At 40.1% G+C, this 56,668-nt stretch overlaps 1 protein-coding gene across 1 annotated transcript; it reads left to right on the plus strand.

Moving 5' to 3' along the window:
* Positions 1-223: 223 nt before the first annotated feature.
* On the plus strand, positions 224-39,276 carry PRKCZ (protein kinase C zeta; the record flags this gene model as incomplete). The annotated part of the gene is made up of 18 exons (XM_079545393.1): positions 224-294; positions 1,831-1,952; positions 4,395-4,484; positions 4,854-4,904; positions 18,153-18,238; positions 20,871-21,002; positions 22,112-22,193; positions 23,076-23,128; positions 24,785-24,973; positions 26,540-26,637; positions 27,142-27,228; positions 27,641-27,776; positions 28,124-28,211; positions 28,785-28,904; positions 29,480-29,559; positions 30,121-30,210; positions 37,721-37,836; positions 39,189-39,276. 18 exons carry the CDS (start codon positions 224-226, stop codon positions 39,274-39,276), a joined length of 1,779 nt encoding a protein of 592 aa, XP_079401519.1.
* Positions 39,277-56,668: the final 17,392 nt, after the last annotated feature.

A 56,668-nucleotide genomic window follows, 5' to 3' on the forward strand; every position in this document is an offset into this window, starting at 1 on the left:
TGTCAGAACGGAGCAGCGGGCTGGGGGAAAAAAAAATAGCCTCAAATCGGCGTGAGCGCCGCGCTCGGAGCGTTTCACATCGTCCTGTTTGCGTGCGGGGCTGCCGCTGTGCTGACCGTGCCTGCTGCGCACAGCTGCGCCATCACCTGCGGAGCTCCGGGACCGAGAGCTTCGTGTGCTGAAAGAGCGTCTGTGACCTCAGGCGGTGTGCTGAACGCGGACCATGCCCAGCAGGATGGGCTCGAAAGGCAATTTGAACAAAGACATCATCAGGGTAAAAGCGCACTACAGTGGGTGAGTCTGGGTGTTTTCTGTCTGTTGTATCCTCCCAGACTTTGACTCCTGTCTGCGGTCTGATCTGGTAACAGAATAACTCTGGTGTCCTGTAGTTTATGTCTGGTAATTAAGTAGAGTGATTAAAATACCATCCAGATTCCTGCAGTGTGTTGGTTGGAGGAAGGAGCTGATAGCTTGGCCTTGAATTGGGGAAAACGTGCATGAGTGGTGTAAAGTTACTGGAATTATTTAGATAAATATGAAAAGTTAATCTTAATTGCTTCTGATGCTAACAGTGGAGTCAGATGAACCTCTACAAGCTGCTTGAGGATCTGTTTGTACTGAATTAAACACCTGAAGATTAAGCAAATGTGTATTCCTGTGGTGGATAAACACCAGCTGTAAACTTTTCCATGTTATCTGTTAGTCTGCCTTTTATTTGTGATATCTGCTTCCCCTTATTTCCCCTCCCAGCAGTTTGGGTAATGCAATGGGATGTTAACACACAGCTGCTTCCGTTATCTCTGCAGCGCTTATTTTGGCAGCTCTGATTTGAGACAGTAAATCAAGTCATGGTCCTTATGGCTTCAGTCACTTGTTGACAGAGTCAGGAAGCCTTACTTATTGCTTCAGCATGAAATTTGGTTTTTCAGACAGATTTAACTTAATTGATTTACTGCCACTACGAGGACCATGTGAGTTAACGTTGCTTTGATCTGCCTTGTTTTTCTCTAAAGCGAAAGTTTTAAGTCATTTGAGGAGTTAAATGTTTGGTTGAAGTAAATCTTCGGACTTGAAGTGTTTAGCTTGAAATTACTGGCACGTGATAGCAGTAGCCTCAGTAATCTTCTCTGATGTTTTCCTCCTCAAATAAGCAAATGTTGCCACTGTGGTTTTTAATACTGTAGTGTAAGAAAGGGCTTCTAATTAAATATAATTATGAAAGTAATTCCACCAAACCTAATTGAAAATGAGGTGCTTTCTTGTTGAATTTACTTACCAGGTCAATGCCAAGTAACTCAGCGTTCTGAGTGTAGAATTCTAGAGCAGTGTGGAGATGTGGCCTCTTCCACATCAAGCCCAAAGCTGAACGACTTCAGAATTAGGTCTGAGTTCATTTGGGTGGCTGCTAAAAGAATTTTATAGAAATTGATAGCATGTTAAGTTATATAACGACAGCAAGCAATAGTAAATGGTGGTATCACTTAGAAATCCAATAAATCTAAGCACGAGGAAGTTACAGAGCACAATGTTCAGTCTATCTCTGAGGTCGCAGGGCTGCAGGTATGTGTGTTTCTGGGTGTGGCCCTTCATACCATCGTGCAGTATAGATGTATACATAGATAGCAGAAGAAGGGAAACGTGTGTGCTTCTCATTGCATTCTGTCAGTTTACTTAATTTATCGTTGCTCATGTATGTTAGTGGCAGCATTTCAGATGAAGAACGCTGATTGTGTAGCGTGGTGTTGCAGATTGAAATCCGTAGATGGAATTGTTGGAGCACACAGTGTTATGCAGATAAGTCTGACAAGAGTTTGATTTCATGTCATGCAGAGACATCCTGATCACTAACTTGGATGCATCCATAAGCTATGATGAGCTTTGTGATGAAGTGCGTGAGATGTGTAATCTGCAACAGGAGCAGCCAATTACCCTCAAGTGGATTGATGATGAAGGTAGTGTACTGAAATACTACTTGGTAATTCTCCTTTTTTTGGTGTGTTATGGTACAAACAGGAGCATTGAACAAACTTAAATAAAAGCCATTCATGTTGTGGGGTTGCTTTTATTTAAACTGCTTTATAAAACAGGGTTACGTCCCCTGCTGATTGCATGTAAAATGTGACTCAATGTCAGGATTGTACTACAACTGGATTCAGTTCTACAAAGTGAAGGCTCTGTTGAACTTGAATATTTTACTGTTACATGCTTGGATACTGAATGCCAAGGTACACATGAACTTCAGACATTTGTGGTACTGATGCCATATCCCTCAGAATTCTCCATTCAGCAAGGTGACTTGTATCTTCTGAATTGTTGTGATTTGCCTCTGGAGCGGGCCTTTGAGAAGTCATGCAGTTTTAAAAACAGTCTTCTGATATTATCTTCTGGATTTCTTTGTTTTGTGCAAGATGGGTGTTGAAAATTCCCATTATAAGTGATTTTGTTCTGTGGCTGTCCTGGACCGTTAGTATCCCGTTGGTGTAAAGCACAGTCAGAGAATCATTAAGGTTGGAAAAGACCTCTAAGATCATCTACTGACCAAGCATGAAATAAAATGACTTGAATTTGTCAGAAATGAACTGGTTCACCAGTCTGGTGTGAGGAAAAGTCTTAGTGTATGTAAGATGACATGTCCAGAAAAAGAAAACACGGGGGAAAAACTTTCTGTGTGGGCAGAAATAGTGTAAGCTTTTGTAAGTATAAGCTTTTAATAGTGTAAGCATGGAGATCATAAAGTTGTGTAGGAATGATTTGTTGTGCAAGTCTCTGTTGCTTTCTTTCTTCCCGCAGGGGAGGTTGGTGTTGGCAGATCCTGCTCTGGGTTATTCTTGTGTGTAAAGGATTTTATCAGTGTGTTTCGTTTGTGTTTTTTTTTTTTTTTTTTTTTTTTTTTTTTTAAAAAAAAAGTTGTGAGAAATTTACCTTTTCTTTACCCTTCCTGTAGGCTCTGAAATCTCCTGGTGATGTGAGATGGTTTTCAGTATTTCTCCTTGCTGCACAATGTGGCATCTCTCTATGGCCTTAAGTTAGATAGAGCCTTCTGGTTGCTGTGAGTAGGAGCGGGATGGAAGTGCTTGGCATTGTGTGCCTTTGCTACCTGCTTGCTTTTTTAGTAACTCAGATACCTGCTTATGACTCTCAGGTGTGACGCAGCTGTAACTTTTATGGTTGGATCTCTTAGCCAGTAGGTTGTAAACAGCTGCCTGGTGGTTATACAATTGCACTGGCACTCAGATTCATCTTAGGACTGACAAAAAAGATACAGACAGCCATACTGATTTCAGTTTGTTTCATTGCTGTGTGCAGCAGTCTAATAAAAACTAACTTGATAAGTGCCCACAGGATATTGCGTGTGTGTAGCTTGTTGAACTGCATGATAGCTAATGTCAGGGAGATTCAGGTAGCACAGAAGATGGGGTTTTGTTGAGGGTGGGTTTTTGCTGGTGCTACTGTTGCAGTATTTGTATTACTTGATCTGTGGGTTGGGTTTTTTCTTGGAGGGTGCAGCTGGGGGCTGTGAGCACAAAGAATTTTTTTACAGGAGAAAAATCTTCCTGCTCATTCTTGTCACTAAATTGTCACAAACTTGCTTTTGATTAATTACTGTCATCCACAGTTGCTTTTCTTCTTGTAAAGCTTGGTTTGATGCCTTAGTGTCCATTAAGTGTACTCCTGTATGATGGTGTGAATACTTGTGCTCCCACGTATTTTCCTTATGTAAGATGTGGACAAGATACAGTGCTTGAGCTGAGGCTTCAGTGTTCTGTAATGCTTATGTCTCAATTTAGTTTACTTTCTTGTTTTGTTAATTATTAGGCTATTTGGGTATGCAGTTGAGGCTAATGTGTTGCTGTTGCCTTTCTAAGTGGATTTAAAAGCTTGTTCTGCACTAATGAAGTGTGTGGGTGCGGAAAACATTCATAGGAAAGGCCAGAAGTATGTATTCATAACTTCCACCTGTATTTATTTGTTACAATTCAGTCATAGATTGCTTCTCTAAGTCTAACAAAAGAGTCTCAAATCTGCGTGCACCTTTATAGCCTGAGCTGTGTTGTTCTACCTCAGCTTTGTACACTGCAGTAACGTGACAGGCCGGATAACAAAAGGTAAATTTAACATTTTCAGGGCACTCCAAAGTGATATTTTTTTTCTCTGCCACATGTTAAGATGTTCAAGCATCGACTCACTTGTATTGGACCAGCACAGTGTGCTTCTGTCTGCTTAGTTGGGGTGAAAATAGGAGGAGAAGAAATTGTTCTTATGTTCTGTATGTGATCAAAGTGCCTGATTAATTTCAAATTACTGACAGAAAAGCAGTCCATGGGCTGGCACTGACTGAAGTAGCCTACTCTGTATTTCAGTCATAAATTTGCACGTCTCGCTTTTCTCCCCAGGTGACCCATGTACCATCTCATCTCAGATGGAATTGGAAGAAGCCTTCCGTTTGTATTGCCAGAACAGAGAGGAAGGGCTGATCATTCATGGTAAGTATTATAGAGTTTGAGACCTTGTATTTATTTGTTGGTAAACATAACAGCTTCAGAAATGTGAGATTAGAACGACTTCTGCCTGTCAAATAGCATTCTTCTGTATGTTCCTGGGGTACCCTGTGCTTTGGTGCTGTAAGGCTGAAGTGTTCTGTTGGCTGTGGAGTTCAAAGCTGGCACAGTGGAGCGGGCTTGGAGTTCTGAAGCCCAGATCTGTAGATGTGGGCAGTGCTTTGTGATTGTGTTTTATGAAGGAATGCTACTTAATGGCTGTCAAAGTTTTGGTTTTGAGTAAATGTTTTCAAAAGTCAGGTGAATAGCACTGCTGAGAATCTTTCCACTTAAAGACTTAATGTTTTTTTCTAGTTTTCCCAAGTATTCCAGAGAAACCCGGCATGCCTTGCCCAGGAGAAGACAGTGAGTACCAGAATGTTGTCAAATTCGAGCTTGTATTTTGTCAACTGTACAAAAAAAAAAAATTTTGAAAGCTTTTCATAAGGTGTATTTATGTTCTTGTATTTGTTCAATATCTTAACATTACTAGAGCAATTTTACAGTAGTATCGTAATGTTTCTAAGGACTAACACTGGTTTCTAGTAGCTGGGAGGAAAAGAAGCCAGGATTTAATGTGGTCCTTGCTTTTGCATTTCTTTTGTTTCTTAACTTTCAGGAAAACAAATTGATGTACTTAAGAGTGAAATGCAGTATTTTTTATTATTTTTATTTTTTGCAAAAGGTTTATTTAGTTATTGAAGTCCTTTAGAAGGTGGATAAACCTCCAGAGGAAGGAGGTGTATTTCATGTGGTCTACTTGTATTTCAGTGACTTAATCTGCACAGGGATGAAATGATTAAGTAGCTATGTAATCACTTTTTGTTGTGGAGGAAATTAATCAGTTTGTTAGTCAACATCTTTGTAAATGCTGAGAGAAGAATGTGCAAAATGGATGACAGAGTTAACAGGTGATGGTCGCTTGGGGTGAAAGCCTTCTGAAGGGCTGGAGGACCTTTGCTGTTCCATATTTGGAAGATACAAGGGGAGGTAAATAATCCATCCTGGGACGAGCAGTGCACAGAGCTGACCAGGGTCTGCACTGACAGACCAAGTAAAAATGTGCAGTGCTGTGCTCAGTGGCCATGAATGATATTTTCAGTTAGAGAAGTAATACCAGCGTACCAATGATAGTTCTGTTGACAGCTCTTACTGAAATTTAGAGGGAGTAAGGTGGAATAAATGCAGAGATATTACATGGTGTGAACTTGTACATTTAAACTGCAGTGATCTAAAGGTTGAGTGCGAAAAACAGACAAGTTGAGTAGATGATTAGTATAGATGTCTAATCTAGTAGAAAAAGGTAAACGTGCACTGCAGTATCTGCTGTACTTGTTACGCCAATTAGAGAAAATAACTGTTTTCTGTGCTGAAGAGAAATGTTCAAAAAATATTTTTTTGTGAGATGTTTCAATCTTACAGAAGGAAAAGATATCAGTGGCCTTTAGGTTGACCAGGCAAGCATTTGTTGATGTTTAATACACTATTTTCTTCTACCTGGAGTTTCTGTGCATTGTTTAATGCTCTTCTGTGCCTTAACTGTTAGCTGAGTGGTTTTCTATTAGTTGTGCTCAAGTTTTGACCAAAAGAATGGGTGGCCAGTTTTTGTTATATCACACTCTGCTGAATGCACAGGTGAACGTGACTTAATTTCTGTACTTGCTGCCCATGAGTTAAATTTTAAGTGAGGACTGTGCAGTTCTATTTTACTGCATGTTAAGAATGTGTAGGCTTAACCATGCTGGCACTTTCCAATTTAGATTAACAGGTTGGAAACATGGGAAAATATTTTCAGGTTTAGCTTCATCGTTGTTCTGGAAGGAGTGATTTTAATTCTGTAGGTTTAAATGTTCTCTCAGCACGCTTCCAAGAAAGGAACACTGCTTTATTCTGGGACCTGGAAGTGTTATAGCTTGAACTCTGAGCTGGGAAAGTGTCAATGTGCACAGGAGGACAAACCTTCAATCCCTTGTTTGATCTCCATGGCTAAGAATGGAAGGGAAAAACACTCTGCTATCAAAAAAGAGTAAGCTAACAGGAGAGATGTCTGTACAAATCATGCAGCATAATGAAGTTTGTTGTGATTTAATGTTCTTGTTAGAGATGTGGATATTTAGAAGAAAAGTGTTTTTGATACTGATTTGTAGATATTTTTAATTATTGCAAGCCACGAGATGAGCTAGAGAAGCATCAATTAGCATGGCACAGGTGACCTGCATGCTCCATCTGTAGGGTTTTCAGGTCACGTTGAACTGTTGGCTGTTCTCTAGGATGTACTTGATAAGTGATTTGTGGTCTGGTTTCTCAATTAAGGGATGAATTCAGAGCCTGTTGCTTCTTTGCATCCGTGGGACCTACGTGGAAATCTGTTATTGTGGCCTGGTTGTAAATATTTTCAAACTGTTTTTACAGCAGAGCTGTTAAGCTGTGCTGGTGCTAATTTAGAGTATGCTAATGCACTCAGCATTACTGCTTATTACTTACACATGTACAGCAAAGATCTGCTTTGCTCTTGGGCTGTATGGAAATGCTCCTGGTTCAGGTGATACTGTCTGTTTAAAGGCCATGCAAGGGAAGTAGATGATCTCAGTAGTACTTTAACTTTTCATGCTCCAGAAGTACACCTAAGCAAAATACCCGATTAAAAAATATGACTTTGTGCTCAGCTGTTTGCTCTGTGCTTAATGGGAACTGGGAACTTAACATGGCTCAGTGTCCTTTGCTTAGAAATGTACAGCATGTTTCAAACTGTTCTTTTATTGGTTTTATGATATAGTTACACTTGTAAGAAATCCCTTTCCAGAGCATCCTGCTTACACTATAGAAGGAGCTTCTAAGTTTGTCTCAAGGCACTTCCAGGGGTAACTGAACAGTTAATTAGTCACTGTCCAGAATGGCTTCTACTTAAACTAGCAGTCAGTGAGTACATGTTCTGTGTGTTACAGAGCTGCAGATAGTTTGGAATAAAACTTCTTCTAAGGAGCATTATTGAACTGCTAAGTCATTTTGTTTGTAATATATTGTTCAAACCTGTTTGCATTAGGTTATGGGGTAACTGCACCTGGTCGTGTTGTGACCTTCTGAATTGCAGATATTGAGTGGAATTGCAGTTGTCTTTCCAGTTGCTTCAGAACAATCCTTTGGAGTAAGAGTGTAGAAATGTCTACTGAGTATTTTGTGTTTATGTTGAAATCTAGTAATAAAATTGCTGGCCGTCCACAAACTTTGTGAAACTGATGTGGCTTTGAGATTGTGCCAGCCTGTAATGCCTGAAATAAACACATGTAATCCATTAATAAAATAAGGAATGCAAATACCACTGAAATTTCAGTCACGTGGTGTAGGAGAAGTTCTTTCTGTGCTGGAAGCCCCTTTTTTATTGTTGTGATGCTGTCTGCATGTGGAATGACTCTGAAGAATCTGCAGTTAGATTTGTACAGTCTCTGTTTCTTTTGCTCCTGAATTGTTCCCCCCTCCTTGGCTTAGCTCCTCCTATGGATGTACAGCTGCTGCTGTAGAAACAGCACCTACCTTCAGTGAGGCAGGGCATCCCTGGCTGGGAATGGCAGTGCTGCTGGCGGGTGGTGGCAGAGCTTCTGCAGTGCCTGCAGCCCTTAGCAGGCGCTGGATGCGGCTCAGAGGCGTTCCTGGCAGCTGCTGAGCCTCAGTCCTTGGTCGGTCCTGGAGTTCCCTGATAAAAATGGGGGACTTCTCCACCAGTCTGCTACATTTAAAAATACTTGTGGAGTATAAGCGAGCTATCATTTTGGCATCAGTGTTAAACAGGGCTGTTTCTGAAATGTTTATTTCTTGTCTGTGCTCGTAAGCGAGGGCCGTCCTGATGCACGCATGTTTCTGATTGGCAGCTTTGCTAATTATTGTAGTCTCAGCTTATTTATACCGACACATCTTGATCTGATTTATTCCTCTTGGTGCTGCAGCACGTTGTAGAACAAAGCACGTTTAGCTGAACGGTTCCTATTGATTTGTCAGACTTCCCTAACAGCATTGCTGGTTTTATCAGAGAAATACTTGTTTTTGTGACATCAGCTCCTTGACATCCATGCCATGTTTTAGTCTGTGCCTCAGCTGCTAGCTACAGCCTCCCAAGGGAGCCAGTACCACCCGTGCCTGGATACATGAGGCAGAGATGTGAAAGGGAGAGACGAGGGGAACCAGTCTTCCATTAAATATTTGCTCTTAATGTCCGAGCTGATCCTGCCTATTGTCCTTGGTGTCTAATGGTATTCAAACAGCGGCATCAGTGGAATAAAGGGAAAATGTTTCATTTCATACCTACTGCATTGTAGAGCATAAAGAATTACATGCTGAAGAAGCTAAAGAATAAAACCCAGTGAGTAATGCATGCCTTTTATATAGATTTTACGTGTCATTGTGATTGCTGTTATGAATTCTGGCCATTGATGCAGTGTGTGTGGTGCAGCAGATAATAGAAGTCAGCGTTTCGGTTACGATGTAGTTGCTTTGCCTACCAGCCTCCTTTGCAGCCATAGATTGTGAGAAATGCAGAGATTTCTGCTGCCTCCTGCGCGTAGGGATGTGGTGGAGAGACCTCAGAAACGCTGGTAAAATCGCGGTGAAGAGACTCTATCTCAGGGGACGTGTTTTAGGAGGAAAAGGACAGAAGAGTGAGTGATGCTGCTGCTGCTGCTGAGGGAGATTAATGAAGGAAATGTATCCAAAAAACCCTGACGGTATGTGATCAGGGCCTGCTTGTTTTAAGATTGCTGATTTAAAGATGAATGTTTTTAGAAGCATCGTGTTTTGCAGTCGTTTTGTTGAATTGTATGTAGTGAATTGTCTTAGATGGGTTGCTTAATTGAGGAAATGTTTATTCTGAATTAGGGCTTAGTTGGTCTCTAATGCTATGAGAATAAACTGTGCTAGCACACCTCTGTATTCTTACATCTGAGCAAATTGATGTGTTTATTTAATGTTAAAATGCATCTAGTTTGAGTAACTGAAGTTAACGAATGCGAGGATTGTTTTGCTGTTGATTTCCTTAGAAGAATGCAGGGTAAAGAACCCTTATATCTTTTTATGAAATAGAATAAATGTTTTGGATGTACGAGTACTTCTGGCATTGGTACGACAGTAGATTAGCATTATTATTATCTAATACTTCCATCTGATTTTTGCTGGCCTTTCCTTTTTTGTAATGCTTACATAGCTGTGGATGCCTGTTATGCTCTTTGTTTATCTGCACGGTATTTTAGCATTAGGTATTTCGACTTCATTTTTTCCCATGCTACCTTTCTTAAAATTTCATCATAGGGTTGAGAAAAGGCATTGCACTAACCTGGTTATTGTCTCGAGTTATTGTAGGTAAGGATGTTTGTTGTTTTTGTTTTTTTTTTTTTGCTTTGTATTCTGTCTAATACTACCAAACAGCCCCCAAAAGCTTCCTGCTAGAGTAACGTGGCCTGTAAATATTTTTCTAGTTCATGAGGCAGGTTTTTCCCCTTCATTTGTTACTGTATTGGGAGCAGGGATTAGATTATTCAGAGCACGTGAACCAATTTCATTCCCCAATGAAGAAAGGAACTATAGCGACCACAGAGAGTATTCTGAAGACGTAGCTTGGATTGTGCTGGGTAATTAATCAATTTGGGAACTGCTTGTAAACCCCTCCTGATTTTCAGTAATTGAACTGACAGAGGAGGTTCTGTACTATTTTTAATGTAGGGTATGTAGTTGCTTAGGAATCAAAAATAGCTGTGTCATAGTTTCTCAAGAATACCTGAAATCTCTCCCTCTGTTCTCTTTCTGTGTACTGCTTGATCTTTCATTGTGGTGTCTGAAATATATACGTTCAGGTCATGAGACAGGAGAAGTCACTGAACACAGAGTTCTAGCTAAATGTCTGTTTTGCTTGGAATCTCATCATGTTTCTGGTTCTAAAATAATTCCAGCGTTTTTCTTAGTAACGAAACACCCAGTAGTGGAAAAAGTGCTAGGCCTCCTTTTGGGGTATGGAAGTAAGAAATTACACAGCATGCGTCAGCTCGTGGATTTTGGTGTCTTCTGACTTCAAAATATTGGATGTCTTAGGAGATGCTTCTATACCAAATAACAAACTGTAAACTAAAATACATTAGAGCGAGGCATATGTGAGCAGCTTTTTAAGGTGTTGTGACCAATACCTTACGTTTTTATTTTTTCTCCAACCCCTCTCTGCTTATTGCTCAGATTGCAGTTTGGTCATGTAGGAAAGACGTTGCTTAGTTTTGGAAAACTTATCTGTAACGTGCTGCCTAGCTCCATGCCCCGTGCTACTGCTTGTACTCTGATCCGTATGCTTGTTCCCATGAGGTGAGCAGTCTGCTTTGGATGCACAGGCATTCGGGTAACTGAATTGGCTGAAGGTAAGGCTGTTGGAACTGGTAGGCATGGGTGAAACTGTTAAAGCTTTGTTAGGCTGTTCTTTTTCAGTAGCTTAAAAGAACCATTTTATGTGTAACATGTGAAATAATACGTTCAGTGTTAATAATATGTTGCTGTATTGGGGACTGTTTGTCATAGTTCTCAAAATGAGGTGCTCTGGGCCACAAGTCCCTGCAGAGGCTGGCAGGGCAGCTAGATGGGCTCCTCAGCCTTTGTCTCTGGGAATTCTGAGTTGCTGGATGGATAACCAGGTTTTGTGAGGGGAGATTGCCAGTCCTGCTTACTGGCAATGGGGAGCATTCCAGAAGTGAAGCTGTGTGTGAGTAACAGTACTTGTTGGTTCGTCACTGAAGGCTTGCTGTCAGCTCAGGTCTGCGTGGCACGTAGGTCTTCTGAAGCACATAAGGAAAACAGCTAGCTTTGGGCATGCTGCAAGGGCGGCTTCACAGAGAGGGCGTGTGAAAATCTAATAATGCTGTCAGTGCAAGAGTTAAGTACTGAGCAGACTGTGCAGTTCAGTCCTTAAACCACAGGGGGAAGATAATGAAAAATGGATAGTGAAAAATGAAAAATTGGGATGCTGTATATTGACTAGAAAGCAGCTGGTCTGTAATTCTGATGTTGTGTTACTAGTTCTGTAAGTGTTTGTCCTTTGTTAATTAGCAGGGGATTTACTTAAAGGGAAACCAGAAAATATTTGAAAGCAAAACCTTGGGTTTAATGTTTAATGTCCACTTTTGTAATAACATACTCATTATAATAACTATAACAACACTATGATGTGACTCCTCCATAATTTAGGTTATCTTTTGCTTTCTTAAGTAAAGCAGGTACAGATCCCCTGTGACTGGTGCAGGATTCCTTATTCTTTAGATTCTCAGCTCTGATAAAAGAACCATTCTTACCCATAGGGACTGTAAAGAAAGGAAGAACTCGGGCAGTGATAAAATTCTCGTAGAGTGCAAAACAGTAGGTTAGGGATTGGACCTGTTCCATTAATTTCAAGGTGCTATTGATGTTATTAAAAGTAGGGCTATGAGTTATCTCAGTGTTGCTCAAGAATTGTTAAAATAACTGGATTAATGGGGCTTTATAAAGCAGTTCTCTCAGTACACAGAGGTAATGGGGAACACCATAGAGATCAGAAGGGGTTTTGGTGGGAAGCAGAACGTAAGCATTGCAGACCTGTTGTAATTATATTCCTAGCCTTTGTGGGATGAATGGAGAGCTTCCTTCCAAAAGCAGGAAGACAAATACCATCGTTAATTTGAGAGATTTTAACATGTTTTCTTTGTGTTTAACACTAGCTTTCCATGAACAGAGCAGAGGAGCAGGCAGGTGCATAAGGCTATCTTGTGCACTTCTTTCTCTGTAAGGATGAGAAGCTCTGGGATGGAAGGTTGCTTTCTAGAGTAAAGGTAATCCTCTGCGTTATAAAATAATTAAGCTGAAGACTGATTCAGTTAGCTGTTAGCATGTATTCATTTAATTCAGAATATGAAAGGTCCAGTGATTAACTTCTGAAACTATTCATTTTTTATTTAGCTACTGTTACTAAGTACTGATAATAAGATTAGTGACACTCTGTAATGCTGCTAGCTCTGAGTTCTTATACATGCATTTCACAAGAATAACATGTTTTATCTGTGTATTGTATGTGGGGGCTTGGAGGGAATGCAGGTACAAGTTGGAGAACCTCTGGGATGAGTCTTACCTGTGGAATGATGGAAGTTGAGCACAACTGGAAGATCTCAACTTGTGACATGATAATTTTGGCCGCTCTAATTTCAGCTTGCTTTTCTCCTAATACAAAGCAGAATTAGGTGCTCTGAAATGAAGATGTGTAGCATCTGTCAGACTAGCAAGAGATAGATGTGGAGTGTTGGTCCTGCTGCAAGGCAATAATATCCCCTTGTACTGAGATCTTCTGCACTTCTCTGGATATAATATTAGCAGATTAAATTGGAAGGAATTCAGAGAAGTGCACTTAACAGTCTGATATATTAGAGAAGATAAATACGCCTTTGTGGAGTAACATCAAAACTGAATTTCTGCTAATACTGGGGTAATGTAAATATTTGGAAGGGAAATAGAACTGTTTTTCAGAGCGGATCATAAGCTGAAGTAATGGAATCATGCTATGAAGGTAAGCAGCCTGACTCAGTGTGTCTTAATGCTGAGACTATGGGAGTCAAGTCATTGTTTCAAGGGCATTGTGGAGCCACCTTATGTGAGCCTTTTGAATTTGAAATAAATGTTAAACCACCAGGTGCTCAAATTGAATTTTCTTTAACAATTCTGCAATTTAAGTGATGACCAAATCAAATAAGTGTGCATGCTTATAACTTGAATGCCAGTCAAGTAATCTGATGGGCACCAGAAGAAAACTTCTTAGTGGTTGTTTGATTAATGCCAAGTCTCACAAGTAAAAAAGAGAATTGTATTCAAATAACGTGGTGATTTCACAGTTGTTCTAGAATTTAGTATGGAAGTAAATTGGCCACCAAACCTGCAGTAGCCTCTCTAACAGTGACTGGGGAAATCCTACTCTGGGCTCAGATTTATCCATTTTGGCAACGTTGTCAATGCATTAAACTATTCTTACAGCAGTCTTTAACAAATTCAGCTGAACTGTTGAGTGTAATGCAGGTACGCTGCCTGCCTAACTGAATATTACCTTCAGCAAGGCACAAGTTCTAATTACCTGTTCTTGTGCATTGCCCATATTGGATGTAAGCAGGCATGTGGCCATGGCAGCCATGGTTGTTCTAATTGCACTTGACATAGTAACCATATTACAGTCTTATACACAATGTTAATGAAGACTGGACCATTTAAAATCATCATCTTTGCTATATCTGATTATGGGATTTTTTTTAAGTCCTGTTTTGTTGTTGTTGCCTGCCAGAACCATGCTGAGTATCTCCTGCTCTTGCAGGCCATGGTAATTGCAGGGCTACAATTCCATCACTGTTTCCAAGAAATAATTCTATAAACTGTTTGCTTCCAAATGTTTACATAACTATTTGAGTATCAGTTGATAATTTTCTGTTGCTCAAGAGTTGCTAAGTCAGTTCCTTAGACACCTTCTGTTTGTTGATAGCTAAAGCAGCTATCCTGCTGGTTCTGCTAGCGTGCATCATAAGCTTCCACACAAGGTGCTTCTCAGGCCTCATGCGTGATATTTTCGATTGATTGTCCATCTGTTGATCACAGGGAAAGAGAACTGCTGAGGGAAGCTTAAGTATTATTTGAGCATTTTATTTCTTGATGTTGTGTTTCTTTTTGAGAATGTCATTTTTAATGCCTGCAGTGATTTTAATGACGAGGCGGTCCTGATTTTTTTTTTTTCCCCAGTAACCATTCAGATGAGCTTTTAAACATTCAGACCAAGAACACACACAAGGCATTAATGGGTGTGGTTGAGCTAAAGAGGCACACAACAGCATTCAAAATGATATATTAGCTCTGTTTTTTATTGCATGCCAGTGTCCTGTTAAGTCTGACTTATCAGCCACTTCAAGAGGAGGATATGAAGATGGGCAACTGAGAGATCGTGCATGAGAAATCAGTATGCATGGAGGGCAGGTTTTGTGCCCAGCAGTGCTGAAATGGGTGTTGGCTGAGCCTTTTGAACTTGCTGTCTGTTGGAAAGGAGATAAAAAGAAGAGGTTTTATTGTTTCCTAAATACTAGCTAGTTGTAAATAAAATAGATGGCACCTTGTCCATTTCAGTAATGCATGCAGTTTCTTGAATTGAGAATGCTTCATACTTAGTCTTCACAACTTCTGAAAAAGAATGTCAGTTGAACATAGCAGCTTAGTGGTAGCAAAAGGAAAGGCCTGTTAACACCATACAATGCATGTCTGTTACGTGCTTTAGAAAGTGGTTTTATTGTTTCAGTGCAACTGTTGGAGAAATATTAAGTAGCAGAGATGTGAGCAACATACATCCAAGTCGTTTAGAGTTTGCTTTCACTAAATTTATTCTATCTTTATACAGAATTATCTCTCTGAGGGTCCATCTGAAATACCAGTATCCGTTTCATAGTTCTGATTTCTAAGTTGGTTTTAAAAGAATGCTCACTTGTCTGCTCAGCAAAACATTAAAAGAACAAAACAAAAAGTGGGCATTCTCACAGTGTCCAGCTGGCAGGCCATGTAATTGGCCTATAAACAACTTGCATTAATCTCTGAGAAGTGATTTGCAGTGGTAGCAAATTATCTCTGTGCTTATTATGGTAAAAGATTTCATTATAGTTTGCATAAAAGCAGATTTTGGACTCATAAAAAGCGTTTATAAAATCCAAATGCAGGGGAAATAAAATGTTTGTGGCTCTCCCATTGCTGTTGGTTGGTACAAGGCACACTTTTCAGACAGCTGATGAATTCTCTTATGCATTCTGGAAAGTACAAGCTTTGTCAAGCTGCTTTGGATGGGAAAAACTGTATTTTGGGCCTAGGGAAAGACTGGGCCTGTGCTTTCCGTTCCTTTTATCCTGTAGTGCTGGGAAAGTGTATTGTCATCTGAAAAACAATTGCACTTTCTTCTGTTTATCTCTGATTTTCCAAGTTGTATTGCTTAAAAGCAGTGTTCAACCCCCTCCCAGTTTCTGGTAAGTCCTGATGGGACCAATCTTGAATGGGGAAGCATCTGCTGTAGATGAATCAATTCAGAGTGAAGAGCGATCAGCAGACTTCTTAAATCACTCATCAGTTTATATCCACGATTTAAAACATTTCGTTTCTTTCTTCTTTTTTCTTTTGACTTGAAGAGGTGGTGAAAAATACATGTAGAGTGCAAACAAAACAGCTATTAAATATATTTACGGGCATTCCTGTTAGTGATGTAGACGTGGAGCTTGATGACAGAGGGAAGAGTTGCTCAGCAGTGACAGTTGTTTCATACTGTTTTCAATGTACAGGCAGTTGGGTGATGTAGGCATTCAGCTGAATTTTTATTTCTTTTAATCTGAACTTGAAAATAAGGTCTCTATTCCAAAAATGTGATCTTGGAGGTATATAAAGTTTGGGATGTTACAGACAGGGAGTGGGAATCGACCCCACACTCAATCAGTGGCTGTCGTCCCAAAGAAGTGGGGTGGGGGAGGGCATTGTACTTAAATGAAGCTGTGTTAAATTAGCTGCTGTTAGGCTGCTGCCTCCTAAGAATATGATATGAAATCCTGACTTTGAATTTAATATTTATCATTAATTAGGGAAGTGACTTGCTCCTTTATTTACAGACTTCATCAACACGAGCTGCTCGTTAACTTACCCGTCACTTACTATTCCTCGTGCTGGTGATAAGCTGCTGCTCAGAGCACAGATGTATGAGTTGTCTCCATATGGTGCTTTGTCTAATGAATCCATTAGCTATCCTGGAGAAAATCTTAGAAGTTTTTTCTTCTTGGTGAAAAGTCGTCCTACGAATGGTGGGACGGTTTCAGATTGATGTTTGTGTATGGTATATTTTGCAGTTGTATCAGAAAGATTTGTAGCTAATTACAGAGGATAGTAGCATTTCACAAAGCAACATTGAACTTGTTTTGAATTCTGAGTAAAGGGAATTAAAGGTTGTTTTTACCTTGATAGCAAAGACTACAATTGTGCTATTGGGTTTTCTGTGGTTTTAACTTTAACCTGGAGTCCAGAGGTTTGGTTATAGAAAGCATGATTGGACCCTAATACACTTAGAGTTACATATAGGGAAGCTTGCTTTCATTGGTCCTAGCAATGACCTAGATAAAAATTACAGCCCACGTTGCCATTTGTAAGGTCTCATAAAAGTGTGCATCTTATTATTATTACCTTCTCAATGGGAGCTGTTTGTGCTTCCAAAGCTGTGTATTTCTCTATTCCCTATGACACTGGTTTACTTGCTAATGCTTCATGTCTGAAGTGGATAAAAAATATCCTGTACAAGCTGCCAGCTGCTTTAAGTTGCATTATAGCTAGTATAAATAGTGTGTTTGAAAAGGCATTCTGCTAGAGCTTTGTATAGGAAAATGTTACTCGTGTTACTGAAGATGATTTTAAAGCAGTGCTATCTAAGAAGTATTTTAGCTGCTTATTTTTCTTTGGAAGCTGTATGGTGCTGTGTTACCAGTGAAAACACTGCAAGATGCATTTCCTGGAAATGTTTAAGGAGATGTCGCGTGTGCCTCACTGTCAAAAATAGGTTTTCAACTTTGAGGTTTGCTCATAATGTGTGAACTTACATATTTGAACCTCTTAATAATTCAGCAGTTAGGATCATGCTATGATAGACTTCCAGTTTGGCTGCTTGTTAGCAAGGCTGCAGTGCCAGCTTTCACATGACTGCTGAAATTCTTCACAGCTCCCCAGTCCATCTCTTCCCGGTGTGTTTCCCTGCCAGGACCCACTGGTGCTGCTGCTCTGGGCAGCCCAGTGCTCACATCGAGGACCTGTTCTGTGTCGCCGCGCAGCTGTGAGCAGCTCAGCAGGACTGGTGCTGCACAATGAATTTTTCAATACTTTGTACTTAATATCAAATTCTCTAAAGAGCCAGGCAAACATTGCACATATATATGTGGAAAGTGGCAACAAAATGGAATTGGAGTAGGTGCTCGGTGCTGTTTTGCATGGCTTCTTGAAAGACCTGTCTTAAGCAGCTTAAATTATTTATTGTTGTCATGTTTGGACTGTATTCGAAATAATTGCGGCCCTGCGCTCGAGCCGTTTCCATAATGGAATAAACAGTTTTGGATAGCAGTTACTAACCAAGATAAAACTGAGGTCAAATAATGTAATGCTGCAGGTCTGTGACATCTTCAACTCTTTAACTGCGCGGTGTTCTTAGCACCAGGCTCCTTCTCATGTGCATGTATGAGGTTGCCATGGTGGGATCCACACGGCAGTTTCCCTGCAGGAAGCTGTTCCTTTAACTGTCACCCATCCTTCCTCCTCACCTGAGCTTGAACAGCACGCAGGCAGGAAACAAGATTAGGATCATGTGAAGAAAAAGAGACAGAGATGTAAAAAAGGGAGAGGCAGCCTGAGAGCACCTCCTGCAGAAGCTGTCATTTAAGGCTGCCTTAAAAAAAAACTAAACCGGCAGGGATCTTAGCTGTGCGTTGCTATTTAGAAAAGCAAGATTGTTTTAAGTCACAACTTGCTTACCGTAGCGTGTCTGCTATTGCTGTGCAACCATGCTGCTGCTTTACACCTTCTTAATTTCTTTCTTAGAATCAATCTACCGACGTGGAGCCAGAAGATGGAGGAAGCTGTACCGAGTGAATGGGCATTTGTTTCAAGCCAAACGTTTTAACAGAGTGAGTACTGTTGTATAAAATGTAGGGTTTTGGTAATGCTCTGTGGTAATTGTTTTCTCAGTCCGTGCTCTCTGTGTTTGAGTGGTGGAAAAAAATAAAAGGAAAAGCAAGATGCTTATTGATGTGGCTTTTCAGTCTGCGCAGCGTTATTCGGGTCAGAAAAATCGGAAGGCTCAGTCTATGAGTCTGATTGGTGGCAATTATTTTTAAAGTCTCTAAAAGCTGTTTCTGTGAATATTTAAACTCGTGGGCTCAATCAACCCATAGAGATTAAGCTGCCTGATTGCTGCGTGAGCTTTTGCCGTCAGTATATATTGTTATTTTTAGGTATTACAGCTCTTGATGTTAGCTTGAACTGTTTTGAATTGGTGGCATTACGTAATCTAATTAAGAGAAAAAAATCTGTGTTGAGCTAAAATGCAAGTGCATTAAGAATCTGACTTAATCCACATGAGCTAGTGAATGTAGCTTTAAGGGTGAGGCTCCTCCTTGACTTTTATCCCATTATGTCAAAGTATTGCAGCACATACAAATGTCATGTACACTTTGGGGAACTGGATACAAAACAGAACAGTGAGGTGAGTTAACTGTCTTTTTCAGCACAACTCTATGAAATTTGTACTACTGCCTGGATGCTTTTTTCCTTGGTGTTCCTTATCCCAAATCTGCATTTTAAAAGCAGGAAAAGCCCCTTCAAAGTCATTATTTTATTGGTGTCTATGTGAAACACAGGTTATTTATCTGAATTGGAGCAAGTGTTTGTGCACTGTACTGTTCCTATCTTATTTTTGTAATTCGTGGTATGAAACATTCCATAAATTTTATTTGCTTTGTTCGTTTGGTACAGAGTTAAAACACTTAATTGTGGATGCATACATGCCATCTTAACAATCTACTGTTACTAATATAAATAATGAACTTTTGTAGAAATTGTGCTAATGATGAATAAACACATGATGAATTGAAAACTGTTAGCATACTTATTTGACTTTGCTATAACCATTCCTGTAGAAATTAAACCTTCTTAAGGCAGAGCACAGCATAAATCCAACTGAAGCTAGTAATAACTAGTTGATGTGAATTTCAACTCATGATTGCCTGTAAATTTTAGTGTCATATTTCATAGTAATGTGTGCATTTTTGAACTAGATACCAAATTTTAACTGAATTTTCAGGATTGCAGTATGAATTTATGAATTCATTCACTTCTTGCAGTAACTGTTTAAAACTCCCCCAGTTAATTCAAGTAAATGAACACATTTGAGCATTTAAGTGATTAGACTACAATATTGTTGATTATCATCTTGCTGAACGTGATGTGAAAGCCCACTGTTATTTCTATGGCTGTATGCATTTTGGGCAGGCATTTTGAGGGATCCTTGTATTACTCACAGAATCTGACAGTTGCCTTTTTGTCTTTTTTTTCCTGCTTGCCTGTATCTAACCAAACGAAATGAGATTTTCTCGTATGCTGTTTCCAAGCTGTAGGACATTTTATTTAGCCTTCAATATCACTGCTGCCAAACCCATACGAGGGTACTGAGGGTAGTCTGGTGCAGCAGGGTTTTTGAAAGAAGCGGCTGCAGATGTCCAAGGCTTACAGCCCTGGCACTTTCTCTTGTTTGTTTTCCCCTGGACAGCATAGCTTGGATTTCTCCCAGTCAGGGAGTAGCTACATAGCTAAATGGAATGTAATTAAACTTCGTTTTCTACAGCTATTAAGATATGAGAGGCGATATAGAGAGCAGTTTCTTTTCAAAAAGCATCCAGTCTCTGATCATTATACTACTGGAAAGGATTCGTAGTAGTTTAATGCTTTTGGGCAGGGCACCATGTATGATTCATTAGTCTGAGGATCTGAATAACCACACTAACTGCAGTTTGCTGGGAGGAACAGACTTGTACTGTTCTGTGGCTTTGGGACAGTTGCAGAGTTCTAAGCCTGAAATGGGGGACGAGTGCAGGGCTGCCTGAGCAGGATGGTGGGCAGCGTTGTTACCCCACTGCAGTAATGACAGGAGAGAGTCTGCAGACAGTGAATAGTAAGCAAGTCACCATTTGGCAACCTGTGTGCTGTGTATAGGGAGATAACTGAAGGTAGGTCACTTTTTGGCTTAAAAGGATCTGTTTGCAATTTGACAGTTTGGGCAAAGTGTGTAAAATGACCACAGCACGCATACAGTGGAAAAACTACTTAAAGAGGTGCCTTGTTGAAGTCAGCAGCAGAATGTCTGACTTACTACTTTGTTCCTCATTTTAATTTAATTTATTCAGATGCCATTTCCAGACATGGAGAAAAAAGGCCATATATTTCAGGTATTAAATAATGCAACGTGCAGAGGTTTTAAATCAGACTTGATAGATAAGATTTTTAATTATGTTTTCCAGAGTTTCTGCGTATGTTCTGCCTGAGAAGTATATAAATGCAGATGTAGGACAGTCTTCATATTTTGATTTGTGGAGTCCTGTATCATTTTTTGCCTGTTATGATACTTTTTTACACATGTGGCACAAATTCTGTTACACATCTGTTAGCAAGTGAATAGGGTGGGACCTGGTAGGGTGAGCTCTCTCTGCTAGCCTACAGGAGGGAATTGATAATGGAATTGATAATGTGCATTCTACTTTTTAGAGAGCATACTGTGGCCAGTGCAGTGAAAGGATATGGGGTCTCAGCAGGCAAGGCTACAAGTGTATCAACTGCAAATTGTTGGTCCATAAACGTTGTCACATACTTGTTCCACTGACCTGCAAAAGGCATATGGTGAGTTTGTGTTCTGTCTAGAACTGGTATGTCTTACTGTGCCCTGTTCTGCTAATCCTAGATGTGCATCCGAAGTGATTAAACACTGTGTATGGCTGTAGATTCATAACATTTGGTGTTAATTGATTTTTCACTTTCCAAAATGCCCACAGAGGATAAGCCTTTAGATTGTGAGCAGGAAAGTGAGAAAAGAAAACCTGAGATGTGACCAAGTGTGTGAGCAAGCTGGATTTTTGACTTTTCCTGTAGACAATATTTCATCTTACAAATAAAGAGCTGTCGCTGACAATCCTAGCGTTTGTTTCCCAAAGCCTATGGGAATGTTTTAAGAACTGAGACACTCGCTTAGATCTTGTTGGCACCTCTGTGCTGGGTTTTGCCATCTGTTTCTCCAAGACTTTTTGCTTTTCTAGTGGCATCCCTACCGTCTTTCCCAGGTTTTAGATGTTAATCTGTGTCCCTGAAGTTTAGCCCTTCCATATTCTCAGCAGAGATTTTAACCAGTGCTTTACTTATTTTTTGCATCGTTCTTTTTGCTAACTGGAAGCTTAAACCATTATTTTTTTCCTCACTGGTGTTAGATACAACTTACCTTGACATTATTAGGTTATTTGCAGTTTATTTGTACGTGTTCCTGTATGTGCTGGAGTCATCCTACATGGTTCATAATGAGTTGTGGATGAGACCAGTGTCCAAACATAATATAATATCACTTGGTATTGTGATACTTACCAAGTCATTTGATACTTTTGCATAATGAGTGAAAGAATATGCCTCTGCTCTAAAGTGAGTGCACAATATCATTTGGACACGTATTTAATTTGTTGCAGTTCCACATAAAAGACTCAGAGAAGACTTGAGAAGAATTAGTTTGAACTTTGCAGTACAGTATACTAATTTCACATTTGGGAGATGAGTGGGCATCTGTTGTAGTTAGAAAGGACAATTGCACTGTGTTGATATTCTGAAATACTTTCTGGAAATCCAGGTTTTTTTCTTGAAGCTACAAATGTAGGGTTCTTGTTGCAGTTATTTGGGAAGACGTTGTGGCCTAAGAGGGTCTGTATGAGCTGATGTTGTTTTCCTGTGTGATTTGTCTGTCTTCAAAGGATTCGGTCATGCCTTCCCAGGAACCTCAGTTAGGTGATAAAAATGATGAAGTTGACCTCCCTTCAGAAGAAAATGATGGAAGTGAGTATTCTTCTGTTAAGATGGAATTCCTGTTCTTCCTCATCTGTAGTATAGTTACAGTATTGTGACCTGAAAATCTGTGGATGTCTTTGTTGCTTTAAAACCTTTTGCTCATTGGTAACTTTGCCTCCTCTGATATCCCTCACAGGATGAAATCTTTAACCTTGTTATTAGAGGTTGCAATTGTCTTTTCTGTGTTCATGACTGAAGTGTTAAGTAAGCTCTTTAGGTAAAGTTCTCTTCATACTTGCAAGTGTGGTGTGGTAAAGTGGATCTATGGACCAGAATAGTTGCTACACACAGCCCACTTTCCAGTGTGCCTGCTTTCTCATAAGGTTACTTGGGGCTGATGAGGTCTAGTTTTGTCCCATGAACTTTGCTCATTAGCAAGTTGATTACAGTGAGTTTCCTTTAAGCCTGTCATCTTGATTCGGACTTATCCTCCACTCATATGTTTTGAAACCACTCCATAATATGAATTTAAGTGTGGATCTGCTGGCAACAGCAGATCTGACCTACAGTGTTAAGGTAAGTGCACCTCTGAGACTTTCTGAAAGCTTCCTAAATTGTGTGGAATTGGGATTATTCTTTCTAGATCAATGCTTCCGTGGTTTAACCTGTTCTTGGTCTGGGGCTCATTTATCCTGCCTAATGTTCACTAATGAGTTCCTGGCTGTCTCAGAGTTGGTTATTTGCAGTGCCCTTGGTTAGGAACTACTGTCAAGACTGGAAGAATAGAGTAGAAAAACATGATCAACTGTCCTACAGTATTTATAGCAAACTGCTAACCCTTAAATAGTGAATTATCTTACAATTTATCACTTTTTGAATTATTCCTAGTAAGGCCTTAATCACACTACTTCTGTTTGACATGTTTTCCAGTTCCTTACATTCCCTCAAACCGGAAGCATGACAGCATTAAAGATGACTCTGAGGTACGTTGTAAAATGACTTCTGTAATTCACTTCCACATGTTCTTAATCATACACCTTTTATCAAATAGCTAATTATATTTCGGCTGTTTTCTCTGTTACCACTTAAATAAGAGGTCTGAATTTTCTTTCTGAAAATGATTTTAAAGCATGTTGGATTCTTCTGATTTCTTCTGTATACAGCTCTTGTCATCTGAGTCATGATGTGAGAGAGAGGCTTTATCCCCTGCATTCACGCTGAAACAATACTGGTTCAGCAGATTGTTTGGCTGTAAAGGTTCTTACAGCATGCGGTGGCTTTGACATTGTTGTCTGCCCTCTCTAATGGATGCACACCCCTTCTCACCCTAGGGCTACCTCTGCAGGCTAACATTAAGAGAGTTGGTTCAATCTGGTAGTACATTACCTATCCAGCTCTCTGGATAAGTGATAATTTACAGAGAGCTCCTGTGGAAATACAAGTGAAGTACCATGTACTTAAGCCATTTTTTTTGGCTTTCGTAGAGGCTCTGACACAATCTCTTCATACTGTTATTCCCTTAAAGGAGTTGAATTCAAAAGGATCTTAAAAATGCTTCTGGCATATTTGAATTAAATGCATTTTACAGAACTGTAGCAGCTGATTTGTTATCCTGCTTCTAAACAAACCTGTACCTTCTTTCCTCTACCTCCACTACAATACTTGTCACTACTATTAATTTACACTTGAGTAGCTCTTGCTCTTGGGTAAGTGACTGCCTTATTTTCCATCATGTGCCTTTAGAATTTGTCTCAAATTCAGAGATGCCAAGACAGGAGTTGTTGTTGTTGTCTGTGGTTTCTGCTATGGCAGTGCTCAGGTATACACTGTTTTAATTTAAATTTTGATGGATGCTCTTCTGAATTACAATGATCTGACTTTCCCGTCTTGCTTTTGAGCTTAACTAAAATAATTTAAGGTGTCTGCAAAGAGGATGTGGTATTCTGGTAGCTTTGTTGAATAGACTCTTTAAGCTCACAGCAATCTCTTCTAATAGCAGTCAATCCTAGATCAAGATTCTTGATATAAATAGTTGGTTCAGCAGAACACTGATCTGTCTGCAAGTACTGTAGCATGAGGTCAGATAAAAATAGGCAATAGAAGTATGTCAAAGCATTGTGTATCCTGGTGAAATTTGGAAAGTCAAAATGTATTGTGGATGTGAATCTTTAACTGCTTAATCTGTAGTGTTATATCACATAATTCCAGCAGATAGTTAAGATCAAGTTTATCTTTTAGAATTTAAAAACAGCATTCTTTGTGGCAGAATATTTTCTGCCAGTTCTCACATTTCAGAACATAAAAGATGGTCTTTGCTCAGTGTGAAGTATAAGTCAACATAGCCTAAAGTTTAAGGATGATTAAAATGTCACTTCTAAAAGCAATGCCTTCTGTTTTCCAGTAGGGAGTACTTATATGATTCATTGAACAACTAGAGCAAGAACAAGAGAGCAAAACAGACACCAACAAAATATTTCTAAATAAGTTATTATCAGCCATTCAGATCTGTGTGACAGTGACAACAGCATGTAAACTCAGTGAGCTCTGTCCAGTGGTTAAAGACCTTTTGGCTATGATAGATGCTAGAAAGAGAAGATACGTTCATAACAGTTAATTACTTGTTTCTTTTTTTTATGCAGGATATCAAACCAGTCATTGATGGAATGGATGGAATTAAGATTTCTCAGGGGCTTGGGCTACAGGACTTTGATTTAATCAGAGTTATTGGACGTGGAAGCTATGCCAAAGTTCTTCTAGTTCGGTTAAAAAAGAATGATCAAATCTATGCGATGAAAGTAGTGAAAAAAGAATTGGTCCACGATGATGAGGTAAGCCTGTGACTGCATTCCACTGCGTGTTTTGGAAACGTAGTGCTGTTTGTCAAACATCATTCAAATGAGAAGGCAGCAGAAGGCTTAGGAAACAGTTCTGTTGTAGGAGTTTTACTAGCTTTTGAAGTCACCTGTCACTGTCTGCTTAAAATGTAGCATCAAGATTCAATTTGAAATGTCTCTCATTTTGATAAAACTCATAAATTTGGTGGAATGCATGTGAAGAATGTTCAAACAAGTGTGCTAATCCTTACATTTACGTTCACTTAAAAGAAAACGGAATAGATAAAGCGAATCCCAGTGAAGAAGGAAGGGAGGTTTGAACCACCTGCAGTGCCACAGAGCTGGGACGTGCCATGTTAAGTAAAGGAGTGGGGGATGGCTTCACAGCCCACAGCCCTGCTCAGACAGTGCTCTGTGAGACCTTGCAGAACGATGCCATACGTTGTCAGGCTGCCAGCTTCGGTGGCACTCTGCAGTGTGACATGCTTGTGCAGGAGTGGCAGTACGTATGAAGAGCTGTATGAGCTGTGATACCAGAAGATATTGGAAGAATATGAATTTTTCTAGGCTTGATTCTGTTAATTTTAGCTTACTAATGTAGCACTGCTGTGTTGTATGAATGTACAAATATGACAAGCTTAGTTTGGGATCTCCTAAAGGAGAAATAATTGGTTAAAACAAGAAATGAGCATGTTTCTTCAAAATGGAATGTGGCGTTCATATTTAGGCCCACATTTACCAGTCTGGAATGTAACTTCTTGAGGAGTGTTTAAACACAAACCTTTCAGATTTGGTTTTGTTGGTAATTGTTCTTGATTCCCTTTGAGACTCCAGTTACTCAGCCAGACGGGTTGTCCTGGAGTTGAAGTCTTTGTTTCCCTTCATACGGTTCTTCACCAGTTGTTCTTGACAGGAAGGCCTGAATTCTCAGCAGCTGTCTTGGTTATTTCCAGATTGGCTGGAAGTACCTGTCAGAAATAGAGAATTCTTACTACTTGCATTCCTTATTTTTGGCAGGGTGCTGCTGAATGTTCATAGAGCAGAGTGTGGTCTGTGTAATGTCCTGTATCTACTGTTAGAACCGGTTGTCCATACATTTTAATTTCTTATGATTATGAGAAAAACAATGAAATGCTTTCTTGTGGATCTGAATTTTGGTATTTTGGTACAAATACTTCACTGTTATCAGTCAAATTTTGTTACATTCTTGTATTGTATTGCAGTACAGTGCAGGTGTAGTCAGAACTTCTGTTGATGTATTAAAGGCAGTCTGTGATAATACTGAGGGTGATTTCGGTTGGACAAACTCATCACATTTTGGTAACTGCATTGAGTGAATTTCAAGTATCAGATGAGCAAATGAAGCTCAGTTATTTAAACCCACTGAATAATTGAGCTGAAGTGTTTTCTGTTTTCCTCCAGTTTTAGTTTTGTAGCCTTTCTTAAGGACGTGTGAGAACACTATATACTAGGGAGGTTAGATGTAAACAATTTATCTTCTGGGAGTGTTCACGGTGGTTATCTGGTAGAAGTTCTGATTGTTCAATTGTTCTATTTCAGGATATTGATTGGGTACAGACAGAGAAACATGTGTTTGAACAGGCATCCAGCAACCCATTCCTGGTTGGTTTACATTCCTGCTTTCAAACAACGAGTCGGTAAGAAAGATCTGAAATTACAGTAATCATTGGACTAACTGCTTCTCGTAAAGGAAGTACAACCACTGCCATGGCAGCCAGAAAGCTTTGGAGGGGTTCCATTGCTTCACCAAAGCCAGTTCAGAGGGTGTAACTTAGTGCAGTGTGGAGCAAAATGCAGGGATTTCCTGCCCATAATATTAACCTGCTGTCTCTCGTACTGTTTCTGGTAGTACCACAGTTTTCACAATAGTGGACAATTGAGTGAAATGTCCTCTTCCTGTTTAGTCTGGCTTTTCTTCATTTTTCTTTGCTTTCAAATAAAGGATGTGCTCCTGCTGATATGGGTCCAATAAGGATTCTTTTGGCTTCTTTCCTAATCTTAAGTAATTGTGGTGACCATAAGAAATATGCAAGTCAGATTCAAGAGTGGAAGTGAAAATGGCTCAAATTGGAAGAATAGCAGTAGTTTTCTTCCTACTGAGAACTTGCTTGGAAGCCATTAATTCTGTTGTATACTTTCAGATTATTTCTTGTCATAGAGTATGTAAATGGAGGAGACCTTATGTTTCATATGCAACGGCAAAGAAAACTTCCTGAAGAACATGCAAGGTATTTCACTAATCCAGCTGCCGTGGCTTTCCTTCTGTTATTTCATGTTGTATGAGATTCTTTAGGAAGTTTGTTCTGTAAGAGAATATGAATAGCCAAGGGGAAACAGAGGTTATTTTTAAAGATTGGAGTGTTGTGCTATGGTAAGAAATGTTAACTTTTTTAGATGTGATTTTTGATAATTAGCAAACCGTTTCCATGTATTTGTATTTACTGCTTCACGTTCAGTTAACATTTCTTTGATATGTTGATAGATGATTAATAGAATTTAAAATTACATTTGCCATTCGTAAAGGAATGGTTTTACAATATGAGTTCGATACCTTTGTGAACAAATGCAGCTTCCTTTCAGTATCCTGTTCTCAGAGACAAACTGGTTTTGTATAGTTTTTAAGATTTTTCTCTTTTTCAGGTTTTATGCTGCTGAAATTTGTATTGCTCTGAACTTCCTACATGAAAGAGGCATAATCTACAGAGATTTAAAACTAGACAATGTTCTTTTAGATGCAGAGGGTCATATCAAATTAACAGATTATGGCATGTGCAAGGTAAAATGTTCTTAGCTTTCTTTTCTCTTGTCACTCAGTAGTGTACTTCTCTGGTTAAGCTTTTAAGTCCAACACTGTACCTAGTGATATCAAGGGGAAACTGACAGAAGTTACCCTTTGCTTAACACCAGTGTTACTGAGCCCAGAATTGGTTGTGAAATAGCAACTTAATGCTGCAAAGTAGCTGAAGCATAGGACCAGATTTGTGACTTCTTCCTTCATGTTTTTTATGCCTATCACTTTGCAGGAGAGGAGTTGACCTTGACTAAGTTCATTTCTAATGTTCAGTTTTCTATCTCCAAAGTAGAGGTAAACTTCTAATTCTTTAAACTGCTTTATGTATGTAGGAAGGATTGGGCCCTGGTGACACTACGAGCACTTTCTGCGGAACACCAAATTACATTGCACCAGAAATCCTAAGGGGTGAAGAATATGGTAAGCTGAGACTGAGCAATTGGTGTTACAACTGAGCACAAATCCAAGTTAAGAGTCCTAGCTTTGTTCAAGTACTGTTGTTACAGGATTTCCTCATTTTTGTGCCATTATATGTTGAGGAAATTTAAATGCATGTTATACTGTATAAGTTTGCAAGAGAAAAACAACCTTTTAAATTCAGAAGTCATTCATTTTGGCTGGTTTTAAATCCTACTTTCCCTGAACAATGCAGTGTTACTGTATAAAAATCAAGCCTCAACCCTTGATGTACTTGACATCCCAACTGCTATTGTTCCTGAGGCAAGGTTATGGAATGCTGTGATGAAGTTCATTGTTTATGCAGAGTCAAAACTATAATCTTAACCAGTGTGTTGTTATAAACTGATCTGATCAGTAGGTTGGGTTGTGTACAGACACCTACACAATCTATATGGGTTGCTTTCGTGATCCAAATTCCTGTCAAGTCTCATGCATTGATACTGGTCATGTAGAACCAGACCATTAATCTTCACATTATGAGAGAACCCTGAAATTGGAAGAGCAGCTTAAAATCTACTGTGTAAATATTGGCAGGGTTCAGCGTGGACTGGTGGGCTCTTGGTGTATTGATGTTTGAAATGATGGCAGGAAGGTCTCCGTTTGATATCATTACTGACAATCCAGACATGAACACTGAAGATTACCTCTTCCAAGGTATGGTTTTTTCTTCTATGATTTCTCTTGGGGGAGAAATAATGAAAATCAACAGTTGCAGTAGGACACTTGGAATTGCCTTCTCTTTTCCTTTTCTCATCTCGCAGCTGCTAGCAGGTGTACAGTATATGAAGTATTTCTAAGGTTTCATCCTAGGTATTTATTTTATTGAACTGTGATGAAACAGCCTGGAATTAGGAACCTTTCTACAGATGATAAAAGCGTGTCAAAGAACAGAAGTGAAGCCAACTAAGATTGTATGGAATTACGAATTATTGCTTAAAAGCAAACTTTTACTTACGCTGAGGACGCAAAATGTTTTATTCCCTGTTCGTGCTACAAATAAAAAGATCATGTAGCTAACATTTTTTTCTGAAATCTTGAAGTTTTGCTGCAGTGGTCTGTATTACTGTAACTCCTTATGTTCAAAAATGTATGTTAGTTTCCAAAATTACCAAATGTTCCCATTTTTCAATTGGTAACATAGCTGAACAATGTCGTGTTTGTGTTGAAATAATGGTCAATGTAACAAAACAAACAGAACCAACAGTATTGTGTTTTTAAACCTGTAACAGTTATCCTTGAGAAGCCAATCCGGATTCCAAGGTTTCTTTCTGTCAAGGCCTCCCATGTGTTAAAAGGATTTTTAAACAAGGTAAATGACATTCTCTTATTTTTAGCAGCTAATATCTGGAAGTCAGCTTCCTGTTGAAAGGAATACGGTTAAGAAGTTAATCTGCTTACTATTAAGAAAATCTATAAAACCTTGGCATCCTGTATGATTTTAAAAAAGACCAAACCACCACCACACAACTTGTTAGTTCTGAAGAACTCCCACATCAGACTTGTTTCAAAAGCCTGCCCTTAGTTAGAAGTTGTTATAGACATTTATAAACTCTTATCTGTAGCACTTAATATTCATTGAATTAAGTTCATTGAAGTCCATAGAGCCATCATCATTCAAATGGGGGGGAAAGGATATGAATTATATATTACTAAGTCTAATTATTATTGTCAGAAGTTGTAAAATACTTTGTTAAATAGAGCTTTTATATGAACTCCAAAGAGAAGGAAGGTGCTTTGGTAGCCATAGTATGTGCATGTTAACAGCTGTTTGTGTAGCAGTGGAGAATGCTGGTGATGCAGATGGGGTTGGTGATACAGATGTGGGCTGTAACTGGCTCAGTGTGTAACAGCGTTTCTGTTCTTTTTGCAGGATCCCAAGGAAAGGCTTGGTTGTCAGCCACAAACAGGGTTTTCTGATATCAAGTCTCACACGTTTTTCCGCAGCATAGACTGGGATCTGGTAAAAATCATTACTTCTGTTTGTGCCTTCAAAAGGAATCTTGTTAGTTTCTTGTTAATTTAGCCAGTGGAGATGCAAGGTGCCTGTGGTTGTACTCTTCTGGGTTCATTTCACACAGTCCTAACAGAGAAAGGCAGCCTGTATTATTAAGCAGTGCTTAATTTCCCTGGTTAGAAACCTTTCTACCTCGAAGGGAGGGAAGGTTGCTATTTAACTGAATGAACAAGAGCAGGGAAAGTGCCACAGAACCAGTTAAAGCACAGCCATGGCAGGTGAGATGCTTCGCATGCACAAAGCATTTGTGGTCTACTTGTAATACATTATTGAAAAAACAAATTATGTACATTTTAAAATGAGGAGGATTATTCAAGTAGGTAAGAGTGAAGTCACATTTAAGGCAGAGAAGGATTGCATCTTTTTCTTTTAAAAAAAAAAAAAAAGGTGTGAAAGTTTTGTAGCTATTTGAAATAATTCTCTGATTATTTCTTCTTGTTTTTCTCTGTATCTGGTGTAATAATGGAAATGTTTAGCTTAGGATGGAGCAGGCAACGTGTGTGTCTGTAGGTTTGGATGCATAAATATTTATTGAAGCTAGTTTTGTAAAAGCTTCTGTTACTCAGTAACTGTCTCTGCTTCACAGAAAATCACCATAGGAACTGCGTTGTTGCATTTATTGACACAGCCAAAAAAGTCAGGAACTCTTCCTTACCAGCATTACGTTTTTAATACTTTAGTTGAACTTTGAGAATATTGAGAATATAGGCACGTATTGTTTTCATAGTCCTGGGAAGTCTCCACAAAATATAGAAACAGGCAAGCAGCAGTGCCTGTAATGATGTGAAAGAGCTTCAGATGAGAGCTGTACGAGTGTTGCTTCCAGGCCTGCTGTTCAGAAATTCAGAGAAGACATTCACTGCATTAGGAGCCAGTGTTCTAAAATGCCTGCCGTTCACAGAGCGGTTTGTACCATAATTACAAGGATGTCTACTTCTGTCACAGCCGTGGCTCATTCTGTGTTCTCCCTTCACCTACGTGCTGTGTTCCATTATGTTAGCTACCCAGTGGTAGCTATCATGCAACTTGACTGCAGTTTGTGTTAGAAAATAAATGCCATGCACTGCAGGGTTTCTGTTTTGCAGAGTTTTTCTGAGAGGTGCAGAAGACTCTTGGATCTGTTGTCTTTGTTTGTATAAATACCTCTTAATTGGAACTATTACTTCTTGATCATGCTGAGTTTACTTGAATTTTGGTTTTCTACCTACTTTTTGGTTGAAAGCCTTGGTATTAAATATCTAATTAAAAACACTAATAAAAAACTGGGGTGGATTTCTGTACAATTTTGCAAGATAATTAGGACAGCGCTGCTCAGGAGGATCTAAGATGTCAGGAAAAAAGCTAAGCTGTGCTTTTAGTATTGGGAAATGTATTTGGGATAACATGTAAAACCTCTGTAAGTGTTGTTTTCAGTCTTGGTCATCTGAGTTGTGTGTGGTTGGTTAGGAACATATTAGATTACTCACTGTATGCAGCATGGTATAACAGCATTCGGGGAAGCACCAACACAACCTTCCTAATTGTTTCAGCACAAAGTACCTATTTTTACAGTGTTTATCCATTACATATTGAAGAAGTGCTACAAAGCCATGGCTACTGCTGTGTGCAGAAGCAGTTATGGCTATGTTTTGCACAGCAGTATCAGCTCATCGTTCGCATTGTCTTGTTAGATTATGGTGATGGCAGCGTGGCTGGCTTTTTTGTTTTGGGTATTGTAACAGAATATAAATTTTAGGGTTACAGTGTGGGGGTTGGTGTTACTGAAAATTAGAACAAATTTAGTCTCTGCTCCTTTGACTTGAAGGTTAAGGGCTGCTTCAGGTCATTTACTCTGTTCAAGTGTTGCAGTTCATCTGGTGTGTTTCCCTTCCTACTAAATACAGCCAATAGCTTTTCCATACTTGTTTGCTTATACTTCTTAATTGCAAGTTTTACCTGTTAGCTGTAGATTTCTAGTTGAGTGTTCATCAGAGTCTCTAGAGATGTGAATCTTAACTGCATTTCAGATGTTTTCATTTGATCGGTGGTGTATCAGGAGCATTAAGTAAACTAGATGAGTCTCCTGTAATTGCACACAAATGCTGTTCCATAGGAAGAGAAGTAAATACACTGTCCTACTCTTTCTTCTATTGCAGCATTCTGCATCTGTGTAGGAGTTTTTCCAGTCTTGACTACACTGTACCAAGTTAGAACAGCAAGCTTAAATGGCTGAATTATTTTTGGATCTCTATTTTTAAATGTGGAGCACTAGCTATATTGGTGTTCACTGCTTAACTTGTAATAAGTTATACTTAAGTATTTTGACATTTCTCTCGAATGGCATTTAGAATCATTGAATTTGTAGGCTGCTTATGTTAGTAATTATGGAAAAGGTTGCAAAAATAGGAATGCATTTCTGGTCTCAGTATAATTCATGTCAGTGTGGCTTCTTGTTGTTTGTGTTGCTTCAAAATGTCCAAAAACCTTCAATTTTTCCTTGTGAAATTGACCTATAAAATATATTGGAATAAGATTCTGGGAGCCAACACACTCTGTGTAAACTTCTGTTTTACATGGGAGAAGGTCGTGTTTGCATTTTGAATTATTTTAAAGTGGCAGTAATTTGTATATGATCTGTGAGGCAAAGAGGAGCCTGAAGTCAGATGGGGAGAGGATTTTGTGGCAGATGTGAAACTTTACTTAATTTCAGAATACAGTGACAATACATTTCAGCTCTCAAGTCCATGTTACTGTTTTTGATATGCAGGCAGCACAGAGGCCTCCTTATGTGCAGTTTCAGTTGATAACCTGTGGACATCATGGGTGTAATAACTCGAGTGACAAACCTCTTCAAAGAATATTACTGAAACGAATCATAGAACGGATAGGATCAGAGAATGCTATTTAATATAGAATACAACTACTTAAGACTGAACAAGACCTTAAGAGAACCTACAGGCCTTGGTGTAGAAAATAAGAATGCTTCCCTTCCCTCGGTGTGATTCAGCCATCCATCCAGGTGTGTGAAGAGGCTGGAGCCAGGGAAAAAGCTGAGTGTATCATGGAATATTACTGCTATGAAAACAAAATCTAGTTTTTTCAATCTTCATACAGAAATATATATTAAGACAATCTTACTGCTTTGTCATTTAATGCTGTTGTCGCTGAGGATGTTGCATGAAAACAAACTGTGCTTTTTGCTTTTCCATTAGCGTCGTTAGTTCTGTTCCAAGGGGAGCTTTGAATGTTGATTTTGTATCTGATGTTTCTCTAGAGGAACGGTGACCTCCAGTGGCCAGCAAGGCTTAACCCAAAGTGTATGTACCACGTAGGCCTTAACAGATCAGAGTAATGATCAAGTCTGGTAGCCTGTCTCTATCAAAGCCATTACCAGAAGCTTCAGAGGAAGGTAAAAATGGTTCCAACTGCTCATAGCCTACAGTGTTTCTCCTAAGGATAAATAACTTCCTTCTAATTCATGTGTTCGTCACTTTTATGCCCTGCAGCATGAATAGAAACACAGAGCATATAGATGTGTAGCTCAGTTAGTGGTTAGGAAGTTGCCTGTAACATAATGCTTTTTACCACAGCTTTTAAGTACTAACTTCTGTGGTGATAAATTCCTTAACAGAACAGGGGGAAAGTAATTGGAGTATATTTTCTTTAATTTAAAGGAAAACTACCTCCACAGTACAGAGAAGGCGGGAGTAATTCATTTAGCCAGAACTTAACTCTGAAACGACTAGAAATCTGGTCTTTAATCAGCTGCATGCCTGTTAGCATTCTACCCAACAAAAAATTTTCAGTGATAATGTAATTATGGATCATAATATAAGCTAAATTCTTACCCTGCCACTGAGCATCTTGTCCCCAGTTCTGCTCCATCTCAATTACAGGGGGATCCATGCAGCAAGTTCTTTACCTCTCATTTGATACAGCTGAGGTTGTTCTTGTGTATTTTTCCAAAGCACATAACTGGAATGCTGGTCCTGTTTCAAGTTCTGTAATTTCTGCTTAGATGACCCATTAAAGAAACCCAGGGTGAGTGATAAACATAGTGTGTTTCCAGTACAGGAAGTCTGCACTCATTTACCCTTTGTTCTTCCAATTAAAATGTAATCCAGTAATGTTAAATGGGAAAGCCACTGTGAAGTGTATCATGTGGAAAATCTCTACTGTTAGGAGGCTATTTCAGACAACTATGAAAGCACAGACAATGTAGCTATGAAGCTGTACTCTGAAAGTAGTAATGCCAGCAAATGTTGTAAGTACCCACAGAGGATGTTAAAATAGACATGTGCCAATGCTGAAGAATGGCATTATCACAATTTCTTTTGCATTCTTACCCCAGAATCCTTGCTGACACTTCCTTCTGCAGGCAGGTAATGACTTCAGTCCATTTCTGAATGCAGTTCTGTGATGTGTACACAGAGCCTCTTTGAATTAAAGGAGCTTTGAACAAAAGCAGCATGCCAACTAAGCAAACATTTTGTAGAATTGCCATCTTAGGTGATCATAACTAGAAGAACACCGATAAGATATGGTTATCTGTTATGTTTAACAGTTCTGGTTATAGCTAACTTGTAAATTGGCAGTTCAGGAGCAAATAATTTCAGTTTCGTTAACGCTCAGAAATGTCTCTGAAATGTTGCTGCAAGAATTGTTTTTACAAAGTAGATGAAATTTTCTGACATCCATAAATCATTAGCGATGGATGGAGGAGCTCGATTCGTGATGTGCTTCACTCAGCACACTGCACTGCCGCTTCCATCACTTGCTGTGCCTGGCTTTGTAATTGGCACACTGCTTATCCTTTTGAAGTTGGCTTTCTAATGAAACAACATTTTCTCAGTGTGATGTGTGGTTAACAAATGCCACAGTGTGATCGTAAAATAAAACCAGAGCATGGGACCTGATGGCAGTAGTATTGGTTTGTAATAGGAAGTTGAGAGATTCAAATGAATATTTAAAAACAGTAAGTTCTGTCTCTCAAGAGTGGCTTCCCAGACGGAGTTCAGCAGTTTACTACCTCTATTTCCTGGCTATATGAGCTGGGGTGGACACAGAGCGTGGGAGAGAGGTGGAGGAAGGGCTGGGTGTGGAAGAACTCTGGCAAAGCTGTGGTCAGTGATGTGTGGGGTTTGGGAAGGCCAGAACTTGAGACTTGCTTTTTCCTGAGGCACTGATCTGGGTCGGTCTCTGAAATCACTGCAGTATTTTCCTTAAAGACAGACTAACAGCAGTGTAACCTTTAGAGTATGTAGGAAAACTTGTTTGCGTTAATGTGAGCTAATTTGTATGATATTCTTGTACTTGGTGCATTTGATAATTAAGCTCATCGGTTCTCATCATGGCGAATCTGCCTATGAAGATTTTTGCTATCTGTTGTTAATCGGTAGAATCACTTATTTAGAATGAAAGGTGCTCTTCATTTTTATTTTTATTTGCTTAGTTTTCTTATTTTCTTAACGTTTCTGATTAGTGAGGCGTTAGAGATGTGTAGATGTTTCACATTTTAGAAAATGTTACACTTTTTTATGCACTGTTTTTCTCTAGAATAAATACTTTGCTACCTTTGCATTGCATCCCTAAATTATGTATTTGTTTCAGTTTAAGTCATAGCGTCAGCATATCAGTAACTGTAGGCATTAGAGTTTGGTTGGTTACCTTCCCATGAAATGTGTGTTTGCAGGGCAGAGAAATAACATCACGTGACATTAATGATGTGACCTCCTTGAAATGCCATGGGTGCTTAGAACTGCGTGCTGGAAGCATTCACTGCTCTGGCTGTGCGTGACAACGCTCCTCAGTTCACACCGTGTTCTGATGATTTAAGTTCTTGCCTGTGGTGTTAGTTGGTATTGTTTACCTCACTGATTTTCCAGACTGTAATGCTTCAGAATGGCTTGTTTGCTCGTGTGGAGGAGTTGAGCAGTAGCACTGACTTGGCTGCTGCTTGGGCTGTGTCTTATGCAGGAATTAGAACAAGCGTTTGCCACGTGGTAGAGCTGGTAAGAAGGGCAGCTAATGCTGCCTTGGTTACAGCATTTTGTGTTGAAGTGTGAACGGAAACCTATTTAATTTGTTTTTTTCTTTTCTCTTACGAAGCAGTGAGAGCACTTTGTTTTTGTTGCTGTCGTTACTTTAGACTACACTGTCAGATATCAAGTCATGATGAATTCTATCCACAAATATTTGATGTATGATACCTTAAAGAACCATGCAAGAAGTATACAAATCCATTAGAACTGCTTATAGACAATCCTACAAAAACTTGATTTATTAAAACTTTGGATGCTTCTTACTCTACAGTGCTTCAATGGGGAGACGTTCTGCATTACTTCCATTGTATTACTGTGGTAGTGCTAGTTTGTATTTCAGGCAATATGTGATTAGTTGGCCAGGTCTTGCAGCATCTCACTGTGGTTGGCGACCTGCTCACAAAGCAGGGTAGATGTGTGTGGGCATCCTCTTGCTTTTGGAAGTCAAAACACCCGTCCATAACTTCCCCTTAGAACAAGCTAAGCAAGGGGGAATTCCTGTTTTTAACTGCTGTGGATAGATTTCAACACATCACAACCTGTCAGCAGCTCCTGTGTCACTCAGAGCTGTGATAAGAGCAGTCTTACGACTCTGGGTGATAGCAGGGATTTGCCTTAATAAATGAACTATAGCTTCTGTTGAGCACACTGCTACTGCAGCAAATGAGAGAAGGTTCTTAATGATTAGAGCAGCATTATTTGAATCAAAAGTGGTTTTTTTGCGAGTTTTGGCAGTCCTTGATATGGCAGATAAACAGTGGCTTTGTGTTCTCATAGCAGGAAGCATTGTATGTAAATACACTTAAAGTTGCATTTTAATTGCAAAATGAATTTCTGGGTTACTTTAGCTATTATGATGGCTCTTGCTTTTAACGAGTAGCCATTGAAGGGGATGTTAGTAAAAGCTGCTTACAGTTTTGTTCTGTGCTGGAGCTAACATTAACCAGTAAGTCTGGATGTCTTGATGTAAATGCCTCTGCAAGAGGCAGCTTTAGAGATGCTTATAGGAGGGGGGAAAATGTGAGAGATTCTGGGAGGCTTCTTGGCTTGAATGGAAAACTTCTGGAATGTGTTGTCAATTTTAAATCTTCAACCAGATTTACAGAGCAGCAGGTTTTTTTTTCTTAATTTATATGGTGAGAGACTTGAGAAACAGCTTTTCTATTATTCAAGTTTGAAGGTAATTTCTGATTATTTCTCCAGTTGTTATCCTTTTGCTGCCTTTTAGATGTAATCCAGAAGCATGTACTGTTCAGTGTCAGTCTATTAGAAAAAAACTTACTAGCATGTTTGTACCTTCCACCAATATTAAAATATAGAAATAAGTAACTATGGTTACACATGTACTTTCAAGCCAATTTATGTTACTTTTAGGGAGTTTACAAATTACTGAATATCTGTAACTCTTCTTCCTCTCCCATTGTATTTTTTCCTAGCTGGAAAAGAAGCAAACAACCCCTCCGTTTCAGCCTCAGATCACAGATGATTATGGTCTGGACAACTTTGATACACAGTTCACCAGTGAACCTGTGCAGCTAACCCCAGATGATGAGTAAGCTTTCTTTTTCCCTGAATACAGTCACACATTAAATTTATCTTAAGTTATAAAAGTTGTTTTCTCATAGTGATCTTTAAATATGTACTTAGCTTTAGTACATAGTCAATGTCTTCAAGTATTCTACAACTTACCTTACTTTCCGTATATTAGAAAATTGCTCATAATCCCTAAGTTGGTCAGAACACCTCATTAATTTACTGTTGGGCACGTGCTTGCTCAGCATCAACATTTAGTTCTAACCCAGGCAGTTTGAGTCTTAGATTGTCCAAACTTTACTAAAGAAACTGTACACAGTTTGGGGTATTTACAGAAGTGCTAACAGTTCAAGTTGGAAGCTTGACTGATGTCTGGAAGGACGAGGAGAAGCCCTGTGCAGTACGGGGCAAACATCAGAAGAAACGTTCTTGTAGCTGTCGCTTGTGTGCGAAGCATTATTGCGTGGTGCTGTTTTGTCACAAGTACAGTGAGGCTATTTGCTGCTTGTCTGGCACTTTGGTGCAGATCAAAAGTGAATCAGGAAATGCTGAGCTTTCCCAAAAACGTGAGACAGATAATATTGAAATTGCAGTGCAGCAAGAATTTTTTCAGGAGAGCTTTACTGTGAGAGAGCAGGAAAGCTTTGCTTCTACTTCATACGCTTGCTTTTTATTTTCAGTATTTTTAATTTCCTCTGCTTACTTTTTCCTTATTAGGCTAAAAGCCCTGTGCTGTAGACTATACTGCATTTGTTTTCCAAACATCTGCAGCCTGCTGCCTTCTTCACATTTGAAGAAAACCAATTTGTTGTGTTCTAGAGTTGTAACTGGATTCTGCAGAGCTGGTTAATGAAGGTGTGCCCGGATCAATCTGTGGCTCTTTTTGGGTGCCTAATAAAGCTGATTCTGAAGTACTGATTTTGGAACTGGGCATTTAGTAATGGATTTACTATTCCTAATTTACCAGATACTGCCTGAAGTGCTGCATGCAGTTGTGTGCCATCTGTGCAAGAGGCTGTTGCGTGTCGTAACTATTAGCAGGCACATTCCAGCCTTGTATGCTTCTGTGTGCTTCCCTTCTTCCTTGCTGCTACACAACAAAGCTGAACTTTTCTGAAAGACAACAGCATTTCAGAGCCTCTTTGTATTAAAGTGCCTGCTGCAATCCTAGGTTGGCCCTGTGAATGGGATGAAGCATGAGTATGAAATACATCTTCAGAGGTGTCCCAACCTTTTGTCCCATTTGTTGATGCTTCTGTATGTCTGTATGACACAGCTTCCTGTAGGTATTCTGCTGTTAGCTGAGGAAAACAGACACGGCAACACCACTACCTGCAACCAGTAAAATGACATTTGTTTTTTGTTTTTCAGAGATATAATAAAACGAATAGACCAGTCAGAATTTGAAGGATTCGAATATATTAATCCATTGTTGCTGTCAACGGAAGAAACAGTATGAGGGAAAGGCATCTTTGCTGTGGACGATGTGAATGACCTTAAATTTATACTTACCTACAGTATATGCATGCGAGGCTGGGAACTGTAAGATTCTGGATGGAGACCAATGATTTAAAAAAAAATTGCTGCTGAAAATCAAAGAAGAGAATAATGATTTTGGTGGGTGTCTTACCACCACTAAGTTATTCTTAAATTCTGGGCACTGACACAGCTGGCTTCATTAATGAAGGAATTTGCATTTTGTGCCTATTTCATGAAGGATTGAAACACTCATTGCATCTCTGGGAAAGGAGTTTCTGGACAAGTTTGAGAACTGCACGCTTTCTACAAACATTTGATGCAATGAGTTCCAGTTGAAGAATATTAGTGTAACATCCTGAAGAATAAAATATATTACGGTGGTGTTGAAGCTTATTTTTGATGCCTTTTTTCACAAGTGGTACCTGTCTAAACGTCTCAGATGTATTTAAAAGGAGTTGTGTTTTATTAGCAATCAAAACATAAGTTTGGGTACAAGATTTAAGTGCCTAAATGGATAAACTGCATTGAAGAGTTGTTACATATTTGGAGCGTTCTTAAACCTGGTAAGTTCTGCTTGTTAATATTCAAGTAATCATTTACATATAAACATGGTTCACAGCTGCAACCTAATGTTCACTTGTTTCTTTGTAGAATTTGACATGTGGAGTGACTCAGCAATATTAATTCCGAGTTAAATTGTACAGTATCAGTTTCCAAATCTGTTGTTTTAAATTCCAAATCTACCAAAATGTATCAATTGAAGAAAACTAAATTTGCACAGGAAGGATTTCTGGAAATATTGAAGCAGTGCCTACACCTACAGTGATATTGTGTACCAGATCTTTGGAAAGTATTCTCATCAACAGCACGAATACTCAGAAACAGAGAGGAAGCATTAATAATAAAGCATAGCCTTAAAGTTTAAATAGTGAATCTAGAATAACCATAGCAGTCAGCTTTCCTGAAAAGCACACCTCCTGCTTATGATAAACTGTCTGCTTACGATTGCTCAGTGCATATTAATAAACTAATCATTCTACATAAAAGAATGGGATGTTTTGGTAAAAATGGTTTGCATCAAAGTAGTAACTTTTCTTTAATTGAAGAACAAAGCATACCCAAGAACTTGGGTACACAACAGAAACTGTCAAACCCCTTCCTGTAGAAATGGGGTGGGCTGTGGGACAGGGAAGGTGGGGAAAGGTGTGTGTGTTCCATCCAGGTCAGTTACCAGCTTGGAAAAGCTCTGTCACTACGTATGGGAATTGGTGTGCATTGCTATCTGAAATGTCAGATGCTTGTGAGGACTCACCTGCCTCTAAAGTAACAACGTGAGGCACTATTTCTTTTTGCTGGGTTTTTGGTTCGCTATATGGTGTGGGTTGTAAATACAAAACAGGAAATATTGAGAAACCCTGTGCCATGTCATCTCGCCTAATTTGGTGTAAACTGCAGGACAAAATGCAACACTCTCACTTTCTTTGTATTAACATCTGGTTTTCTCAGGGTACAGCATTGCATTAGGTGCTGAACATGACATCTTTTGGATTCACATCCAAGTCATGAGGTGCTAGGATGAGACTGCCAAAACATTGTTTAAAACTTTCAATTAACCATTAACAGTCCACATTTTGTATCCCTTCATTAGCAACAATTATGCAGATGTGTGGTTTAGTTCTATTAATCCCATTCAGATCTAAGTTGTGGGTTTCTCTCAGTTGACTGTAGCTTTTTGTATTAAGCAAGATGTGTTTTAATCAGCACTAAATAATTTAACCAGTGAGAAGTACTTGCCTCAAATGCCTGGATTTTAGATACTTTATCTAGAAGACAAAATCTTTTAAATCTGTCATTTTCAAATTATTTTTTCCTTCTCCTTGTCAACTGCTTTGTTTACCCTGAAAACTTTTTGTTTCAGTTCCCCTGGTTAAACAGCTGATCAATAGCTACACTAGCGACTGCAGGCAGCTCATGAAAGGAAACGGGGCAGATGAAGCTGTCCTCTGATGTGCTGAGGCATAGAACTTGAAAGATTATAAATGTGATTTGTTGGTTTTTGTTTTTTAACCGTGTTCCCGGGTGGCCAGAACATTTTTGGGAGGGAGGGAAGGCAGAACAGAGACGTGTCTGCTGAACAAACATTGTAAAGAATACTTGATTTATTTAAAAACTTACAGGCATTTACAATGTTGCTGTGTTGCCAAATAGTTTGCTGGATACAAGTTTGGTTGCTCATGTGCAAGTGTATGAATAATGTTCTGTTCATAATGAAGGGGAAATTTTTTATATAAAGTACTTGTTTTATAAATAAAAGAAAATGAAGGATGTAATGTGTGGTTTAAAAAAAATCCTAATATATTGCAAATGGATCTGGTTATGATATATAGTTGTCTTATTTGAAATAGTAAATGAAAATTCTAGCTAATATAATGATTGTAAAACAGTAAATATGTTCTTGTAGTTTTGTATAATTAATTAGTTGGGATCTTTGACCAGTTTTATTTGTGCAGAAGATGGTATACTAATCCATAACAGCTAAGATCATTTATATTCTTGCACATCTATTAAAGACTTTAATGAAAAAGTTAATTGTTATTATTTATCAGTAAACTGAGCTATGTCCAACTTGCACTTTTTAAAGCGACCTTATTGTAAATTAAAAAACCTGCAGAATTATGCCTGTACTTCAATGCTGTAGTCTGTTTATTCAGTGGACTTGGCTCGCATCTGAACTGCTGGCTCTTGAGGTCCAGAAGAAAGGTTTGCTGAGACAGAAGTTCAGATACTGGTTTGTTGTGCTCTTTCACGTTGCACAAAGGCAGCTGCACGTGCTTGTCTCAGCTATTTTGGTTACGTATGGGAGGATTTAAAACGATCCCAAACAACAGGCAGGTGGCACTTGACCTTCTCAGTTCCTGATAAATGATATTTCAGGAAGTTTGAGACAAGGACAGGTTTCCTTGACACATCTTTCCTCTTCCTTAGAGAAAGGTTCATACTCGACTTTGTCCCTTTGCTCTTCATCATTCTGGATTTACCACACGATATCATCTGTGCTTTCAGATAAGCATCTAGCAAGATGGCCATCGATATCCAATTGTGACAGCCTGCAAACAAAAAGAACTCGGTGAGATAGAGCCAAATAACTCAATTTATGCCACTCCTCCCCTCCTCTCAACTCCTGTAAAATCTCGTTGATGAAGCCTTTCTTTTGTCTCATTCAGCCTTTCAGAGAAGGACAGTATTTGGCAGACATAGCCTGCAGTGTTCGAGGACCTGTTCAGAGCCGTATTAGTTTTCAGCAACTGCAAAAACCTAAATGCTAGTAAGTGGTGTAATTTCAAGAAAAAACATAACTCACATTGTACAGTAAATTGTAGAGTAGGTGCTAAATTGCTGGAAGGGAGATTTTTTAATAGAGGTAGTTAGAGAGTAATGGAGGGCTGAATTCTGCCATTAAAAAGCCAAGTAAAAATTTTGCCTACTTGGTTTTCATAACATCACATAGAATGTAGCCAGAAGTATTGCTTTTTGTATAGATGGAAGACAGTACAGAGAAATAAGAGACTCACGTTTCACTGAAATGAATCAGACACATTGGGCAGCTGTCAAGAGTTGAAGATCCTTCACTCTGATGTCCAGAATTCTCCTTGCAGCTCTCATTTCCAGCCATGCTCCCCAGAGGAGGTTTCCTTTCTGCAGGCATGCTTCTGGTCTCACCAAGTGAAATGCTGCTTTGATGCATTTGTGCTTGAAGCTCTCTTTTCTCTTGTCTTCTGTTCTCCTTGCTGTTCTGCACAGTCCCTCTGCAATGCTGCTGAATGCTTGGAGCTTTTACAGCTCTTTGTGACGATGCCAGGTAGCATGTAGAAGTTTTATGCTGAGTGTCTTTAGATGGCTTGAGATCTACATCTGCCTTGGAAAAACCTCTCGTGTCTTCCCAGGCCGTGTTTTTTGGATCTGTATTAGTTTTACAGCATCTTTGCTCAGATGCAGAAGGTAAACTTTTCAGTTCATCTTCTTGGTCCCATTCTTCATGTAAATGCTCCGTCTGTGTTTCTATTAGCTGAGGGGAGCTAAAATCTTCTGGTTTAAAATTTTGTTCCCTGTGAAAGGCTGGAAATGATGTCCAGTGGAAGTCTTTCATTCCAACTTTGAAAACTTCTTGGTTTTGTAGACTCTCTTCCTCAGAGCTCTGTGACATACCCACAATGTCTTCAGAACAAATCCATACGCTAAAAACAAAGCTGGACATACTAAAAAGACAGAAAGCTAGACTACATGGGAAGCAATGAGCATCTTATTACATCTATCTCCAGCACCTGCAAAACAATTAACAACTTCCCAGAAGAGTCTTAACATTTCTAAATAATTCCCACTGAACACAAATAGGATGTTCTTGTACGTCCCACAGAGAATGCTCACCTGCTGTTGTTTAGGGGGAGAAAAAAGATCTGCTTTACAAGTGCAGTGTCTTGTATTTTAAGATTGTATTCAGTAATGGAGCAGTGTAATACCTGATACTGTGTAATTAGTCTATTACCATTTACGTTTTCCCATTCCCTTCCTTTAGGGACGTGCTGGTACTTATGCCTGCACAGAGAACCTCTTTGCAGGAATTGTCCTTACGTTCCCTGCAATGTATGTAGAGTAAAGAGCTGCAAATCATCTATTTAAAAGTCATTTCAGAGCGTTGTCTCTGATACCCTCATTCAGATTGTCAGTACTGTAAGCATGGCACAAAGCAAAGACAAACAGGATACAATGCACTTCCTTTACCTTTCTGAAGAACTCTGGAAAATGGGGCACTGTTTGCCAACTTGTGCATTGCAAGTCTTGACTGATGTTCCTCAGTAGCAAGCTCCATGTTTTTTCACACTCATTTAAATCATTTTTTTCAAACCAGGAACTTCTGTCGGTCGATGCTCTGAAAAGCAGGGGAGTTCCAGTAGTGGGGGTGGGGAGAGAGGGAAAAAAAGTACATAGCTATTATTCTGCCTCTTAATTCATCTAGCGTAGTGCTGAGGTTTCCTAAAACATTCATGTTCCTAGCTGTTGCTTTAGCAACAGATGTTCTAAAATCAAATGTCCGGTAGCTGATGGTATATTAACCTATTTCAGCCCAACACAATAGCTAAGCATGCTGACCTCCTCCATTCCTGGCTAAGCACAAGGTAGGGGTTTTGTGATTGCAGACTGGCATGCCTCTTCCATTTGCACTGCACAGAATTCCCTTTTTACCTATTTTCTGTTGATCAAGTAGCACTGTGTGCTGAAGGTAGCATTATATTTGACAATTTTGGCATGTAAAACCACAGAGAGGCACTTAAAAGCTATTTGTCAGTAGGAATAAGTAAACCAATGCAGACTTCTCACAGTTTAAAAGAAGTGAGACTCCCTGTGGAGGAAAAAATGTTCAGCTGTTTATTGTGCCACTTGTTTATCAAGGGAACCTTTGTCTAGCCTACAGCAAGCTTCTTCTAGAACAAGGAGAAATTATTTTGTCTGTAAGCTCATTTTGCAGCCTACCCTTGTTTTCCAAATCATCCAGTAAAAGCATTACATTCTACTTATAACAAATGAGATATAGGCACTTATTTTTGTCTTCATTTCTGAGTGGTACAGTGAAGTGTAGCTGCTGTTTTCTTCTCAAAGACCAAACGTGGTACCTGCTGAGCACGGAATCATTGTGTGCACTGAGGAAGGCAACGCTTCCTGTGTGTGCTCGGCTGCTCCCACGTGGCAATCTGAAATTACTGATTAGCTTTCTAAACAACTCTATCTAATCCTTCCTAGGAAGGCATTAGAAAGGATTAACCATAAAGTAAGCATAATAAGGGTTTTATGCGCGCAGGGTTGTATCGAGCCAATTGGAAGAGGAAGGATTGTCAATGAGAATTGTGCTCTGCTCTTCTCACTTCTGGCTGAAGCGTTTTCTGGGCTGGCAGCCCTGAGGCGATGCTGAATGATGAGGACGATTCTCAGGAACACCTGAGGAGGTTTTGGAAGGGCCGCCTCTGACCGCAGGACCTCCTTTCCTCCATCCTCCCTTACCCGAGGGCTGGGAAAGAGAAACTCTTCCTGCTCTGAAGAAAGCCAGCTTCGTTTTCACACATCAGCTTTCCTCACCAGTCCCGCGGTGGCAAGGGCAGAAGGCGCAGGGCCCGGCGCGCCGTAAGTGCGGTGCATTTCAAGTTTTAATAAGACCTCGTGTGCTTTACGAAGGGACCTCAAACACAACCGCACAACGTGCTGGAGACGCAACGGCGCCCGAGGCGCTGCCCGCGGCCGCGTAAGGCGGTGCTGCCGCTTCCGCCCTCCGTGAAGGCGGGAAACGCCTCCCCACGCCAGGCCCCTTTCGCGGAGCCCTTCCCCGCCCAGCCCGCACTCACTGGCGCTCCCGGCCGCAGGCTGTCGGCGCCTTCCTGGCCTTGAGGCGCAGCTTGGCGGCTCCTTCCTCAGCCATGGCAGCGGCACGCGCGGGGACGGTTGAGGAGGCGGCGCTGCGCGCGCTCGGCCGTTGGGCGGAAAAGGCGCCGCCTCAGCGCGGCCGTTGGGCGGCTCCGCTCCTCCTGGCGGGGCGCTCCGCCCTCAGAGCTGCGCCGGCTGAACGGTGAGGGAGGCGGGCTGAGCGGGGAGGCGTCGCCCCGACGCGTGATGGGCTCTGCTCGGCCCGTAGCGAGTTAACATCTCCGGTTGGAGAGCTATCTCCTCAGTAATAAGTTGTGTTTTTGTAGCGTTCGGGTCAACGCGGGGGTTGGAGCGGCCGCCTCCCGCTCTGCGCAGCTGTGAGGGAACGGCTCACAGCAAAACCCTGCGTGGGTCTTTGTGCCCGCAGCAAAGCGCTGCGTGCTGCCGTGCGGGGCTGCAGCCAACAGCTGCAAGCTCAAGTATTAAAGTAGATTAAGAATACATCTCAGGTCTGATTCCTTCTCCAGAAGAAGCGATGCTGATCAGTTCTTCTGGCAGGACGGTTTTGAGTGTTTTTCTCATCTGCTGCAGCACCCCAGAAGTAACTGTGATGCTTTTTGCTTCTGCCGCCATTTAGAAGCTGCTTCCCTGAGAGAGGAGATGAGGTTCCACCCTGGTTTTCCCTTCCACCCTGGCAGGGCAGGCACTATCAGCATCCCAGGCAGAACCAGGTGAGAAGTGGTTTTAAGAAATGGTTTGAAGTTGATAGAAATGGTTTGAAGTTGAGGGAGGGAAGATTCAGGTTGGATATCAGGGGAAGTTCTTTGCTATGAGAGTGGTGAGGTGCTGGAACAGCTGCCCAGAGAGGCTGTGGATGCCCCGTCCATCCCTGGAGGTGTTCAAGGCCAGGTTGGATGGGGCCCTGGGCAGCCTGGGCTGGTGTGAAATGTGGAGGTTGGTGGCCCTGCGTGGGGCAGGAGGCTGGAGATTCATCATCCTTGAAGTCCCTTCCAACCCCGGCCATTCTGTGATTCTGTTTGGAGTGGTGAACGTGGAGCTTTAGGGCTGCAGGAAGGACCGCAGTGATGGCAGCAGACAGCAAAGAACAGCAGCAGGAAATAAAGAGTAGGTGGAAAGAGGGGCTCAGCCGTGTGAGTGGCTGGAAATGCCATGACAAGGGCAGCGAGGTCTGATTTTATTTGCTGGCCTTCATTAAGGCTGTGAATGATGTTACACTACTAATAACCACCGCTTGGCGGCAGCAAACAGCACAGAAATCCTGCTTGAAGAAAATCCGGGGGGCAGTGAGAGCTTTTTGGCTGAGCTCGCGTCTGCAGGCGCCTGTGCGTATTCCTGGGTGCATCTACAGGAGTGATTGCTCACACCGCAGTTCCTGCCTTTGTTCCTGTGCTGTCTGTCAGTGTTTTACCCATCTTGTGACCCCTTGCAAAGTAGCTGAGGAATCCTCTCCTCCTAAAGCATGCGTTGCACTCGCAGGTTGGTGCTGTTAGGTAATGGCCGTTGGAAGTGTTGGCTGTTTTTCATGCTGCAGGTGTTGCTGTGTGGTACTATGACTCGTGCATTAGAACGTTTGCAACAGCTTTGTTACGGGTGAGCTTAAAAATTATAGTGCAGCAAGGATGACAAGTGAAAGAATATAATGAAAGGAATAGTGAGAATTACTAGTGTAGTTGATGATTTTTAATTTGTATCTTTCCGGAATTAAAAATGGACTTGCCATAGCATAAAGGTGAAGAGTGAAATAGGACCTGCTCCTGGTTCTGCCATGCTGGGTGAGATCATTGCTATAGTTTCCTCAACTGGCATGGAAATCCCATTACTTCTCTCTTGACTCTGAGTCTTGCTTAATTCAATAACTGCAGTTGTTTTGTGATCTTACACAAAAGTTCTCATGGAAATGCAAAGACAAGTCTTTATCAGCAGCAGCCTTAACTGGAGTTGAGCCAATGGTTGAAGGATTTGAGCTTTTGGAAGCTAGAATGCTTCTACAGATTATCTTTAGGGATTTCCTTGTAAATGGAGTGCCAGCATGTGCAGTTATCTACTCCCTGTAGAGGCTCATCGAGCTGCACATGCTTAATCTTTACTTACATGTTTCCCGATTCTTGCTGTAAATTGGGCCTCAGTTTTAACTTTTGCTCTCAGGAAGAAGGGGCTATTATAACAAATTCTAATCCTTTTGCAATTCCACAATCATTTAAGCCTGCCAAACAAACCAAGCGATCTTTTCTTGGGCTGAGGGAAAGAGGAGAGTGTAAAACGCAGGTGGCAGCATTTGCTGGGGAAGAACTGGTACATTATCAACTAATCCGCCTTCTGCTATTTCTGATTTCCTACCCAACAGCTGCAACATTGAATGAGAGCTTCTGCATTTGGGAAGAATTAGAAAGCCTGGTAATGCAGGGTCTCTATTACAGATACAACAGCTCACAGACAGGGAGGAGATTTTTGCTGCCGGTGTAGAATTTGGAGTGTCAGGCGTTTGATAGCCTGGGCAAATTGTAATTTTCAGCTATTGTTATGGAGTATTCGACGAAGAAGTGGCACCGTGGTCTCTGCAAGGTTTCTCTCAGGGAATGATATAATTGTATGCATGAGCTGCTATCTTGTTAACGAACCACTTTGAGGCTAAAGCCCACACAGTTGTTAAAACTTTTATTTATTTTTTATGGCAACTGATGCTGTCAGATAGTTTTGGTCCTTTTAGATATCTTTGGTTCTGTAGCAATAGCTCCAGGATCAGAGGATAACGTTAAGAATAAACAGTGCTTTGCTAGAAAATTGAAATGTTATTGTGTTGTGATTACTTGTTCTAACTCACACTTGGTTAAGGAGTAGGTGTTGATCAATTTTGTTCTTGTCAAACATGCCGTGACTTCACTCTAGAATGAGCATGTCCGTTCTGCTAAATGCTGTAAGGAAAATGTCCCTGAAGATAGCACAGGGAGCTGAAGTACGTGTAGTAAAACATCAGTGAGAGCTCCTGCAGCGATGGGACTCCAGCATTCTGTCCTCTGCAGCCCAGCAGCAGCCAAATGCGGCGCTGGGAAGAGAAACTCAGTCTTATGGGCTCACACAGTACTGACAGCTGTCTGCAGAGAGATGGGAAATTCTGACTACTTTCATTGATGGGACATATTACAATTCAAGCCACAAAATTAAGAAAGCTGTGAAAGATTTCCTTTAGCACAGGCAGGAGAATAATGATGACGTGCAGTTTCATTCTGAGAAGTGTGAGCCCATTGCCATTTCTTGAGAAAATCAGCTGAATGGAGACAGTTATGTAAGCTCTCCCTAATTTTAGTGCTAGGTGACGTAGCCTTCAATGAAAAGTCACTGGCTTTGGAACCTGCTTCTTCCAGTACCCCACCGGAACTTGAATTTGTTAATGTGCACAGATGAGTGAGCAGCTCATCTTTTCCATTCAGCCTTCCCATTCAAAGAGTAGGAACAGGTTCAGGACCTGTGTGGCTGTACGTACAAAATCCAGCCATGTGACATTTATGTGCCGAGACAGGAAGACCTAAGAAAGAGGGCTGGGGAGAGTGGCATGGCATTTTTGGGTACCAGGTTGCCAAGGAGGCATATTGTATTGAAACAGTTGCCTGGGAAACATTTAAAAATACGTTGAGTGGAAAAACATATGTGATGTGCCCACAAGTGTTCTGTGTGAATGAAATGCCATAGCTGATGATGGCACCAAAAGGCTGTTACTATTACATGAAAAGGTGCTGTGAGTGATGTTTTCTTTTCCTGTTTGTTTGTTTGCTGTTCTCCCTGTGCCCTACTTGAGGGAGGTGTGCTGGAGGAGGATTGCTTTGCTCCTGGCCAATGGACTGAAGTAAACATAGAGAAAAAGGTGCATACAGTCATCATTGTCATCAGCAACTGGAGATGGTAAGAGTCATTTAGCTTCATTTAGACAGCCTAAACCAAATTGTCAAGAAGCCTGCACAATGACCTCAAGGTACAAGTAACAGCAGTATTGAAACTACCGCAGTTAAGTAAAAATAAGTGGCTCTCTGAACATACCACTTTAATTTGTGCTAAGATCGTAATTTGGGCTCGGTTTGCTCAAGGTTCTGAGTAGATTCAATGGAAAACTGTGGATCAGATAAAGTCTTCTGTGTCTCAGTCACGTCCTGGTATCACTCATCATTTTTCTGGCCCACTGTGCGTTTGGTTAAATCAAGTCCTGATGTTTCTAGGCCCTGGGGTTAGTGTGAGAGAGGCGGGGAGAATCTGCCTTTCATCTTCCTCTACAATTTTGCAATGTGACTGAAAACTGTTGGAGAGAATGTTTCAGATCTCAAAGAAAGATTAGGTTTGATGGCATGGAGCCCTGGGTTCTGTGGCCCAGCCTAGGATTCTGCTGAGGGAGTTGTATAATCTGCCCACATTTTAAAGGATTTTGGCTCTGAAATTAGGATCAAAAATGTCTTGAGGTTTTCACATTTCTCTGTTCTTTGTTTTGTTTTGTTTTGTTTTTTAACGTGTGTCTCATAATATTGTGGCCTATAGCCATTTGAATTTGTCCTGTTTTCTGTGCATCCTTTGAAATCAATGTACTTAAGGGCTCCACCAAAAAAAAAAAAAAAAAAAATCCATAAGTAATAGCTGCAGTAATTACAGCAGATCACATGTCTTTTTTTATGGGCATGAAACCACAAAGCAGTCGGGCAAAAATGCCAGTACCAGTTAATGTGGCATGTTGGTACTAGAACAGCGTATTAAATCAACTTTAAATAGAATATAATTGAACAGAAAAGCATTTCTTGGTAAAAATAAACGTGGAAAATAGGTTTATGTAATTTGGTGATTATTTTGTATTATTAAGGATAGCTGGTTTAGAAATCCTATTAAATCTGAAGGTATAGTCAAAGCCATTAAGGCAACTATGGAGCTTCTCACTGAGAGCATTGTGGTTGTGCTCCAGTGGTGCAGTGCTGTGCTGTGCTGCATTACAGAAAATCCTTGCAAATACTCAGGATGTTCCTTCCTAAATTCCTTCCTTTTTGATACTTATTCTTCTGTCCTTCATTAGTGCTTGACTTGATAGAAGTGCAAACTGGGACTCATTTGGAAGTCCTGATGGTAACATACAGTAGAGCTATGGTTTCTCTTTTCCAGATGTCATATTGGACTCAGGCTAACCTGAGCTTGGTTTATTTACATAGTTTCAGTTCATTGGGCATAAAGCAATCTTGTGACATTGTTAATATGAAAGGTCATTCTGCTCAGATTATATCTTGTTGTAACAGAACTGTGGCACCTTGTCAAAGATGTTAAAGTAGATGTTTGCTCCTCCCAGCATCTGTAAATCAAAACCATTTAGACTACTTTAAATAAAAAAACACCAAATGACAATGACAACCCCCCCCCCCCCACACACAAAACACCAACAAATAAAGCAGCAAAAAAAAATGACATAGACACGTCACCTCCAAGCAGTATTGCTGTGTAACTGGAGTTTCACACTGCTGCTCCCTTCATGAGTGAGTTAAAAATTAGTCTGGTTTTGGACTGTACCTGTACCTGTTCATGAAGCAGGCACAAGACTAACACTCCTTTATAGCAGTGTTTTACTTCCAGATGTTTTTGTCACCATGTCTTTCATCAGCAGCTTTAAATTCACTAGAAAAAAATTACTAATAATAAGGAAAAGTCTTCTCCTAACATCTTGTCTTCCAGAGTACTGATAAACATTAGTGCAAACATGCAGTATCCTTTGCCCCAAAGACATGCTCTGGCTTTAGTGCCACGCTTCTAATGACATTCACCTAGTTTACTATTTGCATTCTTTTATCTTAACTGTTCTCTCTGCATGTTAGGAGATTTATTTCTACCCATAATGTATTTCATGTGTGTTAGTTGTAAATATTGTGCTCGTAAATCATCCTGGGCCATCCAGCCCCAAGGATGGAGACAGCTTACAATAGATCTGTCTGCTTCACATTGGGAGACTCTACTAGTTTGCTGTTTTTTCCATCTCCTGGCTCTGGTACTGGCATGTTGCCAGTCTCCTGTCTCACATTAACAAGAATATTATATGTATGAATTTAAAGTGTTTTTCCTTCAGGACTAGAAGAATGTAATGGAGCACACATCTGGCAGCGTGACATCCTTCCTATGGGGTGCAATGTGCCCTCCGAGCACAGAATCATCACTGTGGATTCCTGCTTCAGTCCTGTGGGCACGAGCTGTACTGTGTGCACTCAGGTAGGTCTTAGAGCAGGTTGGGGAAGCGTTGTGTCAGGGGTTGCATGCACATGTCCACAGCGTGTAATGAAAAACTGGTCAGACTCCCCTCCCTTCAGCAAGAGTTCTAAATTAACTACTGCAGAACAGAAGAGTTGAGCATAATCCCAGGACTCCACCTTTTCATTTCACTTCTAGAACCACCTCCATCTGTGTTCACACCTTTTTTCGTATGTGGGATGGAAACTACTTGCCTCATTAAGTGTTTATGGAAGATTTATTTGTTCATAAAGCGTATGCCTGAGGACAGATCAATACTACAGAAGTATCAAATTGCCCCAGAACTCCATAGGATTGTTACTACTCATCATCAATTAGTTTCATCTGGACTCTTCTCCCTTTGTCCTCTTGTGGGAAAGCTTGTCCACTTGGCAGGAACTACAGATAGTTTCTGCTCCTGCAGAATTATTACCTTTTTGCCAGTTCTAAGAAGCTAGTACTCTTAAAATTCCTATGTTTGCATAAAACAAGTCTGCATTAAATTGAGTTGTCTGAAGCAACCAATATTCAATAAGCTTCTGCTGTTTTAATTGGCTTGTTTGTAGAAGTCTGAAATGGGCTGAGCTGCAGGTCTAAACTAAACAGAATCTGTTACACCAAAAAAAAACCCAACCTCTGAAGAAGTGTATTTCTTTATAGTAGTGCAGCTGAAAACAAACTTACTGTAATTAATGCATACTATACTTACGCCTATAGTTCCCATTTTATTTATGCATATTTAAATGTAAAGACCCTTAATGTGTATCTCACAATACATTCTGAGACAATAATTCTGCGTAAACAAGTTTCCCAGAGCAGTCTGTGACCCAGAGCACATGATGTGTTTCAGGAGAGCCAGAAAGGAGCATGGTGTCATCACCTGAGGGGAAACAAAAATCAGAAACGAGGAGGGGAAATTTTGGTGCTTATTTTTAGCCTCTGTGGGTGAGTATTATTTTCAGCTCCCTTTATATTAATTTCTGCAGAACATGGTAGTAACGTGTGAATACGTGTGAAAGGATCTTGGTAGAGTATCACAATTTCTGGCTCAGTCTGAAGTGATCACTCACTAACAGTCCCTGAAAAATCAGTACACTCATTCGTACCAGGATAAGGTAACAGTACAGATTATGTAGGTGTGTCTGAGAAACATTACACGTGTTTATTCTGAATGAGTTCAGAAAAATCTGTCAGCGAAATAGGGCCAGTCCTCCACGTAGCAGAACGCAGACTGTTACTGGAGGCAATGTCATCAGCTCAAAGCTGGCTTTCATTATTTGAGTGCGGAGCTGTTTTTACACTTGTGACGGCATAACCTTCAGCATCTTCTCTATTTAGGACAAGCCAACATGCTTGTAAGTTTTGTAGAAGAAAAAGCTGCCTGTTAATCAGCACTTTATTGTCTCAGTATGCTTAAAATAAGCGTTTTGTCACATTCAAGAAGCAGCATCTTCATTGGTTTGGATTCTGGCACCACGCTCAGTGTTGTCAAGTGCTGTCAGTCGTCTTCTTTCTGTAACTTATTTACTGGGGGAGAGAGATTGAGATTGAAATTGAAACCTTCTGGTAACAATTGTCATAAGATACATATTGGATGTGCTGTAGAAGTATCTCCAATGCTACAAAGAACAACAGAATTGAAGAGTAACAGCCTCACCTTGTGCCCTAGAGAGGTCCTGCTTAGAGCCTTTGACTACTGTATAGGACAGGGAACAAAAGCTAAAATTCCCCTATTTCACAGTGAATATAGTGAGCGGAAGGAAAGCAGATACCATCTTATCAAAGGATCTTCTGATTTCCTTTATAAACAGCTAAGAAGAAGCTTTACCACTTCCCTCACTCAGTATTAAGCAAAGGACTTTTGGAAGGGCAACAGATATGTCTACCAGAATCCTCTTTGAATGTGTCTTTAGTTTAGTGGCAATAAAAACAAATAGTGATTTAAAGCCAGATGCTTCTAATTAGTCTACAGTGTTGTATTTTAATCTGACGTGGGCAAAGAAGAGTTTGGTCTTTGATTCAGGAAACCTGCTTTTGCCACTGACCCTGAAGCTGTCCTTGTGGCTGACTTCATGTGAGTCGTTGCACCTCTATGCGACTCTCACACTTCTCAAACTCATCAGCATCACCTTACACAATAAAGGTAAATTACTTGACAAGCTATCACTGCAATTAAATTCAATAATTGACATAAATTTAGAGTCAGATCATTCTGAGTAAGGACCAAGTGCAGTGGACAGGTTAAAGCTATTCTGGTAGCTTATACTATAAACTGTTTTATTGTGCAGCAGCAATTTCAGAAAGTTCTTAGGGCAAAAAATGGACAATTAGTCTTGTTTTGAATATTGCAGCTGAGATGAAAATATAGAAATGAGCAATTATTTTCATTATAAAATGTCAGAAGTATGGTTATAATGATCCCTAAGAGGAGATACTGCAAGAAATAGACTGGATTAAATTCTTGCAAGCGTTCATGGAGTAAAAATGCCATTAAAACATTCTAAGAGCCATGTGACCACCGATCAGAAAGTGTAAAAGCAATGCTCTGGAAATGGATGTTTTCCCAAGAAAACTTCCCAGTAAGAACATGGGAGGCTGCACTATTTCTTGTGGTAAAAAATACAAGTTACATTCCAACTTTAAAGGGACAGTGCTTCCACAGAACTTGCACACTCAGAACATACTGTGGCTCCATAAGATTATGAAAGAAAATAAGTTTAGGACTTGATCTCTGTTTTTTTCAAGTGTGCACTTAGCACTCCTTTAGTGTGTTTTTCCATGTGGATGATAAAAAATAGATGGAGCAGTTTCACAATTGCTTCCATTTGATTTCTTTCTTCTGATTTGTAAGCACTTGTGGAATTGCTGCTATTGGAAAAATAATCATGAAATCACTCTCGGGAATGGAGTGCACAACATATTTTGTTGACATTTTGATATGTATGTCAAGTAATCCTTTTCTTGTCCAAGCTTTTGTAAGCTCGCTTTTGGTGAGGACTGTTGTGCTCAGTGCCTAGCAAATGAAATGAGAAACTTTAATTGCTATTTTGAATCGAGTGTGTGCTAGTAGCCATGTAATGGTTGTTTTCTATAGGGTTATTTTTAACTGACCCATAAATAAACACTTACATGGTCTCAGATGTGTTCTGCCTCAATAATGAATGCAATTGGTCCTAATTGTTTTCCTCGGTAGCTCAGTTTCTCTCTCATAGCTCTCAGTGAGAGCTTAGACTACTGAGTTTGAGTATTGCTTATTCCTTTGCTTTTCTTGGTGGTTCTTGGAAGTTTGTTGAAGCATTGAAACACGCTGTTAAAACACTGTAGAAGTGAAGTCTTCCTCGTGCTGCCAGAACCAGACCTGCTGTGTGGCCAAAGGATTTTTTCTCTAGGGCTGTCATGTCTGACATCCCATCCTTCATTGGTAATAAATGCACAGACAAAGGGAGTGAGGAAATGGATGGTTCTTGCTGCAGTTCCCTTCCTATGTGGATCACAGCCTTGAGCTCATCGAATATCCTATGTATAAAGATATGATTATTTTCTCTTACTGAGATAAATATATATATTTATGCTTCATCTATGTATTTCTCTCAAAAAGAGAAAAGAATCATATATTTACCTATAAATATACAAGAAAGTGCATGCTGTAGGACATGCAGCAGAGAGCTTGCAAGGATTCAGAAAAGGCTGAAATGTTTCTGGCTAGCAAGAGTACCCAGATTTGTCAAGTAACACTGAGCAGCACCAAGAGAACTCTTGGTGGTGGAGGAGGAACTTGGGTTTGGACTGGTGCCTTCTGAAGTGTCCTGAGCTCCTGTGTGAGGCAGCCAGCCATGGCCAATGTCAGACACAGCGCACTGGGCACTGCATGGGGCACACGGCAGCAACTGCTGTGCTGAAAAACATCAGCAGAAACGTTTGATGACATGTAGGCCTCTTCCCAAGATTATTGTGGAACGGAGGAGTGAGTTTTTGAGAGAGGAAGAAAATTGGAAATAAGGCCTGGTTTAAGACGTGTAAGAATGCTTGTTCCTGTGGGACTTTTGAGTGTTATGCTACCCCATAAATGAACTTTAACCCATACTGGCTATCTCTCTCCTCCCCTCCCTGCCACCTCACACCTTTCTTAGTGTAGCTAATAGTGCAAATTACTCACTTCTTCCCACAGAAAATAATCCAATGCCTGGACTTCTAAATACAAGTAATGTTCAAGTGGGAAATAGTTTTCGAGAAAAAAAAACAACCAAACAATAAACCTTCTGGTAGTGGGTGGCACAAAGAGACTTATTTTCCATTCATGGCTTTATCTTTTAAGTGTATTTGATTTAGATTGATTTAACCTGGTGTGGGAATTGAAAGTTTGTGAAACTTCCTGCTCTGAATTGTGGCTTAAGCGAGTTGCTGGATGAATGTGTCTCACCAGTCTTGTATCTTCTTTCTTGCATAACGATCCTTGATACTGACGAGTTTCCATCTCGTGCGTGGGCTGATGAGACAGTGCACTCACAACTGGTTAAAAGTACAGGAAATCTGTGCTTCTATCCAGACCTTCCACGTTTTTCTGAGAGAATTACATTGTTTCTTCCTTTTGACTCACGTTTTTTAATTTTTATTTTCTAATTATTTTTTTCTGTCAGTACACTGCAACGTTTGTACGTGCTTTGAAACCCTGTTGGAGGATTGCTGAAATTCTTAGATTGAGG

This window comes from Tetrao urogallus (genome assembly GCF_951394365.1).
Source record: "Tetrao urogallus genome assembly, chromosome: 21".
Classification (NCBI taxonomy): domain Eukaryota; kingdom Metazoa; phylum Chordata; class Aves; order Galliformes; family Phasianidae; genus Tetrao; species Tetrao urogallus.